A 61,299-nucleotide genomic window follows, 5' to 3' on the forward strand; every position below is an offset into this window, starting at 1 on the left:
TCGCTTATCTCTGAATACATCCCCCAACCGCTCTCCCCGCTCATCCAGTGACCTCCGTTTGCCCACAAATGGCTACGGGTTACTGCCACCAGAGGGCGCTACAAGATTCTTAACTGCCTCTTACCATCAGCAGCCAGGTGGCGGAATCTGTTGTACGCGTTGGTCGTGTGCGCCCATGTCCAATGTGCTTTGTCTTTGAAAGGGTTAATGACCTTAGGGCAGGATTGCTGGTGGTGATTTTTTTTTTTTCTTGTATGGTCAGAATGTCTTCTCTTTGCAGTCACTCGATGTTTGGTCTTCGCGTTCTTCCCCCGAATGTGAAGGTTTTGGCATTTAGAGTTGGGGAGAGTGCCGGGGAGGACTAAGCCCCGTGGGGGAGGGCAGTTTTTGTGCCGTTTGGAGGTTTCTGAATGAATGTCCTTTACAGGAAATACTGAAGGACAAGACTGTTCAGCCCGTAACTAGTCCAGCGAAGAGAACGCTGCCTGAACCCAGCTGTAAGAGGCCCGCTGGCTGGAGACGGAGCTTCTTTAAAAATAAAAAAGGCCTTGAGTCGTGTCCTTGGGATCACCGTATTATTATATTTTATTATTATTATTTTACCCAGAAGAGGTCAAACATACAAAAAAGTTTGTAGCATAAAATACAACGCTGTATACGGTAATGCAGGTCGGCATTGTCATAAAGCTTTGGCTCAGTGCGGTGTCTGAGGTGGGAAAGTCACCCAAAATATCACATGACTGTCAGCAATGGCTGCCTCCAGGTCTGCAGATAAAGGGAGTTTATTGGAGCAAAATTAGATAAAACTAGTGCCCCCCCCCATGGTAATTCCCCTTTAAATATTGCCTGGATGCCAAGTATTTTACTTTTTATTATATTTTTTTTAAACCCAATTTAATGAACACAGCTCAAGCTTTATGTACTAAGCTGTACTATGTGCCACCCTCTGCCACTGGAATCAGGAAACAAAGTCTGAAGCGAAGGAGAGAGGCCCTGCTTTGTCATAAGCTCAGTGCTAAGGTGAGCAAGACGGTGCTTGTAGCGGTAGGTGTTGCCTGGAGCCGTCGACCTGCCGCCGCGCTGTTTGTATTACACAGATCCGTGGCTGCGGCAGCCTCCCGCGATTATACACCGCGAAACCGACTCTCTGGAACCACCCGTGTTATCATAAAAAAAGAGTCGATGAGCTTTTACATCGAAGGAATTCTCAGAATAGTTTTTTGTTCCAATTCCAGGAGGAAAGTTTATTTCAAAGGAAGAGGTTGTGATCTAAAGCTAGAGCCTCAGAGGGTGGTAGATAAATGGAGCAGCCTCCCAGAAGAAGTGGTTCAGGGTTTGCTCCTTAGTCTCTGGGTTTTTACCCCAGTCTCAGGGTGAAGGGGTGGATTCTCAGGTCCCACGGTCTGGAGCTTTTTCCACCAGTGTGTTATGGGTGAAATCCCTGCCTGAATTCAGGTGACTCAAGTTTACCTTTAGATAATGACAGGCCGAGGATTCCATGAGGGCCGGTATTAGAGCCATTTGGGTAACACGTTTGGAGAGTCGCTACATAGAATCTTCACAATGTGCCCTTAAAGGGTTAAAACTTAACAGCATGGATATACGTGCTTAATAAAGCATCATAAACTCTTTCTAAATAACCTTTTGGATACATCATACGGCCCATCAAAATAATACCATCTAGCACGTGCTCTAGGACTACAACCCCCATCATCCTCAGTCACTTGAAGACTGGCGGCTCTGAAGCTGGAATGCTGCAGTTTGACTTAAAGAACAAAATGTCTTGAATCCATTAAGGCGATGACACAGACCCCGGCGGATGTTCACCGCATCCGAGGACTCGCTCTAATCCAATGAAGTGCCTTCAGGCCATCGGCCGCCCGCTCCGGAGGAAACTGGATGCAAGCAGCGTCTTGTAGACCCGTGGAACCTGCCACGTGAGCATCCATGAGCCGGTGTCAGAATTCACCTGTCCGCCGTCATCCACCTGTGTGAAGCGAGAACACCGCCAAGCACAAAGAACGCATTATTCTACAGAATATACCATACCTGACTCTTTAATAGATTCTATGGCAGCGACATGATAATGGTGCCAACCAAATGCTTCCAGTAACAGCCCTTGCAAAAAAAAAAATTACTTTCCAGGAGCTAAAGATATCCTGAACGAAATCACCTGCATTCAAGCAGGCACTTCCCAGCGAGAGAATCACCAGTCGGGGTGCTCAGCTATCATTAAATCAGAATAGAATACGAGGGACTGCGTGACCCTGCCACTGCCCATTCATCTTGAGATTGGGGGAAAAAACCTCAAGCAAATTCCCGGGTAAAATTAGCGCCTATGTCATGGAGCGTTTCCACGGTCTGGGGTCCGACCTGACTGCGTTTCGGGACTTCTGAGTACCTTTAATAACCTTGAGAGCCCGGTGTACAGATTTTCCCGGCTGTGATCGCTGTGTGATGCAGTGATATCGGCAGAGTGTGATGTCATCATCATTCTCCTGGCCAAACCCAGACGCTGTCCTAGTGGAACTGGCCCTTTAATAAACGCCCCATCCTCATTCTTAGCCCACCCAATGCGAGCATCGCTGTTCTCAGGGTGACCGGCCCTTTAAATGGAAAGCACCTCTTTTCCATCGGGACCCCCCCTTCTATTAATACTCGGCTCCTCCATGGGGGGGCGCAGCCTCGGTGTAATACTTGGTTCTAGCACCGCGGGGCTGTCCCTTTAACCCATTAAATGCCGCCTCTCATGTGTGGCTCAGCGGTCTACTGTTTGATCGTCTATTAGAAAACCCCACCACTACCCACGGGTTATTATTTGTGCTTCTTTGGCGCAAAGGGTTAAAGCGCTGTGTAACGTGCTACCTACACGCAGTGTGTGTTTAACCCCTGGATTCCCATCATGCCACCCGTATTCCTCTCCTATCACTGATTCATACTGGGAAGGGGAAGGGCCTGCGAGTGGTGTGATCTGTGACACGGTCTATGTCTGTTTATAACTTCTTGGCAACGCCGCGCCGTCAAAATGTTTGTGTACGCGGGCAGATACACCCAACACGCAGGACAAATACAGCCGAACCATTTAAAAAAGACTTCTCTAAGGTTGGGAAACAAAGAAAGAGAATAATAATACACATCTGAGAGAGAAGCTGCAGCTCCCCTCCATGCCCCAGTGTTTCCCACCGTTGAAATCAATGGTCAAGGTCCCTGCACTGTGTGCGACATTGTGCGTCCTTCACGCAGAAGATGCTTACGCTTTTCATTTTTTTTTAAAGTGCATTTTGATCAAAGTTCGTGTGTCTGCGAGAAATCTATACCACCTTCCCTTACAACACCATATCTTTATAAGGAATATTCACTAAATCACCCAAATTCAGTCTTATTTACACAGATGGGAATATAATGGGTTAAGTTATTCAAGTAACTTTGCTATAACTACCCATGATCATCATACCTGGGAACTCTCCGTGTTTGACCCAGAGTCTCCGGGTGAACCCTGGCTTGCCTGGGTCTCCGGTACAGTTTCTCTTTTCTCGGGGCAGGGGAGCAGTTTTTGGTAGACTTGGGCACCAGGGGGCTCTTCGTGTTCGTCTTCGTGCTCGTCTTCGGGGAAAAAAAAATCTTCGTATTCCGCGAATATTCGCCCGTTCCTGTCTTCTCTTCGGGCGAATATTCGCGGACATTCTTCGTGCTCGTTTAATCTTCGTTTTCCTCCTGGTTGCCTAGCAGGGGTTAATACGGGGTTAATAACACATCACAGCAGCAGCAGCTGCCGTGAAGGTACGTGTGTGCAGCTCTATTGGTCGTTTCGGCAGGGGGCTGGTCTGGCATCAACGAGTGAATTGCAGAACTGCAGAATGCACTTCATTCGTTGATGGCAGGCGAGCCCCCTGCCGAAACGACCAATAGAGTTGCACACACATACCGAGGTGTACTGTCCATAGATGTTTAATAAAAGAATAGGGAATATTTTACATTTTTAAATTGATTTTGGACCACTTTACATGCCTAACATTTGCTACCTATTTACAATGGCATACTTTGCAACAACCCAACTTACTTATTGGACAGGACTGGAAAATAGCAGGACTGTCCACCAAAATCTTGGGTGTGTTGGCAGGTATGCTGATGGAAAAATGTTGGACAAGAACTAAAAAATAGCTTAGGGTTAATGTACGGTTATGTTTAAGATTAGTAGCAGTGCACTGGTTTGGTTAAAGATGGATTATGTCTAAATAATAATAATTTAATTTTAATGTTTTTTTTAAAAAAAAAATAGGGGTTTATTTAAATGTATTTTAAAGTTAGATTTATTATTTAGTACTTGATTATATTTATTAAATGTTTATAGTAGCGTTACCTACCGAGCTATAACTACCTATGTGTATTTGCATTTTGCATACCTAGTTTAGCTAAATTAGATGGGACAGGACTGGAAAAAAGCAGGACTGTCCCTGAAAAAGTTGGGTCTGTTGGCAGGTATGTGGATGGAAAAATGTTATAGGGTGAAGTGTGAGTTATAGTGTTAATGTAATGCTATTAGTGAGTGAAGGCCAGGGCAAATAACAAGGAAAAGGTCCTTGTGTTTTGTGCATTGTAAGTGTGTGTGTATGTGTGTTATGTGTGATGTCACTGTGTGTTATATGTGTTATATGTGTTATTGTGTGTGTTATGTTTGGTTGGTTGTGTATCAGAAGGAAAATAATGAAATGGAAAAGGAAATGGGAAAGGCAAATGAGTGGGCAATTGGCGACCCGCTCACCTGTTTCACCCCAGGGCAAAGCACCCAAACACTGTCAGTCTTAGACGTTTGGCAGCAGACTTCCAGAGCTCAGACACAAGGCCCTAGCGTAAGCTGGCCACTCCGGCGGAGGTAGCAGGCGTTGCCACACCGCAAACAGAGGCAGCCAGGGGGGAGAAACTGCCCTTACCATTAGGGACATTTTGGGCATGACTCTAGCCAGGAAGCGAACTGGCAGAGAAGAGATGCTGGCACCACCACCAGCAGCAGCATTGAAAAGGCGAATGAGTGGGCAATTGGCGACCCACTCACCTGTTTCACCCCAGGGCAAAGCACCCAAACACTGTCAGTCTTAGACGTTTGGCAGCAGACTTCCAGAGCTCAGACACAAGGCCCTAGCGTAAGCTGGCCACTCCGGCGGAGGTAGCAGGCGTTGCCACACCGCAGACAGAGGCAGCCAGGGGGGAGAAACTGCCCTTACAATTAGGGACATTTTGGGCATGACTCTAGCCAGGAAGCGAACTGGCAGAGAAGAGATGCTGGCACCACCACCACCACCACCACCACCAGCAGCATTGAAAAATTGGAAAGGCGAATGAGAGGGCAATTGGCGACCCGCTCACCTGTTTCACCCCAGGGCAAAGCACCCAAACACTGTCAGTCTTAGACGTTTGGCAGCAGACTTCCAGAGCTCAGACACAAGGCCCTAGCGTAAGCTGGCCACTCCGGCGGAGGTAGCAGGCGTTGCCACACCGCAGACAGAGGCAGCCAGGGGGGAGAAACTGCCCTTACAATTAGGGACATTTGAGGCATGACACTAGCCAGGAAGCGAACTGGCAGAGAAGAGATGCTGGCACCACCACCACCACCACCAGCAGCATTGAAAAATTGGAAAGGCGAATGAGAGGGCAATTGGCGACCCGCTCACCTGTTTCACCCCAGGGCAAAGCACCCAAACACTGTCAGTCTTAGACGTTTGGCAGCAGACTTCCAGAGCTCAGACACAAGGCCCTAGCGTAAGCTGGCCACTCCGGCGGAGGTAGCAGGCGTTGCCACACCGCAGACAGAGGCAGCCAGGGGGGAGAAACTGCCCTTACAATTAGGGACATTTGAGGCATGACACTAGCCAGGAAGCGAACTGGCAGAGAAGAGATGCTGGCACCACCACCAGCAGCAGCATTGAAAAGGCGAATGAGTGGGCAATTGGCGACCCACTCACCTGTTTCACCCCAGGGCAAAGCACCCAAACACTGTCAGTCTTAGACGTTTGGCAGCAGACTTCCAGAGCTCAGACACAAGGCCCTAGCGTAAGCTGGCCACTCCGGCGGAGGTAGCAGGCGTTGCCACACCGCAGACAGAGGCAGCCAGGGGGGAGAAACTGCCCTTACAATTAGGGACATTTTGGGCATGACTCTAGCCAGGAAGCGAACTGGCAGAGAAGAGATGCTGGCACCACCACCACCACCACCACCACCACCAGCAGCATTGAAAAATTGGAAAGGCGAATGAGAGGGCAATTGGCGACCCGCTCACCTGTTTCACCCCAGGGCAAAGCACCCAAACACTGTCAGTCTTAGACGTTTGGCAGCAGACTTCCAGAGCTCAGACACAAGGCCCTAGCGTAAGCTGGCTACATTGGCGGAGGTAGCAGGCGTTGCCACACCGCAGCAAGTGCAACCAGGGGGGAGAAACTGCCCTTACCATAAGGGACATTTGAGGCATGACACTAGCCAGGAAGCGAACTGGCAGAGAAGAGACACTGGCACCACCACCAGCAGCAGCAGCAGCAGCATTGGAAAAGGCGAATGAGTGGGCAATTGACGACCCGCTCACCTGTTTCACCCCAGGGCAAAGCATCCAAAAACTGTCAGTCCTTGGCGTTTGGGAGCGGACTTCCAGAACTCAGACACAAGGCCCTAGCGTAAGCTGGCTACACCGGCGGAGGTAGCAGGCGTTGCCACACCACAACAAGTGCAACCAGGGGGGAGAAACTACCCTTACCATCAGGGACATTCGAGGCATGACACTAGCCAGGAAGCGAACTGGCATTGAAGAGAGACACTGGCACCACCACCAGCAGCAGCAGAATTGGGAAAGGCGAATGAGTGGGCAATTGACGACCCGCTCACCTGTTTCACCCCAGGGCAAAGCATCCAAGCACTGTCAGTCCTTGGCGTTTGGGAGCAGACCTACAGAACTCAGACACAAGGCCCTAGCATAAGCTAGCTACACCGGCGGAGGTAGCAGGCGTTGCCACACCGCAGCAAGTGCAACCAGGGGGGAGAAACTACCCTTTCCATTAGGGACATCTGAGGCATGATTTCAGCCAGGAAGCGAACTGGCAAAAGATACTGGCACCACCACCAGCAGCAGCGTTGGAAACGGAAAAAGGTGAATGAGTGGGCAATTGACGACCCACTCACCTGTTTCACCCCAGGGCAAAGCATCCAAAGACTGTCAGTCCTAGGCGTTTGGGAGCGGACTTACAGAGCTCAGACACTAGGCCCTAGCGTAAATTGGCTACACCAGCGGAGGTAGCAGGCATTGCCACACCGCAGCAAGTGCAACCAGGGGGAGAAACTACCTTAAACATTAGAGAGAAAAAATTTAACTTTCCAAGCTAAGAGCTGGGTAACCCAATTTGGGCAGATTGAATTTAAGAAAGGCAATCTGCTCCATCAGATGAGGTGCCATGCGTGAGCGCTGTGGACTCAGTATGTTTCCAGTCATAGAAAACACGCGCTCACTTTGAACAGTGGTTGGCGGACATGATAGAAGCTGCTGCGCAACCCATGAGAGTGCAGGCCACACACTCTTCTTTTCATCCCAGTAGCTAAGAGGATCAACATTAGGAGCAGAAGGAACTTCACAGAGGTAAAGTTTGACCATTTCAGCAGCACTACTCTCCTTTCTGCTGCTAGCTCTGTCAGATGGTCCAACTATACTGCCAAGTGCCTCTTCCCAAAACGCAGCTGCTCCACTCAGCTGTGTTGTGCTGCTTGTGGCACTGCTGCTGATGCTGCTGCTAGGGGTAGCAGACCACATCATCTCTTCCTCCTCCTGCACCTCACCCTCCTCGGACAGCATTCCCATTTTACGCTGCCAGTCACGCACCTTGTTGACCAATTGCTCCCGGTAGCTACTGAGAACATTGAATTTCAAAGCTAGCTTTCCCTTAATTCTTGGATCACAAAGGCACGCTAGCATCATTTCGGGACTCTCTTCCATTCGCTTGCGAAGGTGTACTTTTAGCAGATCCTTCAGCTTCCTGACTATGGCTGCTACGTCAGGATGTAGAGTGCCACCTTGAACAGCCTCACGGTTTCCAAGGAACACATCCATCTTGCTGCCTAGATGGGAGAACACTGGGATTACCTGGGCCAGACTGGCAGTGTTTGAGCTTAAATTTTCTGTGGCATCCCTGAATGGTTTAAGGACTGCCACTAGCTGGGCGATCACTGTCCAATCCTCCCTATTCAATGGAGAGGTAATCCCAATATTGTGCTCTGAGGCAAGATTATGGATTGCCCTCTGCTGCTCCAAAATCCTCTCTAGCATGTCTAACGTGGAGTTCCACCGTGTACTGACATCCTGACGTAGGCAGTGTACGGGAAGACCTGACCTCTCTTGCTCTTCCCTCAAAAGTTGGCTAGCCTTAACACTATGGTGAAAGTGCCCAGCGATCTTTCTGCAGCGGGACAGAACTACTGCTGCCAGTTCCTTCTGACATTGCTGCCTTCACTACAAGATGGATGATGTGGGCTGCACAGCGCACACCAACAATATGACCATCTCGCAGCGCTTTCACCATATTGGCACCTCCGTCAGTTACCACAAAACCAACTTCAACATTGGTGCCCGCCTCTGCTCCCACCCAAAGGCTAAACATTTTCCTAATCGCATGCAGAATATTTTGGGAAGTGTGCTTTTCATCCATCACTTCTGCATGGAGAAGGAATGATCGGTAGCCTGCTGCAGCAACTTCCTTAGACACACCGGGCTGCCACCAGTGTGCTGTCAAAGAAAGAAAGGCATGCTGGGCGCTAGGTGCACTCCACAAATCTGTAGTGAAATGAACACACTGACCAGCAGCCTTGGAAAGCTCCTCTTTCACTGCTGCAACACAGGACCGATACAGCGAGGGGACAATGTTCCTGCTGAAAGTGGAACGTGACGGAACTGTGTATTGTGGAGCCACAGCCGCCATCAATTGTTTGAAAGGCTCCCCTTCAATCATGGAGAAGGATGCCCCTCCAACAGCAATGAACTGACCAATAAGTCGCGTTACTTTATTGGCCTGCTGTTTGGGCATCGTTCTCTTGGAGTGGAATGCCCCAAATTCTTCCAGGGTGGGCTGGGCATGCAGTGCTCCAACCTGCCTTGGTCTCTGGCTGCCAGCACTAGTTGCTGCTGCTGCTGCTGCTGCTATTGGCTCAGAAGAAGAAGCTGTTGGGGTTTTTCCACGGCCACCAGCTATGCTGCCTGCACTAAGTTTTACCTCTGCATCTTTCCCCAATAGCACAGCGTTGTGTTGAGTGCTGAGGTGATGCTTCATGCTAGCACTGGTAAAATGGCCAGACACTTTCCCTCTGCTTATTAGCTTCCCACAATGTTTGCACTTTCCATAGCGCCCTTCTTCAACATTTTCAAAGTGCTCCCAAATTGGGGCGCGCATAGCCTTGGAGTGTGCCTTGGGTGCTGCTCTTACTGCTCGGGGTGGATGAACAGAGGCAGAACTAGTGGTGGTGGGACTGGTGGTAACAGTACTGGCCATAGTGGGACTGCTAATTGCTTTAGATTTGCTAGGTTTTGCTGCTGCTGCTGGTGGTGGTGATGGTGATGATCGTAGCGGAGAAGGTGGAGGCTCAGGGGAAAATTGTGCACTAGTCATTTGGACACTGCTCCCTGAGGAATCTGATTCCTGACCACTCATCTCCTCTACTTCCTCTGGCTCATAGTCTAGCTCTTCATTAGCCAGATCGAATGGAATTCCTGCTAGGCTGGAGCTAAGACTGATATCGTCGTGAGACTCGTGACTAGTAGTAGTGCGAGCAGGAAGAATAGACTCTGCACTTGGCCTCTCAGTCTCAGGCTCCTCTGCTACCTCGCTAGGTGGAGTTCCACTATGTGTAGCCCTCTCTCTAACTGTCTTTACAAAAATTTTGTAAGGACTTGGTGGCTTGCTAGAGGTACTAGGAGGACATGGCGTGGCGGTACCAGTGGGAACAGTAGGCGCAGCACTAGTGGTGGTAGAGGCGGGGGTGGTGGTGGTGGTGGTTTTCCCTACAAAGGAATGAGATCGCTTTGGTTTGGGACCCCTCTGAGTCTTGCTGCTAATTTGGCTCTGCTTGGTACCTTGCATGCTGCTGGTGGATGGGGAAGATGCTGCTTGGGGCAAAAGGCACTTCTTTTTAGTCACTGGGCTGGTACTACTTGTGCTACCCTTTAACTTTGAACGTGCTTCTGGTGCTTTAGGCTTTCCGTAAAAAACCATAGAGCTTGTGGGCCTAGCCGCACTACTACTGCCTGCTTTTGGTGCCTTTCCTTTACTTGATGATCCTTCAAGCAATGCTTCCCCAAATGATAAGCGAGAGCTTGGCCTACTTGGCCGACTAGACTGACGCAAAGGCTGCATCTTAGAGCTGGTGGTGGTGCTGGTGGTGGTGCTGGTGGTGGTGGTGGTGGTGGTAGATGGAGCTTGTCCCTCCTTAGTCCCAAAAGGAGGATCCATTTCAAATTTTGTGTTGTGTGTGTAGTGTAGTGTAGTGTAGTGTAGTGTAGTGTTTAAAAAACTATAAAAAAAAAAATAAAAAAATAAAAATAAAAAAAAGGAAAAACGAATTAAAGACAAAAAAATTAGAGGAAGTTCTCTTCAGTGCTACTGCTTAAAAAGTAAAACTATGCACTACTGCACTGTGCTGTGTGCAATCTGCCAAAATCCTAAAGTTATTGAAATTATTAACTCAAGATTAACTATTTAATAACTAGCAGTATTTTATTTTTAATTTGAATTTACACGGGCCTAAGAGCTTAGCCTACCACTATGCTAGCCTAAAGCTATATTTCCTTACTATAAGTCTACCTCTAGGCAGACGCTCTCAAACCCACTAAGCTAAAGTGAGGTTAAATCAGATTCAGTATATGATTTATTAATTAATATTAAGTTATATAATATTAATAGATTAGAACTAATTTACTTATATATTATGTATTATAGATAGAAGAATATAGATTATGAATTAGAATTTAGAATTAGAATTACTTATATTATAGATTATGAATTAGAATATTATTATTTATAATATATTATAGATTAAGATTAAAGAAGATTAGAATTATTTTAGTACTACAGCTAGTAGCTTGAAGCTTTGCTTAGTACAGCTCGTCACAGTCAATTTTTCTTGAAAAGAATTAGAAATAAAATAAAATGTCACAGCAAAACAGTTATCTTCACTGCTTGCTGCACTCACTAGCCCAACAAGTTCACTTCACTGATGGACTGAGGTGAGCAAAACACTAAGGGTACTTTTAATAAAATTGAAATAAAATGTAAAATAAATGAGAAAATCTTTGCAAAACAGTTAACGTCACTGCTTGCTGATCAAAAAAAAACACAGCACTTATGCGGCTGCACTCACTAGCCCAACAAGTTCACTTCACTGATGGACTGAGGTGAGCAAAACAAATGAAATAAAATGAAAGATTAATTAAGAAAAATTGACTTGGTCTCTTACTGTTGCTAAAACAAAGCACAAACTATAGAGCTGCAGCACCAGTACTAATAAGATTAGCTGAACTATACGCTAGTAGTAATTAATTAATATTATTACTTTTATTTATAGCTAATTTAATTAACTATTAAGATAAGAAAGAATTAGAGAATTATTGATATTACTGATTTTAGATTAGACACTAGTAGATGTTCTGAATGTCTACAGTACACTCTACACTAGTATACTATTACTAACTATAACTGACAAATATATATATAATTTTATAATGAATTCAATTATTAATTATATTAATTAATATTACTGATTTTAAATTAGACACTAGTAGATGAATGTCTACAGTACACTCTACACTAGTATACTATAGTATATATATATATATATGACTGACAAATATATATATATATATATAATATTATAATGAACTATTAAATTATAGATTCTATTAAATTGTAATTTATAAATTCTATTTAATTTATTTAAGCAGGACAGGCAATAGGCACTAGTGCCAGCCCAGGGCAAGGGCACCCCAGTGCCACTGAGGCACTGGGTGCACTGTCAACTCAACAGCACTTACACTAAAGTTGATGACAAATTAATTTTAAAAAAATTAAATTAATCAAATTATTATTATTAAATATATTAATTAAGTAGCACTGAAGTGAGGATGAAGTACACAGTGAGAAATGGCAGGCTAAGGCTTACCAGTCTCACACAGAACAGAACAATCTCTCTCTGTAACGCTCGGATGCAGCACAGCAGTGTTGCCAAAGCAGTCACAGCGAAAAATGAATGGATCTCTCAGGCAAGCTCTGGTCTTATAAAGGCGCCTTCAGAATTAAAAAAACAGCAGCACAGGCATTGGACGAGACCCTTAGCGTTACGTCACAAGAGTGAGCTGATTGGACAGACGAGGATCAGCTCACTCCTGTTTGAAATTTTGGCGGTTGCGCGGCAAAAACGAAGACGATCACGAAGAATCTTCGAATCTTCGTGATTGTGAGTCTTCGTCTTCGCCTACGGTTTGCCGGCACTGTATTCTGTTCTACGTTCCTTCGGAACGAACAAAAAAACGGCCTCTTCGTGCTCGTTTTCATGTTCGCCCGAAGACGAATGCACAAGTCTAGTTTTTGGTTACCCCCGCTCTCCACCCACTAAAGGCTGTCTAGGGATAGCCTTGCCACAAACCCAAACCCCCAGAAAGAGGGAGAGCTCAGGTCGCCTACTGTTCACGACAGAATCCTGCAACTGTTTCAACATTCCAAATAGCATATTGTACAAGTGTTCCTGTTTACGAGGGTCCTTCTTTGGGACCCGAAACCCTCTGTCCCCCGTTCCTCCCCTGATGCCCCTTTTCTAGGAGCTCAGAATGCCTGTAGGGTATAAATGGATCACGATGCTCCACAGCAATAAAGTTCTACCCATGAATAGGTGTCAACGTAAAGTAAAAAGTCTCAATAAAGAGACTTTTTATTTCCTGGCCCCAACGGTAACCACCTCCTTAACCAAAAAGTGTGTTATTTTGGCCATTTCAACCATTGAGTGGTACATGCGTTACATCACATTTATTTACAAATCACCAGCAGATAGGGGAGAGTGAATAAATAAATGAGCAGTGACAAGCAAAGCCAGGACTGGACTTTGGATAATGAGGTGGCCCTCGGCACTTTAAGGCTGGCAGCCGCCTAATATGACCTGAGTGCGGCCGACAGCCGTATATGACCGGGCGCAGGTTATGTTTTTCCATAACCAGCCATTTCCAGCCAGCACAGCCATACAGTGCAGCAGATCGGGTTAGTATGGGGTGCTGCAGGCCAATGGCCCACTTGGCGTTTGCCCCGCGTGCCACATGGCCAGTTTGGACCGGAACAAAACTATTCACTAAACGTTGCAGTTGCAGGTGAACGGTTTATCAAACATGCAAAACCCCGGGGAAGGACATAAAAAGTTGCCTTCTTTTTATTCCAAAGGGTTATTCATAACTATTACTAACATTACATTATAAAAAAAAAGAATAAAAAAACGTATAAATGGAAAATGCATTAAAATGCTCTTTCTTAACATCTCCTCGGGAGGGATGACTGCATGAAACCAGTTGCCCTTGAATCTGGCTGAAGGACTCTGGTGATTAAGTAACCAGACGTTTCATTTGATGCTTTGGATAATTAACTGGGGGAGTTAAGAGAACCGAATATTGCTGACCAGTTCAAAAAAACAACAGGATTTTTCTCACTCTTTCTAACCCGTCACCTAAAACCAACAGACCGGGAGAGTTTTACCGGACAAAGTTATCACCACCGGCAAGCCGGACCCTACCATGTGGCAAACTGTGGCAATCACCCTCAGGCCCACAAAGACATATTCCCTGATCCAATGGTGTAGAGTGCAGAGGGGCCCCAGGTCCTACGTATGTATCGGTGACATGTAACTAGCATGTATGTATAATATACCATATATTATATATATGGTAGGCCATAAAGAGGTCTAAGCAACCAAAATCTCTGAGATGGGAAACAAGTTCTTCTGTGCTCCTCCTCTCCGTTAGGCCACCGAGGACTCCAATCCTGGGCAGAACAGGGAAACAAGCGACAGAAGAACCCAAAAACAGTCTGAGTGTATTGCGCTACTGCTCTTTTGGTCTTCGTCAGGGCGGGATACGTATCCTTATGTGGGGCTGAGCTGTCTCAATGTTCTCCTCTTCCACTGGTGGCTTGAGGAGCACTTGAGTCCCACCAGCAGCACATTCGCCATATCTAGGTAACTACGGTTGATATATTTATGGTCAGAGAGTTAAATCTGGTGTCTGGTTAAATTTTTCCAAAACCCAAATGTAACTTCATAAGCGAATTGGAGCCCCTATAAGTAGAACGCACAGGCTGTGAATGAAGCAGAACCCACCACAATGCAAGCGACACTCTGATATACTTAACGTTCCGCACGTAATCCGCCAGGGTGATCGCCCTCGGCAGAAGAGAGAATTACCTATAATTACGCAACAGGGCAGGATCTGTTTTGGGTGAATGCCACACACAGCCGCGATGTGGTAACCTGTAAATAACAAGGGACGCTCCGCAACGCAAATAGCATGGTGTCCCCCGAGACGCATCCACACAAACACTTCAAAGAGATGGCAGAAGGGAATAAACGAAGCACTCGGCTATTTTAAACCCAAATTTAAAACCACTGGAATTGATTGCCCTGCTGGGTGATCCGGTGTTTTTTCCACCCCAAACACAAGCCTAACATGGTGCGCGGCCACATAGTTTTCTTTAGCTCCATCCATGGAGTCTTTGTGGTTTTATTGAGTATGGCTTAAAATTCTGAGACCATAGAGAGGAGATCAAAATTCCTGCTTGAATGCAGGTGATTTTATTGGCTGCAGTGGCCACATATTTTATTCATCACATTATTAATTATTTTAATTATTCTGGGTGTTAATAAATAGGCTAATAAAGTAAAAGGAATTCATGGTCGTGTTCCTTTATTTTCTGTCAGATTCCATTACATTTTAATGTTGTAAGAGAGGTCCGAAAACCAGTCACTGACCTTCGGTGCAAGGACAGAGTATTATTCCAGAGGCTGGCTCACGCGAAAACGTTTGTCCTGTCCACCCGTCACTAGGCGCAGACAGAAATGGTACTATCGCTACGGAAAACCGATTAACAAAAAAGGGGGGACACAATTCTGAATAAAACTATTTTTATTCTAGTATGGCCATCATTAGTGCGCCACTTAATATTCACTGTAAAAACCCACAATTTGGGGTACAATACTCTTCATCCCCTGTCCACAACGGGGAGAAATGATGATGGTGAGGGTTAGAATATGGTGGTTTGGGAATAATGATTGGATTGGGGGATGGGAATGACTTGTGATGTTGGTGGGTATGATGATGGTCAAGGGCAGCACTTACACATACATACCACTCACCTATACATATTTCACATACATACACACATACACACAGCCACTCTAACACCATGCACTTAAACACACTTACACAGATACCCACCCACTCTAACACTATCGATTTATACAAACATCCATACACACACAGCCACTCTAACACCATACACTTAGACATACATACATATACACAGCCACTCTAACACTATCGATTTATACAAACATACATATACACAGCCACTCTAACACCATGCACTTACACATACTTACACATTTACCCACCCACTCTAACACTATGTATTTATACATACATACACAGCCACTCTAACACCATGCACTTACACATACATACATATACACAGCCACTCTAACACTATCAATTTATACAAACATACATATACACAGCCACTCTAACACCATGCACTTACACATACATACATATACACAGCCACTCTAACACTATCGATTTATACAAACATACATATACACAGCCACTCTAACACCATGCACTTACACATACATACATATACACAGCCACTCTAACACTATCGATTTATACAAACATACATATACACAGCCACTCTAACACCATGCACTTACACATACATACATATACACAGCCACTCTAACACTATCGATTTATACAAACATACATATACACAGCCACTCTAACACCATGCACTTACACATACATACATACATCCACTCTAACCCAATGCACTTACACGTACTTACACTCTAACACTATCTATTTATACATACATACACAGCCACTCTAACACCATGCACTTACACATACATACACAGCCACTCTAACACCATACACTTACACGTACTTACACACATACCCACCCATTCTAACATCATGCATTTATACATACATACATATACACACACAGCCACCCTAACACCATGCACTTATACGTACATACGTACATACACTCACTTATTATCCATGCAGTTCACACACTTCCCTTACCCCAACCTCCGTCTTACATTTTTAGCTCTATTTTTTCTGTGTTTTTAACTGTTGTCAGTAATGTATTTCAATGAACTTGAACATGGTTATTTCCAACTTAAAAATAAATTTTTGTTTTACATTATTCAGACTATGCCGGGGCTCTTCCAATTGGTCCCAACCCATTACACAATGTCATGGGCCACCGCGATATAAGGTTTTCATATGTATCTCTTATATTCTTCAAAATATACTTTAATCACATGTTTTCTCTGTATTCTGAACACAATCGTGGCGTCATGACATATGGGGCTTGTATTCAATTATTTCCACTGAAAACAGGCATTTTTAGGTAAGAAGTGTAGCGTGGAAATCTGAGGCATCTGAGGCTGTGATTGGCTCGCTTTTGTACATTTTTCCTAGAAAAGGCATGTTGTGATGTACTTTTGAGGCGCAGTGCTTGACACAGTATTGTACATGTGCGGGGTTAAATACTTCCCATGGCCGAGAGACAAAATTCCTAATAAAACACTCCTGCTTTTGTCTCCTGGAACACGAAGGAGGGAAGAGAATTCGCTATGACTTTTCATAACAAAATCACACTCGTTTTTATTTATTTTTTCGTTCACACCTACATACACCCATATGCACAAAGCACTGCTGTGTCGTGGGGTCTATTTCTGAAAGAAAAATACAATAATATGAGGAAAATATGAATGTAAAAGTTCTAAACAACAAAATAAATAACCAACAACAGGGTGTGAAGATAGAGGTGAGGGGCCGCACTGCGGTTAAGAGCTTGAAAATGTAAATGCCAATCGTGCCAACCAACACAAATTATCTTTATTAGCAGCATTCTGAACATTTACGAATTACAAAACTTTTTTTTTTGTATAAGGTAACTTTATGAAGAACAGAGGAAACGTAAATGGTATTTAATGTCTTTCTTAGTATAATAAATGTCCAGTTTGTGCAAATAAAATTGCCATTTTTTTTATGATTTGTTTTAATGATTTGCCCATGCGTAGGTGTCTGTTTATGTACGCTCTTTGGGAGGGACTGTCCCACTTGGAACTTAGACCTTTCCGTGGGACCCAAAATGGCTGTTTACGCGACAAAGACGGTTAAAAGAAGAATAATGTATGATTTTATTTATAAAGCCATTCCCTGCTGTTTCTATACACATTATTGGGACTTTTGGGTCTGTAGAACCCTGTGATAGCCTCATACTCAGCAAACATCCCGAGGTCCTAGAAAAGAGGGGCATCACGGGAGGAAAAAAGGATTTCGGGTCCACAGAGAGACTGTTCCTCCCAAGCAGGGGCACTTGGAAGATATGGTCATCTGGTCACCCATTTTTTAAGTCATACCACACCTGGGAACTCTCTGGGTTTCGCACAGAGCCGCCACTGGAAAACTCTGACACACTCCCATTTCTTCCATAAGCATAGGTGGGAACACCCACCGCGTCAGCGGGACCGCCCACAGACATCAGCGGGACCGCCCACAGACATCAGCGGGACCGCCCACAGACATCAGCGGGGCCGCCCACAGACATCAGCGGGGCCGCCCACAGACATCAGCGGGACTTCCTGCTTGCATCCCGGAAGGGGAGACAGAAAGTTCCCTGGTATGATTTCAGGTGTCTAAATAGGGACATATGTGTATGGGGTGTGGCTAGAGGCAGGAGTGGGTGGACCAGAGGTATGGGCACCACCCACTTTAGCCAAAGAGCCGCCTTAAATCGCTCAGCTGGAGAGCATGGCAAGGTGGGCACGTAGGAGCTGCAACGGAGACCTTTGCTGCAACAACACAGACCTCCATTGATTTTAACCCTTCCTGGACCAGTCAGTGGAGATCAGAGGATCTGCCCAACTGGCCTATGATTCCCACTGCCTGCCAAAGAGGTGCAGCGGAGCAGCTCCTGAGACAATGCCTTGACTGGGACTGTCCCACAAATACTAGGACTGTTGGGAGGTATGGGGGGGTTCATGCTCTTAAAGTTAACTGTTTCCTGGAGTCCTGAGGCCCGTCCAGCGGTGTTTTTAATAAAGTTAGGATTGTGTTTTCGTGGAGTTTGTGACCGGTGGGAACGGCCGCACGTTCTGCTGCAGTAGATAATAATCAGGGTACATATTTGGGTCGCTGTACGTCTGACAGTCAAAGTCCTGCTTCATGTCTACAAACAGCACGCGGATGGAAGGGGGAGACCTGCGCAGAGAGATAAAGAGCTGTAAAGCGCACGTACAGCATTTCAAATGTAAACAAACGCCACGTCTCGTGTATCCGCGCCAAATACTCCCCAGCCCTTCCCATCTCCCTATATAATCATCTCTCCATACGTCGCTCTATATAACCGTCTCTCTATACGTCTCTCAGCGCCATTGGTTTGTGAGGGCCTTGGGGTATTTAAAGGGACACTCCAGCCATCTTAAGCACTTTGCACATGATAGCTGAGGGGTCCATGTACATTTACGTGGTGTCCCCCTTGCAAATCTATAGGGGAATTGCCCCTTTCCTCACCCTCCAGCTATTTCTGTGATGGAACGCGGGTAGGTGGTCCCATGACCCGGAGACCCAGAGACGCAGCGCTTCACCCAGAGAGACCCCATGTATGTTCATGACCCCAGGGGCTATTATTTATTCCTAGATCAACCACCAGTGCCATAGTCAACCAGGACAACATTGTTGGGGGGGCAGGACTGGGGGCGTGGTTAGAGGCAGGACTTGTACTGCAAATAAATGGGTCAGTTGGCAGGTATGCAGCGGTTATTACAACAACACCACTTTGTATCATGGGAGGGTCAGTAAACTGAGCTGTTATTATACTCTTGCTGATTAATATTACACGGCTACGTGTAGACTTCAGTGACTGTTCTGCAGCAGGGAATGTGGCCCCTAGAACCCCCGTCCCTTAACGCGACGGTAACAGAGATCAAGAACGTATTGTTCTGGTTACTAAGTAATCAGCAACGATTGAAAGGCGCGTGACACGGGTAGCTACACATATGTGAAGAGATGGCTTCATACTCATGTGCCTGCCTCGTGTGATACATTACATCCCTGTGCCTCCCAACTGTCCCGCTTCGCACGGGACAGTCCCAATTTTACCACTCTGTCCCACTGAGGTAGAGCTCGGCAGGACAGCATTATTCGGTTCCGATTTCATCATCCAGCCAGTGTCTGGGACACCAGAGAATGTAAACTGCGCATGCACAGAATTATGCGTGCACGCTGTAGCGCTGCCCGTTTGAGTGACACTTTAGCTCCACCCCCAGGCGTGGGTGAAAGCTGGGTGGTATGCATTCTGAATATCTGTTACTAAAATCCATGCAGAATAGAGAATGTCGCCCATTTGGGACAGTGAGGGCGGATGTGACATAGGAGCTTACACTCACATGCTCGTAAACCGAATATTCAAGAAGGACAATTACTACATGTATGCAATATATTTCGCAAAGCAATGATATTAAAAGTAATAGTTACATGTGTATATTTTAACATATATGTGCTTGTCAACGTGTGTAAAGATCTACATATTGTACATTATAAACTATATATATATATATATATATATATATATATATTAAAAAGATACCAAAACATACAAAATATGGTAACTGTTCTTGAAAGGTTTGAGTACTGTTTGTATGTGTATATTACATTATTATATTACTGATATTGATTAATATAGCGCCAGCAGATTCCGTAGAGCTGTTACAATAGGAGACAGTGAAAAGAGTTAAGAAAGACAATAACACAAAAATGACACAATGTACACTGGTACAGGCGGAGAAGATGACCCAGACCTTACAATGTATATGAGATTATATATATATATATCTATATATATATCTATATCATATATATATATACATAAATATAAATACATATATTTTATTCCTATATTCAAATCATGCATATCAGACAGCAATACTAGTCTTAGTGATATGTGATATAAGAGCAATAATGTATATTCTCATTCTGTTTAATACACAGCCATATATTCCATCAGATTAGAGAAAAAAATGTTATTTTCTGATTTCCCCTGGAAATGCTGGTGGGGGGTGAGTTAAAGGGCCAGGGGGAGGGGCAGGAGGATGTGATGGTATTTGTGGCATGCATATAGAAAAGGCTTGGTATGACTTTAAGCGCTTTCGGCTGTGCGTGTTTGTTCCAGATCGTACTGTACACACCTATGCTGGGCAGGGCACTCCCTGTTGATGTCACATCATGTGTTATAAGCCCCACCCCTTACTGGGCGGGAAGGGAAGCTCATTTACATTCACACCACTTTTAACCCCGCCCACTTGTGTGCCCTAAAAAAAAAAAAAAAAAGTGAATTAATTCAAACTTACCCAGGGATCTCCCAATCAGTCTGCCATCTGAAGGAGTGGTGAGTGCACCCGGTCTGCAACCCCTGATCAGCAGCAAAAGGGGCAACAATTACCAGAAATCAGGAGAAGGCACTGGGATTTAGACATGAGGCTCCAAGCACCTCTACTGCTGCTATTCCTACTGAAGATTGGCACTGCAAGCTTAGGTAAGATCTACATATATATATATATATATATACACATATACATACATATATATACATACATTGCACCAGGTGACTGTCCATCAGGTGCCTGTCACGTTAGAGATGCATTTGATGTGTTCTTGCTGATATCTGTTAGCTGTTACATAGCATCACTTGACATCCCTTTGAATGTACAGGTGTAGAACAGGTGTGTGCTTTGCCTGTATCCGGGAGGGATCTGGCGACACAGGAATCACTCTGTCTGTTAGCGGAATGGATTTATTGCACCTGCCTCTTGTCAGGTTCCAGAATTTGCCTTCAGGAAACAATCTAAGCAGAGAATGTATACGATGTCCCTGTATTAAAATCACTGGAATGCTTATTCTTCTATAGCTTCCCCGTGAGCTGTCAGTGAAGTAATTGTGTACATTGAGCCTGATTAACCCCATACATGCCTTATAAAACGGTTTGGAGACCCGAGTATAAATGATCGTTTTAGCATCAGTCAGAAGTTGTAAGCTTCGGGTTTTTTGTACTATGTCAGGCACTGTAGACTGTATGCAGGTAAAGGCTGCAGCGGTGGCTCTCTGTCCGCACTACGTACGTAATTGGGTTAATCAAGGCACCCTGCCAAGTTATCAAGGAAAGGCGTCTCATTGACGTTTACAACCGGCTTTTCCCTTCCTTCTACTATCAGAGGATTGCCCGTCCAAGCCCCGCCTATCTCCGGTGAGGGCATGTGGCGAGCGAGCCGCGGATTGGCTTCTTTAGAATCTGCCGATCGCGAGCCCCCGCCCCGCCGGCCAATCAAAATGTTGGCAGGGCGGGGCATAGATAGGCGTTTGTTGCAAGCGGTTGTTAGCAGGCAACCGCGTGGCGAGAATCTCCTCCCTTTGTGGGCGGGGATTCTAAACCCAAGCGGGCGTGGTTTCCGTAGCGTCTACCCGCCTTTTTCCCCCTCTACCGTTCAAGTTCAAGTGCAGGACAGGCTGCGCACGCCTTACGATACTATGAGGCTAGGGCGTGGGCGCTGCAAAGTGTGAGGAAATACTGGCCTTTACGTTGCTTTCCAGTCCTTGGTAGGCCGGAAATATATGATAACCTGTGTGTGTGGGGGTGCATATAAAGCATTCCGTCAGGAATATTCCTGTGGTTACCATGGTGACTGCCTCACATTTAATTGCGTGCCTGGGGTGCTGTGCGTGTATCATATATCATTAGTGAGTAAAATGCATATATTTGTAACAAAATCAAAATTGCGGTTGTTATGGTTACCTGGACAGGAAGAGGCCAAATTACTGTAAACCGAGGAGAAATATAGTTATACTGGTGCACAGGAATTCCATTTTTTTTTTACACTTCCCCCTACTTTGTTCCAATTAGTGTCAGTTTTAGGATTACCTGGAACTTAATTTTGAGCTTTATAAAAATGCCTTAATGCCCCACAAGCAAGGGCGCTAACGATAAATAAAATGGCAACATTTATTAAATTATATGGGAAAAAAATATACATTTACGTGAAAAAAAAAACAAGCAAGTTTTTGGTCCAATTTCCTTGTGATTACCGGCTGCGGAACCCCCCCCTTTGCTCACTTTTCGTAAATAATTTAAATGCGTATTTATGAGGTCGGAGCACAACTTATGGCAAAGCGGGGCGTTAAATAATATAAATTATATAAATAATATAGAAACATGCTGGCTTTCGAGGGTCTTTTAAGTTTTTAACATCAATTAAAAAAATATTTAGGGACTATTTTGCAACTTATTTCCCTTTTTTGGGGTAAAAAAAAATGATCCCAAAAATTCCTGCGCTAAGTTTGTGGCATCGGACAATTCCAAACGTGTCTGCGGGTGTGTCTCCGGCTTCCCGGCCCGGGCGGCTCCCATCCCAGTTGGTATTTACTCCACGGGAACCCAAGTTCCATGTAAATCTATGGGGTCCGGCACGTACCCCTCTTTATTATATAGCCATTAACCCTCTGCAGCCACGGGGCTTTTCGCTCATCATCTGCATGGTTCTGGAACTCAAACTATGAAGCGTTCCAGAGCCTGGTTTAATAATATACGTCGCTGTATACCTGCCTTTTGTTTATTTTGATTCCTTGTTAATAATATAAACACATGGCGATAACCATTATCTTCAAAAAAAAAAAAACCCTATAGTGTCCTCCGATAAAAAAAGCTTGTAAAGTTCCAATGGTTGCCTCCTCTGCTTATCTCTCTGGTTGTAAACGCTTATCCTTTTTTTCCGTAGGGGTACCTTATTTAGTAGTTTAAGAATGAATGATACTTTGTGCCCTAAAATGGCACCGCGTTCTCCTCCCCGCATAGATCATTCTATAGGGAACAAAAAAATATATTTGTAGCGAAACCTGCTGGATTACATTCTTTGTCTTTGCATACTCTGATCGATTTTTGTATATATATATTTATATATATATATATATATATATATATATATAATATAACATTCTGTAACTTTGTAGAATGTTTGAGGGTTCTCCATTCCTCTTGCGCAGAAAGGTTTTATTTCACCTCGTGTTCTAAGATAAGACCGATGGCGCCGTGTTATAATGTACCCTTGGCCGCTGATTCAGTGTTAAAGGTACAGCTCTGTTTTCCACGAGGGGTTAAATTCACAAAACTCCCTCCAAATTATAAACGTGGGGGGGGGGGCACCTCGTATGCCTGAAAATACCTCTAACTGTAGCTTCAGATTGCTACCCCAGCCGTTCCTGTATCTGTATGTGCGATCGTATCTGTTAATCACCCCATATTTAAACTGTACAGCGCCGTGGAATATGTTGGCGCTTAATATAGAGTAATGACAAAAAGAGGGGCAGAAAATGGTATACGTTAAACTATTGCAGATCAGACCCCGCCGGCCCGTCTAGTCGCCCGTTTCTCCTGCTGTAAAGACTCGGATTCCGTTGGTCTCGTCTTAGGTTCAGGAGCCGTATGTCTGTCCCATGTGCGTTTAAAGCCCCTCACTGTATTACCCTCTACCACCTCTGATGGGAGGCTGTTCCACTTGTCTACCCCCCCTCACAGAAAGTCCTACAGCATATCATCTTCACATTTTCTCTGCTTCGTTTGTAGAGAAGAAGCCTTGTTCTTTTTGTTCTTTCAATTCTCTAACAGACCTCCTGTAATTCATTTAAGGCGACATCTGGATTGTATCAACAAATCAGAATTCTTTTGGGCTAGTTTCCAGTTAAACAGTAAGGAGTGGCTGAGGGTCCCAGTAGTGGGCAGCTTATTCTTACTGGCTGACTAAACTAGATGTTGAATTAAGTAAAATCTATTCAGCAGACCTTGAATGATAACTTTATTGAGGTGGTGGTAGATATATGGAACAGCATCCCAGCAGAGGTGGAAGAGGATAATACAGTGAGGGGGCTTAAACATGAATGGGACAGACATACGGCTCCTGAATCTAAGACAAGACCAACTACTTAGGACCAATCATACGTCGGCGAGTCAAACCGCTCTTTAAATAACGTACGGCGGGGTCGGATATTAATTCAGGATAAAGTTCAGGCGTGGGCGACTAGCTTAATGTTTAAACCAAGCGTTAATCTTAGACGCTGCCGTAATTGAGCCACAAAAATTTGGCCGCGTCCAGAAAAGTTGCTTATTTCAGGCATCTTCCCCGATGACCTTTTATACCGAGGAGCTCTCGTAATCGGGAATTATTGGGGAATAATCTCCCGGCAGGCGGAACGGCGCAAAGAACAAAGCGCGGACCGGAGTGGGCGGCGATTATCGGACCCGGGGCTAGCCCCCTCTCCATAGCATCATCTAGTGGTATCAATGTGGGGATTCTCAGAGGGTCCTTGAAATGAAATATTATGTTTTACTAATTTTACATTTTCTCTTAATATTTTAAACGTAGAATTACAGCATGGGGGGGGGGGGGGTTGGAGCCACGCAGGGCGTTTTCTTCCTATACAGAGAGCGATGGAGCCCGGCCAACATTTTAGAAGCCGTTTCTTGTGCTCTTCCCACTGCAAAATGCCTCCGGCCCCCTGAGACGGATTTAAACTCCGGCTGACTATGCTGTTCCGGCATTTGAAACCTGATCTGGCCGTCGGTGCAGCAGCGCAAACAGCCTTTCCTGCTTTCCAATCCTTTTACAGCCACGCAGAGCCATAAAACACGCGGAATACACTCATCGCCCCGTATATATATATTATATATATATTATATATATATATAGCACTGGGGATCAGGGAAAGCAAGAAATTAAAGGCATGGAGAGATACTGAAGTGCTGATATACTTATAGTGTGTGAATGTATGTGTGTGTTTTATATATACGGTATATATACACCAGTCTAATATACTTATAGGCTTTGATGCACATCTAACACTTCAGTAAAGTTTCAGCATCTCACCCTGATGAAGGAAGCACTTTATCAAAATATTTCTGTACTGCTGAGATATTCTATAGGATTGTAACCAGACACAGCATCCATCTCCCGGGGGTATTTCCATACATGAGAAACATGACTCTACGTCCTTTTAACACGTATGTTTCATTATCCCGTGACAATCTTACACATGCCCGGAGCGTACAAGACATGGCCGAGCGCAATCTGCGTGTCACATTTTCACTATACTTGTTCTGGCTGGAGTAACACTCCCATTAGGCTTAGCCTGGAAACTGGGCTGAGTAACACTTCTTGGTTCTGTAGTTGTGATAATGGGATATTCGATCTATCAACGTGGCTATGATGTCATTCTGGGTGCATGTTGCCTAAATGCAGCGAGCTCCATTACACCCCAGTTCTACGATTAGAGGAAAATCCATACAGTTCTCTAAAAGTGATTTAATTGTTAGAGGACTGGTACATGCGTGTAGCTTTACACGCTACATAGACCTATTTTAATCTTTTATTTGTGGCGGTTCAGCAATACACATGATACTCACCTGACATCAACGGGTTCTATTTCAATGTACAGATCTTTGAAGCGAGGCACATGATTTCAGAGTTCTGTATGATCATGTGTCCTCATTCTATAGGCATGTACCGAGCGTTCACGCCTCCCTGCCCTTTAGCTGTGCAGGGTCTGTGATTGGCTGTCCGTATTTATTGCCATGGTGCATTTTTGTTGTATTTTTTTTCCCTTTCCCATCTTTAAACCAAGCCATATACACCCATTTACAAGCTGGGAAAAGCACGCATGCGCTCGCCGGCTGTGGTGGCTGATAACATCGCTGCCAAAACGTTTGCTGTTACACGTAAATCCTCAAACCCCGTGTTTATTTTTATGTATCGGGATCTATTTCTCCAGTTTTATCGCTCCCGGTATATTATACCATTTATCACAGCAGCTGCTCCTGGGAAAGTTCATAAGGATTAATCTCATAAGATTAGCGCTGATCAGCCCTGTAACCCTACATGTGCCTGACAGTTCTATGTGTAAGATACTGTTCCTCCGTCTGTAGGGTGATGGACCCGCTTGGAGCTTCCTATACGGTCGTGTAGTTGTTCTCGCCTTCATATACGTGTGTGTGTGTGTGTGTATATATATATATATATATATATATATATAATGCATATCTTGGGGACAAGAAACCCATGCACCATTATAAAATAATGATTGTTCCAGCCTGGCGTGTTGCTTATCGTTTTTTTTTTTCTTCTCCTTTCAGTTAATAGAAAGTGCGACCGTAACGAGTTCCAGTGCGGCGATGGCGAGTGCATTCCGCACAAGTGGGTCTGTGACGGCAGCCCGGAGTGCGACGACGAGTCCGACGAATTCCCAGACACGTGCAGTGAGTATATTTACTGTAACCGCGTGTCTGTACCTGAACCCCTAGGAACACTACTCTCTACTATATAGCCCCAAGCCTTCATTCACAGAAACTGCTAGATGGCATCTCATTTTACATACGTGTGCAGATCTGATGTAAATCAGTGGTTTTTTGGGTGTTTCCCCCCCCCCCCCCTTTCTCTTCCTCATTCTATAACCTAGGGATTTTTTTTCTAATGAATTATTAGCTTGATTTTTAATTTAATATTATGATCTCTTCCCAGAATCCGCAACATGCAGCTCCAACCAGTTCAGCTGTGGCGGGAGGATAAATCGCTGTATTCCTTTATCGTGGAAGTGCGATTCTCAAATTGACTGTGAAAACGCCTCGGACGAAGAGAACTGTCGTAAGTTAACTTGAGCGACGTGTTAGGGTTTTTGATCAAGGCGGCTGTATGTTCATATAATGCACCCTACATCTTAAACGACCAGATCTCCTGCTCCAAGTCTCTGCTTTGATCTGCTGTAGATCACCGATGTCCGATCTTAGATACCGTTTTGTTAGATATAATCGTGTTTAATGATCTTGGGGTTGTTTCTTGTAGCCTCCAAGTCTTGTGGCGACGACGAGTTTCAGTGCCGCAGCGGGAAGTGCATCTCCCTTTCCTATGTGTGTGACGAGGACCACGACTGCGATGACGGCAGCGACGAGGATTCCTGTCCGGCCCCCACGTGCGCCCCGACGTATTTCCAGTGCCTCAGCGACGGGAAATGCATTCCCAAGTTGTGGTCCTGTGACGGGGACAGCGACTGCGACGACGGATCGGATGAGCTTCAATGCAAGGGGAACGAGCCCATCAAGACCGACAAGCCATGCGGCCAGCTGGACTTCCACTGCGGCAGCGGAGAATGTATACACATGAGCTGGAGATGTGACGGTGGATTTGACTGCAAGGATAAATCTGACGAGAAGGACTGTGGTACGTTTCAGACTTTTTGTCTCTCGGGAGATAAGACCCATTCTGCTCATCTAGTCTGCCCGTTTCCAAGTAAACCTCCCTCCTGTACTTTATTAAATCCTGTAATGTATTTAAATGTTTCTCTCGCAAGGGGAGTGGGGTGAAATAAGGATTGTCACCTTCGCCTCATAGTATCAGGCCAATCTGTGCCTGGTGTATTTCATTACTAATTTGCATGCCTGCCTTCCCCCCCCTCCCCCAGTTAAAGCCACTTGCCGGCCAGACGAGTTTCAGTGCAACGACGGGTCCTGTATTCATGGCAGCCGGCAGTGCGACCGCGAATACGACTGCAAAGATCTGAGCGATGAGCAGGGCTGTGTGAATGGTGAGTGTTGGGCTGGAGAAACATGCCATAAAATACCCGCTCCATATATGTTAAGACCAGCTGTGGGGATAAATATATATATTTATATAATTATTTTAAGTCTGATTGCCTTTTTCTTTCTACTCCCAGTGACAAAATGTGAAGGTCCTCATAAGTTCCAGTGCCGCAGCGGAGAGTGCATCTCCATGGACAAAGTCTGCGACAACCATAGAGACTGCAGAGACTGGTCGGATGAGCCCGTCAAAGAATGCAGTAAGTCTTTATCATATGGTACAGCCCCCCCCCCCCAACTTCCTGTCCTGTGATTGGTCCAGAACTTCCTTGCCGATGAATCCTTGGAGCTTGCTGATCCAACTTAGACTAATGGAAATCTCATAACAAAATCACATGATAAAATTACCTATATTAAGATGGAAAGTAACGCCTTTGCTTATCCTGTTACCTTGTGCTCCTCCACAGGGGAAAACGAATGCTTGAAAAGAAATGGCGGCTGTTCCCATATCTGCAAAGACCTTAAGATTGGCTATGAGTGTTTGTGCCCCGAGGGCTACAGGCTGGTAGATGGGAGACGGTGTGAAGGTAATTTTATAAAATATGTTGTATTTTGTGAAAAATTGAAGCCCCCAGTTCCCAAAATTCCTTTTTTTTTTTTTTTTAAATCTCATTGAAACCACTCGTTCCTTTTGGTTTATTATATAAAACAATCTTCTGTCCTGGCAGCCATTCAGGATGTAATGATGGCCACACTTTTTTTGGTGTGGCAGCTTCAGTCTGTAGTCTTTGCTGGAAGATGTGCTTTTGCACCAGGAGATGAAGGATTTTCAACTCTGTCCACCTTCTTTACCAGATATCAATGAATGCGAAAACCCAGACACCTGCAGCCAAATCTGCATCAATCTGATCGGCGGATACAAGTGCCAATGTAACGAGGGTTATCAAATGGATCCAATGACCAAGTCCTGCAAAGCCATCGGTATGTGAAGCATTAAAAACAGTATTCTCAAGAGTATTGCTGCAAGTCGGTATCCTTTGTGCCGCCTTCTCCTCTGCAGGTTGTTAACCTCTTTTGTTTCCTTGTTTAGGAACCGTAGCTTACCTTTTCTTCACTAACCGCCATGAGGTGAGGAAGATGACCCTGGACCGGAGCGAATACACCAGCTTTATTCCACATCTGAAAAACGTGGTGGCGTTGGATATGGAGATAGACAGCAAAAAGATCTACTGGTCGGACCTCTCTCAGAAGAAGATTTACAGGTAACTCGATGGCGTACCAAACCAGTAACACGCCTCGAAGGTCCACGTTACGTTATAATATTTCCTTAATAGTTTCTCCCCTCCGCCTTTTTTTTTTTTTTTTTTTTGCATGTTTACTTTTAATTTTTAAAAAATATTAGTTATTGGACCTTTGTTAATACTTTATAATGGTTATTATGGTTTGTAAGATCTTATAATCCAGTTTATGTATTTTATTCGTTATTTTAAACACTGTCCCTTTTCTTCCTTACTTGCAGCGCTTTAATGGACAAGGCGCATAACTTTTCCCACCACGCGACCGTGATCGGTAACGAGATTCAGTCTCCGGAAGGTATCGCCGTAGATTGGGTCCATGGCAACATCTACTGGACCGACTCTGCATTCAGCACCATATCTGTGGCCAACACCGAAGGATCAAAGAGGAAAACTCTCTTTAAGGAGGGTCTGGCCAAGCCGCGCGACATTGTGGTGGATCCTTCTCAAGGGTAAGAGAACAAGAGCTTGCGCTCAAATGCACATCGTACGAACTAGTATTTGGGGAGGAATATCTTGTGTACAGGTTACACGGTCTTGTTTAAGTCGTGCTATAAGATCCTCTCCATGTTTCAGGTTTATGTACTGGACAGACTGGGGTCTGCCTGCCAAGATTGAGAAAGGAGGTTTGAATGGCGTGAACAGACATACCCTGGTTTCAGATGGAATTGAATGGCCCAACGGGATCACCCTGGGTGAGTAATTCAAGGATTCTCTGTCCAAATGGGCCAGGAGCTCCCTCCAAATCCTCCTTATAAACAAACTTATCAAAATATCATGTGCCAAGGGCATTGTTGGCTAAGGTAAAACTAAGTTGGTATCTTATCACAATAGCTTGTAGTTCCAATGACCCTGTTATATATTGGGGGTTCGTGACTTGAAGGCCATGTTTCAGGTGGCAATAGCTAACATGAGATCTCTCCTCTCTGTATTATCAGACTTCATGAGTCAGAGGCTGTACTGGGTGGACTCGAAGCTTCACTCTCTGTCCAGTATTGATGCTACCGGAGATAACCGGAAGACCGTAATAGTCGACGAAGAACACTTGGCTCATCCTTTCTCCCTTGCTGTCTTTGAAGTGAGTCTACGTTTATTAGCCGTGTTCATACGGGGGTCACGTGGCCAACAGTATCTGTGTCCGGGTCACTGCGGTGGTCATCCCTATCCGTAGCGTAATTCACAGTATGTTCTAGTAATTTCGGATACCTGCAGTATGTTTCACGCACGTTTATAGAATACACCTGGTTCTAGAGCAGAAGATTTTTCAAGTAGCATTGAACTTGCGCAAAGTTCGGCTCCCAGACCGCGCTGTCTGTGTCAATATTTGCGCGATCTATCTTTGTCTGATCTTGTTCTGATGTAATGCGTTCCCGGCTCAAACATTAACAGGCGTTGGGGGACTCTTGGGATAACGGTCTGATGTTTTATTCATTTACTTTAGGACCTTGTATTTTGGACCGACAACGAAAAAGAAGCCATATTCAGCGCCAACAGACTTACCGGAGAAAACATTGTGAAAGTCGCCGAAGATCTGTCCTCTCCGGACGATATTGTCTTGTACCACAACATGAGACAACCTAAAGGTATGGCGTAAAACAGTTTTACATCATTCTCCGTATTATTCATGTTTTTCAGGCTCCTTCAAACCTTGATTTGGGGTTTTTAGTTGAATAAGGAAGACAATAAAAACAGATGGTATATAGAGCAGGGATGCCGAGGTCCGTGGGGAGTGTTAGTAAGATGTCTCTTTATTGAGTTGGTCCCTTTTCTTTTTTCCTTAGGAAACTTTGGATTGATCAGTGAAGCATTGTATACATTCAGTGCCCCTTTTAATAAAGCTCTGTATTTTTTATAATGCATTGGAGTCGTGTATGTGACTCATAATTTTGTTTTTTGTTCTTTACCCGTAGCTCAGAACTGGTGTGAATCTCACCATCTTGGCAATGGCGGTTGTGAATATTTGTGCCTGCCGGCCCCGCATGTCAACAGCCAGTCCCCAAAGTTCACGTGCGCCTGTCCCGATGGCTTGCACTTGGGGCCAGACATGAGAAGCTGTGTGGCAGGTATGTTGGCTTCTCGTGCTTCAGCTCGCGGGCACAGGCGGGGGTGTTTTGACTGGATCCATTATGAGATTCTTCTGTGAGCCCTCTTTATGTAGCCAGACACATGCCCCACCAAAGATTGTGGGATTTATTGTACATCAGAAGCTGGGGGGGTTTATTGGATTGCCCATACTATAGTATATAGTCTATGTATATCAGTATAGTATATGCTCGTCAGAAAAACGCTACTTTTGGCATTTCATTGTTTCGTTTGCCCAAAAAGTCCTAATCCGTGTTTATATCCATGTTTCAATCCGTGTGTTCGCTCATTGTTCGTCTTCAATTATCCAGGAACGAATACTCCGGAGGTTGCTCCTTTTACAACTCCTGTTGCTACCACTGCGACCGTAAAGAGTACGACCCTCGCAAAGATTACTACAGCGGCAAGGAGGCCTTCCACCGCCCCTCCACAGCCACCAAGACAAGCCTCAACTACTACTGTTACTACCACTACTACTACCACTACTACCCCCGTCACCACCTCTACAGCACCCACCCCACAGAGCAATACAGAAAAATCCCCGACCTTCACCACTCAATCAGACCAAGGTATATATATATATATGTGTTATTACTGATAAAATAAATCTTACATTAAATAGAGGTGCATGGGATTTATTCATTAAAGCTTTTTTTGATATGTAACTATAGGAAATGTGTAAAAAGGGACGTGTGAGCGACCAAAAAGCCACATATTCTCCATTTAAAGATGTTGTTGCCATAAAATCACTTTTTTTTCTCTCGTTCCTATAGATCGGAATGTACTCGTCGCAGACGCTGCAACTTCCCACTCGAGTCCCACCGCCCTTTATATCGTGATTCCGATCGGTGAGTTCTTTTCTTTACACTTCCTGTCTGGGGGGGGGGGGGCTTTTAAAGGTACAGAACCGCTTTATAACAGAGGTTGCCCGCAAGGTTTGTTTTGTGGTTGAATTTGAAACCTTTTCTGATTGGATTAACACATCGGATCACAGATTTTTAGGGAATAAAACCACAATTAAAACAATTGCCCTGTAAATTAAAGCTAACCTCTCTCTCCTCAGTGCTGCTCTGTTTGATTGCCTTCGGGGGTTTCCTCCTGTGGAAGAACTGGAGACTGAAGAACACCATCAGCATAAACTTCGACAATCCCATGTACCAGAAAACCACAGAAGAGGACGAGATTCACATATGCCGGAGCCCGGACGGATACACCTACCCATCGGTAACGTTTCCGCGCCCGCCATAATACCTCCGTATTGTTTGATTGTAGTGTCTCCAGCGCACTGACAAGCCGCTGTGTCTTCTATCCACAGAGACAGATGGTGAGCTTGGAAGACGACGCCGCATGAACAACTGTTAGCCGCTCAGTGCCTATCGCCCAACTCTGCTGCTCGATTCTATATCAGGGGCAACGACCACAAAAGCCAAAGTCTATTCATACGTCCGTCCGCGCCTGCGGTGCACATGGGCCTGCCGGCGCAGCTTGAATTTTGAGACTTTTTTTTTTTTGTCTACCGTCCAAAGTACTTGTATAGTTTTATTTCTTTACAAATTATGTTCGGTTTATCGTTACGTTTCTTTTTTTTTTTTTCTGGGAAATAATCCTGTGGAAATTGTGCCATCCCCCCCCCCCTTCTTTATTTGCACTTCCGTTCGCCATGAGAGGAGAAAACCAAGGAGGCTTGCGAAGGACTCTAATAAACTGGATGATGACAAAATATCTACATCATAACAGCACTGAGGGACCATAAAGGACAGAACAACCTGATTGGTTTTATTTTATATATATATATATATTTTTTTTTCTTTTTGTTGTAAAAAGCACAAAATCTTTAAAACACTAAAGACTGCTGGGAGGCGAGGCGCTTTAAACATGCAGAACTTATCGAGAGCTGTGGATGTGGACGTCTCCGGGCCGCCTGACACGCGAAGCGGCTCTGGGGTTATTCTCAGGATTCTCAGGAGTTACAGCCATTCTTCCTAACAAAATGTGTAGCAAGCCACAAACGGCCACGATTTGCCGACAAGTGCCTATTCTGCCGCCGTTATGTCATTTTGTTCGCCTGTTTCTCTGTCGCTCGCCCTCCGTCTGCACTTTTTCTGTTTCGACAGTTTGCGAATTCATGTTGTGTGTCTGCTTTTTTTTTTTTTTTGTATAAATAGCATCTTTTCTATTTTGCGGCCCCCTGTATGTATCCAACAGGATATGACGGCGGAAATTTAGCTTTTGGTAATTTTACATTCTGCAAGGCTTCTTTTTGGTGCTGAACAAAAAAGTGAAATGGGCGATGGTTTTAATACTAATGTTTTTGACACCACTCCCATCAGCCTCAGGCGATAATCATTAGCCAAGAACGATGGAAGCTGGCCAACCCCCTGTGCTGTCGTTTTTTTTGTTTTTTGTTTTTTTTTTATCATCATACTGACTTATTATCCAACAGCTTTTACCTGCTGTCTTATCATTTAAAGAGCCTGAAATGATTAACTCTTTGACTTCCTGGGGTCCGCCCAATGAATTTTATACCTATTGCAGTTGCCTTAAGAGATTTTTTTTTTTTTTTTTTCCAGTCTGTACCTAAAATATTTTTAGACGACTTGGTCGCCTGCGAGATTTTTCAGATTTTTCCGGAAAGCCTTATCCTACCGAAATCTGTCGGCGTGGACAGCGTCTGTTCTTTAATGCAGTATTGGAGTTAAAAGTCCCCGCCTGAACCTGTGAAAAAAAGATTGCTATTCTGTTATGTGAAGGGTGTAAATATTTATAGCTGTACAGTTATTCTTGCACTTTTACGTGTATATATTTTCCTTTTGATTTTGCTTTTGTGTTTTTCTCGGTGTTCCTTTTATGTTACGATGATGAAGGGAAAAGATAATATATAATTTATTTATTTCACAAAGTGTAACAGAGTTTTTTGTTTTTTTAATTACATTGACAAAGCTTCGTCAGCTTACCAGGACTGGGTTTGTATCAAATATACAGGGACGTTCTGACTGCAGATTATCAGGACCGGCTCAGACTCTGCTGGGTTTGTATCTAATACGGAGTGACCCCCTGACTGTAGATTATCGGGCCGGCTCAGACTCTGCTGGGTTTGTATCTAATACGGAGTGACCCCCTGACTGTAGATTATCGGGCCGGCTCAGACTCTGCTGGGTTTGTATCTAATACGGAGTGACCCCCTGACTGTAGATTATCGGGACCGGCTCGGGTTCTGCAGAGCATTCCACCCATGGGACTGATTTATAATCCTCTGATCCGCACAGAGCCGGGAGCTCAATACAAAAGTCTTTAGAAATCATTTCCTGGACCAACACGTTTCCAGATCTGGCCACTCGAGACAATACATCCGCAGCCACGCGTGGCCAAGTGACATTCGTAATAAAACCACAGTACTTCCAAGAGGGTGTTTAGATAAGTGGAACAGCCTTTCAGCAGAAGTGGTAGCGGATAATACAGTGATTGAATTTAAACATGCGTGGGGTAAGCATATGGCTCCTGGATCTAAAATAAGACCAACGACTGATTAATAGTCTTTAAAGCAGAATAGACGGCCGAATGGGTCTAATCCGCCAACATATTCTATGTTTCTACGGCCTGGGCTAAACAGGCCTCTCAGTATATATATATATATTTATTTACGGATATCAAAAGTAAGATTTTTCCAGGTTTTTCCCTTTGCCGTTGGGTATCACCCGCCACCTTCTGTCTAATCGCGCAGGTACGGAAAGCAATGTTTAGGTGGCGTAATAAATGACACGACAAAATGGTTCGAATAAAGGGAATTTTCTTTTTGTGAATAAACGTGAAGCCTTTAAAGCAGGTCCCTCGGCAGAGCGCTGGCCGTCGCCTTCTCCTACGTTGAAGGTGATTCTGACAGCTAGCGGAGGGTTTCTCGCTGGTCCTTCGCTGTGACCGTGAAACGCGTTGGGCTATCAGATAAGCCCAGGCTCCGGCCTCGCCTGTGACGTCCCGGAATGACGCATGAAGGACGAAGTCGGCGGAGAAAGAAACCGTGGAGTTGGTCTGCGTGCGGCTTTTATCTCCCGACGCCGTGTTACACACGCGTGTTTTAGTGATATCTTTGTTCCGTCTCCAAGATATAAGAGATTCTTCATTCTAACGTGAAGTCACATGACCAGGAGAACGGGGACTATGACTCAATAAGTCACTCTTATCCCGTTGATAAGCGTCTTAATTCTGATTGGTCCGTCTGTCTACAAATAATGTGGATTCCTCGTGAATTTCTCATATTCTACGGTTGCTTGTGAAATGCCCCATCTCACCTCATTTTTACCCCGGTTTTCAGTAAGAAAGAGATCTGCAGTTAAAGTTAAACAACACACTTAACGGGATTATTCTAGTTGCCATAGCAGCAGGAAAAAAACCAATTCCCTTCCATGTTGTTTTCAGGAGCCTAAATTTCCCGGGACAGCTTCAACATCCGGGTGATCCCAGTAACTGTCCCGGTTAGTGGGAAGCTGCAGCTTTGCGTGCATAGTGCCTGAATCACAGCCCTGTCCGTGTAACACAATGCATGATGATGATGACAATAGGAGCACATAAAGGATCCAGTCCTGATGTTCTCGGTACTGCGTAATCATGAAGCAAGTAAGACACCGCTTCTGGAAGTTGCCCAAAACAGACACACCAAAGGAAACAATTGCCCCTCACCCGCTTTGCCTGTATTTAAGTATAGATTTCAATTTTTGTCTTAAACTACCACCCAATGGGTGAAAGCCTTTAGGATTTGCCCCTTTACCACTCGGCAGTGAGAATTGCCAGGTGTGTAATCCGCATCATTTAAAGGAGTGTGCTGTCCTCATCCACTGGCAGGCTCATCCATGTAGCCACCCACGGGCTGACAAAGGCTTCCCTGCAGGTACAGAGCCGTGTGTTATCGCATTCTGGTGCTAACTGGATGGCGTCCACAACCTCCACACCCGCTGCGACAACAGGGAGTAACTGGGGTGAGATATTGAGAGTGGCAGGAGGGCTCAGGATCACATCGCCTGGCAGAGAGGGGCCGTCAGAGACCCTCCCATGTTACGTGATACCTGGCACAGGTGTGCCGGACTCCTACTCCCATTAACCCCTCCAAGCACGCAGTTACTCATCAAATGTTTCGCAATCAGAATGCAGTGGATCCTGTTTGTCTACGACAAGTAACCCTTTAGGTGCTAGAGGGGAGAGGAAAACATTGATACAGCAAGCTGGTGCTTAAAGGCTCCGTATACCCTGGGTGGTGGGCACCTGCCCTTCTCAGGGGCAGCACCAGGGTTTCTATCGTTTTAGAGAACTCCATGCATTTAATTCCTAAAACACAGGATCAAAAAATCCTGGTGGTGCCTCCTAGCTGCTAAGTGCAGTATTACAGTAATGGAAATGGATTTAAGCCACTTTTTTCCCTACTTCTAAATGCTTTTTGTCAAACAGTAGGCTACATTTTCAGGCAAATGCCCGGTGGGCCACTGGCCGACAGCACCCTGTACTTACCTGATCTGTCACTCCAGTGCAGTCGTTGGCTCTATATGCCTCATGCTACACGAGTATAAAAAATCCTGTCTCCTGAAAAAGGAACTCTTAGCCAGGTGGAATGTCTCAGTGTACAGCGCTGTGGAATATGATGGCGCTATAAATATACAATAAATAATAAGGTCCCATTGTACAGCCCTAACATTCTGTACGTAAGTAGAAAATGTTCTTTGCAATACTACAGTGCCTCCTCCTGGTAGTTTAGGGAATTGCAGCTCACCTGTTCCTGATGTCCAATTGTCAAAGCCCAAGATACCTGGGAATTCGTGTCGCGTTCGCTGTCATTCACCTTTCTAATCAAGATCAATAACGAAGCAAAGCGAGGGCCTTAAGGGTTAATACTTTACCATTGTAATACTTAAAGACTTTGCTAGTAGGACACAGGAGATGGGGTGAAAAAATGTAAAAGTAACAAAGACATTAAAGAGACAGCCCGGTGTCCTATACAAGCCGCTCAATAAAGAAAGCGTATTAAGGAAAGCGGTCCTACAGAAATTAATAGGAGAGCGCTTTCTGCGCATGCATGCAACTGGTCTTGTTAGCCCCCTGGCTCTCTGGTGGTGCGGGTACCGTATTTGCTCGATTATAAGACGACCCCTCCCCCAAATCTGAATATTAATTTAGGAAAAAAAGAAAAAGCCTGAATATAAGACGACCCTATAGGAAAAAGGTTTTACTACTAAATATTAATTCATGTAAACACATTTTTCATATTTAATAAAAGCTATGATTGAGAAAAATATATTTTTTTGTTTTTATTTCCTTTTATTTGCCAACCTGCCCCCCCAGTTATGCACATCTGCCCCCAGGCTTGCCACTCCCTGCCTCCCTGATATGCCTTATACCCCTATATGCCACTATATTGCATATAGGGGGTTAAAAAACATATCATGGGACAGAGTGGAATATAGGGGGCTATAAGGCATTTCTGGAGGCAGAGTGGCATATAGGGGGTTAAAGGGCATTTCTGGAGGCAGAGTGGCATATAGGGTTTTAAAGGCATTTCATGGGGCACTCTGCCTCCAGGAAAGCCTTATGCCCCCCATAGCCCACCAAAGCATTTAAAGGGACAGTGTACTGCCTCAGCGCTACGGTATCTGCCGGCGCTATATAAATAAACGTAACGTAATGCCTCAGACAACACCACCGAACAAGAAGTACTTTTTTATTTCCTTTTTAGCGGATGTGCCAACAGTAATATTTTCAAAGGGCAGGACTCCCTGCCCCCCCGGGGGGGGGGGGTCTGCCAAGCCCTGCAGCTGTATAATCAAACAATAAAGACCCCCCCCCCCGTGGACTTAGAACCTTGTAAATTTCAATTCAAATCGCCGTATAATCAGCATTGTTACCGGACGTATTTCTTATTCGGTATCAAAATAAAAGACACACGACAGATTTATATATATATATATACGTTTCTATCTATGTCTGTATTTATATATTTATATAAAGTAATACGGTTCATAAAATACAGGTAGTCAGAGAAATCATCTTAAAATATAAAGTATGAATAACAAAAATATATATATCGCAGTGCCTTATTACAACCGATAATCAGGATTAGTATTGCGGAATCGTATGAAAAGAAGCTTGATTGGCTGGTGTACGGAGGAGAGAGGGGGCTGTCGGTTCCTAAAGCCATATCTGGGGGGGGGGGGGGGGGGGGAATCTTGTATCCAGGTTCATGGAAACAGTTTTTTCAACCCTAGTCCTCAAATTAATTTTAAAGCCAAATAATTGTTGGTTTTTTTTACTAAATATGATGAACTGAAATCGTCAGCCACTGAACGACCCCCACAAAGGTAGACAAATCCAACAGGTACACAAACTCCACCCCGAGAAGCCCTCCGCAAATAAAAGATGGCCGATACACATTGTTTTTTACCGACTTATTTTTTTTTCCTCCTGTTCCTTCTCCTTTTCATCTTTTTTCCTCTCCCGTCTACCTCCGCTGTTCTCCTTCTTGATAAATGGTCTCTTTATCTCTCTTTCCATAGTTTGAATGCGGATGAATGACATTTTAGCGTTATATCGTGATAGGATATGGCTTATAGTTTATTCAGGGTGGGCTTTGTTCATCTTTTCCTGTTTGCTTAAGGTCCTTTTTTCCAGAATATCCATCTTTTCTTTTCCCTGCTTTCACCTATTTTTCCCTCAAACTTAATACGGTTCCTTTCTCCTTGCTTACCCTGTGAATTTCTCCTCCTTTTTCCTGAGCTCTCATTCTTTCACATTCCTTCCCCCAAATTCCTAGTGTTTCTTCCTCTTCTCCTTTTCCTCCATTTTTCTCTCTCTGTACCCTAAAACCTTTATTATTATTACCAACACCCTTTCATTTCCTTGGGTCTCCATCCAATCATCAGCCAAGATGGCGTCTTCTAGGTTCTTCATTCTTCCCCATTCATTTCCTCCTCATTTTTTTAAATTACTTTTATTTTGTTTCCTGATCCACTTTCTTTCTCATTTTATGTTATTGCTATATTTTGTCCTTTTTTCACATTCATTTCCTTTCTCCTGTTTTTGTCTTGCTGTTTATTTTTTCCCCTTCTCCCAAATCCCTGCAAAGTTCCCTCTCTCCATGGTGCTGAAGCTGGGTGTTATATACTGGTCCTAGTGGTTTTGCAGTGAAGTGCTCCAGAGGCAGGCTTATGGACGGCACACAAAGACTCTGATCTCACACAACATGGACGGGAGCCGGGGGGCTCGGGGAAGCTGCACAAAGAACCTTACTGTGTTGGAGCAGCTGGGTTCATATTGTGGTCTGTAAGATTCCGAGAGTCACCCTGGGGAGGAAAAATATAATGAAACCAACAAAATGTAATTAAACTCAACATGTCTCCTGTCACCCTGCGGTGGGAGGGACAGACTCCGTGCCCCATAGCCCCTCCTGTCTGTCACCCTGCGGTGGGAGGGACAGACTCCGTGCCCCATAGCCCCCTCCTGTCTGTCACCCTGCGGTGGGAGGGACTGACTCCGTGCCCCATAGCCCCCTCCTGTCTGTCACCCTGCGGTGGGAGGGACTGACTCCGTGCCCCATAGCCCCCTCCTGTCTGTCACCCTGCGGTGGGAGGTGTATTTACTCACCAGACTGCTAGTCTTTGAATTATGTGCATATAGCAGCATAACTATGTCATTCTGCCCGGCCTCCAGAGCAATGGATAGGGCGGTGCTTCCATCCTGAGATAAAATACATTCACAACAGGAGTTTCAAAATATTGTTTGAACAAAAGAAAAGCACAACATTGCATACGATATACACAGTGCAGGGCCCCTCTGGGGTGGATCCCAGTAATACCTGTATTTATACAGCTCCTTTCTGTTGCATTATACACAGTGCGGGGCCCCTCTGGGGTGGATCCCAGTAATACCTGTATTTATACAGCTCCTTTCTGTTACATTATACACAGTGCGGGGCCCCTCTGGGGTGGATCCCAGTAATATCTGTATTTATAAAGCTCCTTTCTGTTGCATTATACACAGTGCGGGGCCCCTCTGGGGTGGATCCCAGTAATATGTGTATTTATACAGTTGCTTTCACCCTCTGGACTCTCACGTTATCGGTCAGTGCCGCGTGGCAGCTGGGCACGGCCAGTAGCAGGCTGACGATGTCGGCGTGTCCGTGTTCACATGCGCACATGAGCGCGGTGGAGCCGTCGTGGTCCTGCACGTTCACATCTGCCCCGCACTCCAGCAGCGCTCGCACCACATCCAGCCGTCCATGACTGACTGCGAGCATCAACGCCGTCTGCCCCGCCTGGGGGGAAAAGCAGGGGAGGCAGTTATTACGGTGGGCCGCTGTGTACCTGCGCAGGGTATAAGGTTACAGCGGAGGCTCTGCCTGCTCTGGTTCAATAAATACACATCTGGCGTTATTAGGTATTTATATATCGCTATCATATACTGCAGCCATGTACACCGAGCTGTACGTAAAAGCAATTGTCATGCAACGTTTTAAAAGTGGCCCTTGTCATCTTAGCAACCAGTGAGTTGAGTCTCTGGTACATAGCACTCGGCACTGCCCATAGTATACACTCTAGTGAGAGCTGGTGGGGGTCACGCTGTGCACCCCAGGAGCCAGAAGGCTGTACGCGCTGTGTACTGTGTGGGGGAGGCTAGCCGTGGGTATACTCGGCACTGAGTCCACGTTTAGGGCCGTCACCTGGCTGGCTCTGCAGTTGACGTCTCCCAGGCGCAGCATCTGTGTAACCGTCTCCATGTCATCGTCAGACCGGAAAGCTGCCAGCGCCGTGAGCATGAGGGGCGTAAATCCGGCCTTATTCTGTCTGTTCACATCACACAAGCCTCGGGGGAAAGCGGGGAGAAAAAGACGATGAACGCGGGCAAGAAGAACACAGGAGAGGACGGGGCGGAATAACTGCATACCGAATTAATGAAAGTCTAACACTAAAAGAACAAAAAATATAAACCGCATAGTCCGCCATCTTAAAGGGCCGCTACATGTTAGAGATATTACCTGATTTTGTAGAACAAACGATTTATTTAAATTACTTTGGAAATAATAAGATGAGATTAACCATTTCCACTCTCATCCTACGGAGATAGAAACATAGAATCTAACAGATCAGACCCATTCGGACCTCAATCAGCCGTTGGTCTCGTCTTAGATTCAGGAGCCGTATGACTACCCCACGCATGCTTCAATCCTCTCTCTTTGTTAGTCACTACCTCTTCTGCTGGGAGGCTGTTCCGCTTATCTACCAGCCTCTCAGTAAAGTGAAATTCCCTCACAGTAGATATTAACGAGACCTCCTGCCCTGATCACTTGGTTTCTAAAGCAGTTTGCGGGGTGTATGAACCCAGTCATACTTCACACATACTGCAGGGGGCAGCACGTTACATGTACTGATCACAGACACGGGACATGTATGTGTGTCCAGGAACAACCGGGCCATGCGGTCTCGCTACATACACCATCCGCTCTAAATACAATTATTTACAGCATGTGATCAGCCAAGGACCAATCAGGATGCTCTCTTCGTGCATTAACTTTTTGTTTAAGTTGCTGATTTAATTCTTTTATTTTTTCTGTCTTTTTGTTGTTGTCGCCGTTAGTTGCCGTTTTTTATACACACCGGTCTCCAGAAGCTGCCTGACCACAGTGAAATTGGACTGAGATACGGCGTAGTGGACGGCCGTGTTGCCCTTGGCGTCGGCCATATTGACGATGACCTCCAGCAGACGCGGAGACATCGCTCGGAAGACACTCAAGTGATGGCGGATGACAACCGGATCCACCTCCTTCTGGCGGAGGATCTTCATCCACTCCTGCAGGACTGCCGTCCGCGCCGCTGCCTGCGCACAGAACCCCCCCGGGCTTTAATGTGCCTTTTAAACCATCCCACCTGCTAGTTACATGTAAAGTACCCCCTGATATGTACTAAAATATAGCATTAAAGGGCCCTCTAGAATAATCCCCCCCTTACACTGATCATTTTGCCCCACTGCAGACCTGAGCGCTGCAGTTTATTTGGTGTCTGACCCCGGGAGGCGAGATCCTTACCTTCTCTGTGTCTGTAAGAGCTGTAGGGTCATCTAATGACTTCTGAAGGGCTACACATCCCGATATCAGCATATTACTCAGCTCCACCCTGCAAATATAAAAGTATTACTTTACTGAGATTGTGTTAGATAAGTGGAACCGCCTCCATGCAGAGGTGGTAGAGGTTAATACAGTGAGGGAATTTAAACATGCATGGGATAGACATACGGCTCCTGAATCTAGACAGGAGGGAGCTATGGGGCACGGAGTCTGTCCCTCCCACCGCGGGGTGACACAGACAGGAGGGGGCTATGGGACATGGAGTCTGCCCCACCCACCGCAGGGTGACACCGACAGGAGGGGGCTATGGGACATGGAGTCTGCCCCACCCACCGCAGGGTGACACAGACAGGAGGGGGCTATGGGGCACGGAGTCTGCCCCTCCCACCGCAGGGCGACAGACAGGACGGGGCGATAGGCTACGCCGAGACATTACCTGGGTGTAGGGTTTGTTGGTGACAGGCTAGCTGCTGGTGACTTGTCGTTGTCCCTTGTAGTCAGGACTGGAGCTGCACCAAATGAATGATGGTCACTCTGCGGCCCTGTTGGCCCCTCATTGGCTTCGTGATACTCGCTCTCTGTGCTTTCAGTGTCTGACGGGTTCTCCATAGTCCCGGAATCCTCGGATGACGCAGAGTCCATTCTAGGAAAGAATAAAACGAACAATCAGCCGGCGCGTCTCTCGCGGGTGACAGCTGGGGAAATAAAGTCATTTCTAATAAAAAGATGAATTTCTAAACAACATTTGGCGGGAGAGAAAAGACACCGAGCGAAATGCGTGGGGGAGGGGAGAGAAAAGGTACACGTGAGTGCGGTGTCGAAATAGTGAAACGAGTGGGGTAATAACAGTGTGAAAGACAATGAAACTGGGGTAGTTTTAGAACCGGCGGGGTGTAAGCGAGTTACTCACTCTCCGTTGAGTCCGGCACACGGCTCAGATGAGTTCTCCTTCTCGTCCCGCACGCTTCCTCCGCTGGAGACGTCTGTGGAGCGAAAACATTGCGCAAGATCCATGAAATACCGAGATGGTTGGAATAAAACGTGTCCTAATTCTCACGATATCGGAGCTCTGGAAATAGGAGTCCAGGAAGGAATCTCTCCGCTCGTATGTTCTATTGTGTCATGGAGTGTAAGCTCTGCAGGCCAGGACCTTTCCTATGTCACTTTGTGTCCCTGTGTTTTCTTCCTGTTGTTTTTTATATTAGAGTATAAACTCTGCAGCTCTCCCCTCTGTGCCCCCTCTCTCTGTATTGCATATATATGAACCCCCAGACCCCGCTAACTGCCCCTTTTAGGGATACTCAGCATTAACAGGAGCTCTGACAGCTCTGATTACCTCTAGCGTCCGCTCCGCTTTCCGACGTGAAGTCTCCGTGGCTGGTCTCGGTCCTCTCATTCTCATGGGACGGAGATAAAATAGATGGCAGATCTTCTCCTCTATCCACAGTGCTGGGCTCTACGCAAAAGAGAAGCTTTCAGACACTAATCATATATATCGTTTACAACAAAGCATATCTGATACAAAGCACTCCGAAATCACTGCTCATAGTCAACCCTCAACCACAGTCAGATGTTCACCGGTTGTTGACTGCGTCGTTACCTTCGACATCTGAGCCATGTGGACCTCACAGGTAGCCTGAAAATCAGCGACTTTCCCAGAGTTACCCCCAGCGGAATTCTACTCACTGAAACCTTCTATCAATTTCTACAAATCTTATAACTAAACCAATAGTCTTTATAGAGGGAAAGTCATTTGATTAAATATCATATACAGAACCCAGTTCCTTCCCGCCAATGAAACTTTCAAATAACCCCCTACTGCCCCTCACCTTTCTTCTCAAACTCGTTAGCCTTTTGCCCAGTGATGCTTATCTTCTTCACCACGTGGATGGTGACCGCCGGCCCGGTTGAAGTAAGGAATGGCTTTTCCACAACCTCCCTGCTCCTATAGACCTTCTCCTCATCTCCTTCTCTTGTTTTCGGTCCTCCTCCCCTGGCTTCCAGGCCTTTTGCCCTCTGTGGCTGAACCCCGGGTCCAACTTCAGTGCTGGAGACCACCTCGCTCCCCCTCTCCACCCTGGCCACCTTGACCGCGTCCGCCCGCAATTCCTCCTTTTTGTCTTTCTTTACTGCGTCTTCTCCTCTTCCGGATTTCTCGGACTCTTCCAGCTTCCGGTTGGCTTTCTGAACCTCTTGTAAAGCTCGGTTAAGCTGCTTTTCCAGCACCGCCACTTTGGCAGACAGAGCCTGGACCAGAAGCTTCTGCTTGTCCACCTGAGGCTGCCTTACAGATGCCGGGATAAGGTCTGTCTCTCTCACCCACACCCCGACGCTGCATGATGCTTTACGGGGCGCCAAGCATTCTTTCTTGGTTTGTTCTCTCGATCCTTCCTTCTCATCTCCGTCTTCTTTCCTATCTTTTCTCATCCCTAGATTGCCTTGACATTCCGTCTCCTCTCCTCCATCCTTCGTCTCTTCCTCTGGGATTTCAATGTAGAGTTCCCCTCTTGCCTTGTTCCTGGAATTCCCACCTGGATGACCCAAATATTTTTGGCTCTTGAGCTGAACGCTGAGCTGACGTTTCTCCTCTTGGAGCACAGATATCTTCACCTGGAGGACCGGGATCATCTTGACCTGTTCCTCTAGCTGACGAAGTCTCTTGAGGGCCACCGCCATCTGTTCCCGCACATGCTGGAGGTGGACGGGTGTAGGAGACACTGGAGTTGACATCCCAGAGCTTAATGGCGTGAAGGAAGAGATCTGCTGAGAAGATGAAGATGAAGGTAGGCGCGAGAGGGACGGGATGGAAACGTTGCTGGAGGAACGGCAGCCCAAGCTCAGGGGTCGAGACTGTCCAGCCTCCAGCTTCTTGCTGGCATCCATCAGTGTTCTCTCCACTCTAGGGTTGAAGTTGTGGGGCGCACCCCTCACCTCATATGCCGGGTAGAAGCTTCGTCCGCAATAAGAGTAAGAGGAGTGTCGGCTGAAATGCAATAACAAGCAGTTAGCCTTCCTTATATAAATATACGGATATATCAGTAAAGGAACTCGCATCCACCACAAATCCATCAAAAGTAGAGAAACTGCAAGCATATGTTGGCCAAGTTGCCCAATGTCTCCTTTCCTGAGAGGGCTCACCTGTCATTGCTGGCGTTGGAGCACAGGGACTCGGTCGAAGTCCACCACGACCCGGTATAACCAGGGCCACGGGGTAACGATCCGTAACGGGGTCTGCGGTGGACGGGCACTCTCTTAATGGTGTGACCTTTTTCAATATCGTCGACGTATTTAAGAAAGTCCAGATCAAGCTTGTATCCGTAGGGGGTTTCCACCGAATACGGGACGTCTGGGTCTTTCACTACCGACAAAGACGAGGGGCCGGGTTTTCCTGGGAAAGATAGTAAGAGTTCCAACAATAGAACACAAACAGTACATTCATACAGGTGACACCTTCATATTCTACTCTGATTTAACGATAACGGAGCGCCCCAACTGGTGCTTTTCTCATTGCTTTATCACAGCTGAAACCCCTGCTTGAACACAGGTGACTTCATTCAGAATACCTTTACCCCCTGACAACTGATGGCTTTCAGGAGGATCGTGGGTCACTGCAATAGAATCTTTGTGATGGACTGCTATTAATTTGGAGATTTCCTGGGTCAGCGTGTTTAGGACGGTACCCGGTGAGATTGCAGAATGAAAGGTTTATACAGCACAAGTACCGTCCTCCCTCACCTATTCGCATACCACAAAATGTATATGGAGTACAGATTCCCACAACATGCTACACGATGCAGGGATCTAGCGCAGGGTTCTAGATGGAACGCAGAGAGGTGCAGCCATCTTTTCAGGCAGAAATACACAGACAGCAGTGCCATCCGAGGAACCAGCCCCCCCCTCCCGTCCTTCATCATAACACGCAGCACGGAGACAAACACGCAGCATCCCCGTACACAGAACATACCTGAAAAGTGGGAATCCATGTGAAGAACTTGGGCCATCATTTCAACAACGAAGAAGCTGGCTGAGGTCAGACTGCTAACATATCCTGCACTGAGAAAGAAACCAGGAGATCAACACAAGATACATCCAGAACCTGTCCCTCCCACCGCAGGGCGACGGGGGCTATGGGGCACGGAGTCTGTCCCTCCCACCGCAGGGCGACGGGGGCTATGGGGCACGGAGTCTGTCCCTCCCACCGCAGGGCGACGGAAGCTATGGAGCACGGAGTCTGTCCCTCCCACCGCAGGGCGACGGGGCAGGGAGTCTGTCCCTCCCACCGCAGGGTGACAGACAGGAGGGAGCTATGGGGCACGGAGTCTGCCCCTCCCACCGCAGGGCGACACAGACGGGGGGCTATGGGGCACGGAGTCTGTCCCTCCCACCGCAGGGCGACGGGGGCTATGGGGCACGGAGTCTGTCCCTCCCACCACAGGGCGACGGGGCACGGAGTCTGTCCCTCCCACCGCAGGGTGACAGACAGGAGGGAGCTATGGGGCACGGAGTCTGCCCCTCCCACCGCAGGGCGACACAGACGGGGGGCTATGGGGCACGGAGTCTGTCCCTCCCACCGCAGGAAGACACAGACGGGGGGGGCTATGGGGCACGGAGTCTGTCCCTCCCACCGCAGGGCGACACAGACGGGGGGCTATGGGGCACGGAGTCTGCCCCTCCCACCACAGGGCGACGGGGGCTATGGGGCACGGAGTCTGTCCCTCCCACCGCAGGGTGACACAGACAGGAGGGGGCTATGGGGCACGGAGTCTGTCCCTCCCCCCCGCAGGGCGACACAGACAGGGGGGCTATGGGGCACGGAGTCTGTCCCTCCCACCGCAGGGCGACGGGGCACGGAGTCTGTCCCTCCCACCGCAGGGCGACAGACAGGAGGGGGCTATGGGGCACGGAGTCTGCCCCTCCCACCGCGGGGCGACACAGACAGGAACATTGTTAACAATTGTTATCCAGTGCTTGCTCGTCCTGCAAGCAGGTGAGTGAATTATATATGTGTTATTATGTATAGAGAAGTAAGTCCCGAGAAACGTGTAACAGGTGATATAAGGATGTGAATCACTTCCACCCCATCCAGCCAAATCTCTCTCTTTAACATTTTCCTCTCTTCCATCTCACCATCTCTCCTCCTTTTACCTCCCTGTCTCCCCCGTCTCTCCCGTCTGTCTCTTGGCGTGGGGTGTAGGTCTCGGGACATCACACGTCCTGTATGTGATCTGTCACGAGTTTCCACTAATCAGCTCTTCCTGACACGCTCTGTCCTCTCTCTGCCTCTTCTTTTGCTTTCCCCTCTTAATTGAATCCTTCGACTGTCTATTTCATCCCCATTCCTGTAGGTCCTCAGCCCCCTGCTGCCCCTACATATACCCCCCCCCCCGGTCTCTCCCAAATCAAGTCTCTCCCCCTGACCCCTCACTCTCTCTGTCCTCCTCCAGTGCTGCTCTCCCCACCGTCTCTCATTCTTGCCCCGTGTATGAATTATTCATTCTGTTGCCCTTTTGCTGGACAGACTGGGTTATTGTGCTCGGCCGGTCCATATCAGCAGGGATTCCCAGCTAGAGGTGACAGCCGAGTCCCAGCACTCCGAGCCATAACATCCGGCAGCATGCGCAGCTGCGGCCCTCCCCGGCCACATCTCTCCGATGGAACTCCACTTACAGCTGAACCAATGAATAGCCCCGGGGGCTTCTTTTAAAATCTGAATCTTGTCACCGGTGAACTTGGCCAGAATCCGGAATCGCAGATTTTAGTGTCGTGCCTTGAAAATATTATTATTATTTTTTCTACTTATAGAGCCTGCAGCCAGATCTCCCCTCAGGAGCCTTTGGCCGTCTGTTTGCCCTTGGGGTTTCTGGCTGGGCTACGAGAATAGCATATGGTGGGGCGGACCGAGCACACTGACTATATCCCACTCCATTATTATTATTTATTGGCTTATATAATAGCGCCATCATATTCCGTAGTGCTGTACAATGGGATCTGACTATAGCCAATGTCTACCAAAAGTGACGCTCTAAACAATACAATAAAAATAATTATTCTTGGCAGTACTTAGTGCTGATTACCTTAACCCTGAGCATACACCCACCCAGCAGTTAAAGGGTTAAAGATGCAGTTACCCTTTAAGAAGAAGAAATGAAAGCTCCGGGACCAAAACTATTCCCGTTTCTCCTTCTGTAAAGACCCAAACATCAATCAGTTGCGTCTTAGATTCAGGAGCCGTATGTCTATCCCATGTATGTTTAATTACCCCCCCCACTGTATTACCCTCTACCACTTCTGCTGGGAGGCTGTTCCACTCATCTACCACCTTCTCAGTAAAGTAAAACGTCCTTACATTATGTATTGTCTTAACGTTTCTCCTCCTTGGAAATAAACGTCCCTCCAGTACTTTGTTATTTAAATGTCTCTCCTCTTTCCTCCGATCTTGAAATAATATTCCTCCGGAAACGACCAAAGATTCTGCACGTTGCAGCCTGGTCCCCAGAAACAATTTCGTTCCGCCAACTAATCAGAGTAACACCCCATTCCCAAAATGATGCCAAACGTTCCGGTGATGGAAGGGTTACACCGATTGGCTGAGGACCAGCCAATCGCTAGCAGGGAGCGGCTAAGTTGGTGTTAACCCATTCTCTGCTGCTCTGCTCCAAGCTACATTTAAAAGAAGAAAAAAAGAACTTGCATAATATTTTGTGGTCGGGACGGTCAGATGCTTGGAATTTACTGCTTCATGTGACTGTGTTTGGCATTCTTATCCAATCCCTGCACCCTATATATGCCTACCCTCACTGTATTTGGCTCTACCACTTCTGCTGGGAGGCGGTTCCATTCATCTACATCTTCTCAGTATAGTAAAAAGTTCAGCATCTGCTCCGACCCCCCCCCCCCACAGGCCGTGGAGCGCGGGGGGGCTGCCTCGGAGTCTGCGGAGTGGATGTTTATTTATAGTAAATGCCGCAGACTCGCCGCCTGTTAGTTCTCATCCCGTTCTGGGGAATTCTTCCGGATGAAATGAGCAATTAGAGATCTCTCTACACCAGACTACAGCTCCTAACATACCCCGGGGGCCCTAAACATTAACCCTTCAATAGCCCCCCAGACCACTTATAGCGACTTATACCGAATAATTTTAATAAAGGTCCTTCTGAAGTCACCTGTATTCAAGCAGGGATTTATGTGGCTGTGTGGCTCTGAGAATCTGCTCCTTCACCCTGGGACCGGGGTAAAAACTGTCTCAGGGGCAAACCTTTACACTCTTACATCACCCTTTTAGCCGAGGAAATGGGGTGTCAAGGGGGGGGCAGGGAAGGCAAATACCCCTGGAGGGCTCTGATTTAAAGATTCTGGGCCAATACGTGAAACATTTCTGGACGTTTCACTTGTAATTCACCATTTAACCACCAGGGTGCGCAGGGTAACACGGACCCCGAGAGTATTCTTTCTGTTCTTATTCAATGGGGGTTTCTGGATATTCCCTTTCTGTAAATTATTATTATTATTATTATATTTATTGTTTTATATAGCGCCATCAGATTCCATAGCGCTGTACAATGGGTGGACAGGACATAACAATTAATATATAACGATGACACACAGAAACAACAGGTGGCGAGGGCCCGGCTCAAAGAGCTTACAATCTAGAGAGTAAATGTGTTTTACAGAGGGCAGGACTGAGCGCCACTTTGCCAGCATTGCCCCGGGTCAGTGGTTACCCCCCCCCGTGGTCAAAGCAACATCAAACATCCCATGTGCCCCCCCCAGCACAGGACCCTCTAATGGTGGTAAGTATTTAAACTGGCCGGGTGTCAAATCGTGCGACTGAAATCGTGCCAACTCTGACGGCTTCTTAACCAGAGGAGGCGGGGAGCTGAAAAAAATGTTTAATGTAAAAACCTAAAATATTTAAAAATGTTTCATTTCTATGATTCCAAGTTAAAGGCGGAGGAGCAGCGAAAATACTCTGTATCTGGAGGAAAAAATAATAAAGGACACGAGCGAAATATTTCTATCACATTCAATATCACCGATATATATGGGAAAATAAACGATTCCGTCAGACAGTTTGGTAAAAACCTTTAAAGCAAAAAAATGCGTTCAGGTGACCCCCAGTCAGCTCCAGTGCAGGCTTGGCCATCGTGGCAGGTAATGGCAGGTTCAGCCCCCCCTATGCGCATGTACGGAAAATGTTCCCATTGATTTAAATGGAAGCGATTTCCTGCCACTGATTGGTTGCTTCAGATGATGGAGGAGGAGGAGGGCAGATCCAGCTGTGGAGCTTCAGGATACAGAAGATACACAGCGGACAACAAGGACCACCTCAGTATGGTGGGTCTTGGAGGTGGCCCCCAAAACCCATCACTGACGGCACGCACGGCTACCCACCAGGCATCTTTTGGGTGACAAAATCCAGGAAGCGTTTGCCACCAAAATCCTGCTTGGATGGCAGGGAGGTAAAAAACACAATTTGATCCTTGCAAAATCAGGGGAAATTGGAGCAATTCTGGGTTAAAGTTCTAAATGTGCAGCTGTAAGCATATTTCCCAGGTGTGTACTGGCCAACTGTCCCTGTTTTTAAGAAGGAACAGTCCCTCTGTCAGTCTGGGGTCTGGCTCAGGAATGGGGATGGACGGGCAGTCCAAAGGTGAGGGCGGTAAGCTGTAGGCTCACAGTCGGTAGACAGGTGCCGGTCGGGACAGGCGCAGAGAATCGTAATGGGGAACAGTAAAGAGATCGAAAAACGGAAAAAAAAAAAACGTAGCACCTTCCTGGGTTGCGTCAGAACTGAAGAACGTCTCGCGATGGAACCCAAAAAACTCTCTGTCGTTCCTCTACCTTCCGAAGGGAAACTTTTCTCAAATCACTGCTCCTATCAGCGCCTGGACCAAAAAGGGGTCTAAACCTAAAAAATGTTCATCTCTCTGCCTTTAACCCCTTAAAGCACCTATTTTGAAACGTCCTGATCCTGCCCAAGCATTCCTATTAGAAGCTGATGGGTGACGACGCGGGTTCCTCCCAACAAGATCCATCCCTGTTCCCAAATGATTCACACCGGCTGAACGTAGCGACAGGGAACCATTAGCCATCAACATGGCATTGGAAGAATGGCGGCCCCTCTTTATTCAGACCATAATGGTAGACCATTCTACCTCACCTAGAAAACGTCAGGCATCTTAATCCCAGGCAAGATGGATGGGCATCGTCTTTATCAGATCCGATTACCCCACCAGGGTCAAAAATATGGATCCAGTTACCCCCACTCAACAAATACACACTAAGCACGAATGGGAAGCCATGTTTAATGTTCATCTTTAAGTAAGAGCGTCATGGATTGAGGCTTAGCCTGTTCTCCTGCCCCAGACCCTATGGAATCTTAATCCAGTTTGGAGTCCCAAGACGTGCGCTCTTCTGGATAACGTCTCGCGTTCTCTCAGTCCTAATACGAAGCCCCACCAATGAATTATACCTAATCCTCCCTTCTCCCTGTCCTGTTTCCAAATGTCTAGTAGAGCGTTGTTCGCTTGCCGCGCTCCTTCTCTCTCTCGATCTCTCTCTCCCGCATCCTATCCCCTTTTATGGAATTACTTTTCTCTATAAATAAACATTTCTACCCCACTCTGGTTACTGGCGCCCCGCCAGCGCTGCCTCACCCTACCCGAGCCTGGATAGAATGAATAAGGTCAAGAAGGATTCCGAGCCTCCCCATTGGTCATCAAAAAATAATATTACTAATAACAGGAGGAGTTATGGGGTAATAGGAGGGGTTATATGGGGTAATAGGATGGGTTATATGGGGTAATAGGTGGGGTTATATGGGGTAATAGGAGGGGTCATATGGGGTAATATAAGGAGTTACAGAGTAGTTAAAAAGGTTCAGTTATACCATATAAGGTCGTATGGAAGTTTTATTATTATTATTATTATTATTATCTTTTATTTATATAGCAACAATAATTTCCGCAGTGCTTCGTACAAAGGGTCTGACAGAATAGGACTGACACCCCATATATAAGGCGGGGAGGGCCGGGCTTCTAAGCTTACAATCTACATGTAGAGTAGCCATTTTTTCCAGGGCACATTTAATGTTTACATGTTGCTGACCATCAGCTGTTTAGCGCTCCCCTGTGTTACAGAGGCTGTAACGTGATTTATTTATACATGCCCCAATCAGCAGGGGGCAGCACTGTAGGCGGTACTCAGAAACCTGGAAAACATGGGTGATATGGCAACGCTCTGCGGAAGTGAATTGGTTAAAAAGTCAAGTTTTCCCTCCTTGTCTTAGTGACACAGAGCAGGCCTCGCTCCCCACTCCCCACTCCTCTGCCTCTGGATTAAGATTAGAGCAGAAACAAGAGTTCAGGAGGAATGACATGAAACGGGGTTATTTCACCACCAGCAGCAGACAGACACCTCTGCACCGAGCCACATTCCAGGCATGGGCCGGATTCCTCAACGCCTATAGTCCTACAGGGCTACGAGACCACGTATTCTCAGTACAGGGCAACACAGACAGGAGGGGGCTATGGGGCACGGAGTCTGTCCCTCCCACCGCAGGGCGACAGGCAGGAGGGGGCTATGGGGCACGGAGTCTGTCCCTCCCACCGCAGGGCGACAGACAGGAGGGGGCTATGGGGCACGGAGTCTGTCCCTCCCACCGCAGGGCGACAGACAGGAGGGGGCTATGGGGCACGGAGTCTGTCCCTCCCACCGCAGGGCGACAGAGACAGGAGGGGGCTATGGGGCACGGAGTCTGTCCCTCCCACCGCAGGGTGACAGACAGGAGGGGGCTATGGGGCACGGAGTCTGCCCCTCCCACCGCAGGGCGACGCAGACAGGAGGGGGCTATGGGGCACGGAGTCTGCCCCTCCCACCGCAGGGTGACTTTGTATTTATAGGGGTGCTACCAGGTTTGACCCAGAGTCTCCGGGTGAGGTGCTGCTTTCCCCGGATTCCAGGCGGGGGAGGAGTGATTGGAGACCCCCTAACGCAGGGGACCCCCAGCTGCTCTCTCACTTCACTAATCTGCAGAGGACCTCCTCCCCAGATAAGTCTTTCTCTGGAGCGCAGGCGTATGACATCATATTCATTCATTCCCACTGAAACAATATACAGAGGCACAGAACAGGGCTGAGAACTGAGCCTGAACTAAATATACAGAGCCTGGCACCTCTAGGACTCTACACAACATAGTAGCACCTTAAGAACGAAATAAACACATAATAAGCCTCTGACCTCAGATACAGCGCTCTATGGGTACACAGAAAGAATACGGCAGGCTGCGCCGCTAGGACTCCAGCTAATACCTCTAGGACTGGAATTGGACAGATGTTGCTGCAGCTCCCATGGATATTATTAGATACATGTGTACAGCCCAGAGCGGCCTGGAAACGTCCCAGTAACACAAAGAAGCATTTATAGGAGTGTGCATAAGAAACATGGAGAGAGGGGAGAGAGGGGGAGAAAGACCGAGAGAGAGGGGGAGAAAGAGAGAGGGGGGAGAAAGAAGGGATAACGCGGGAAAAGAGGGAGACAGACAAGGCCTACAGATATGGAGACCCAAAAGGGGCTTCTTTATGGTTGTAACAGTAGATGCGATGGTCATCATCCTGTCCAATATAACAGATGCTTTGATAGACAGAGGGCCGTCGTACATGCACACGCGTGACATATCTGCACACGATGCTCTGGATTATGTACTATGCAGTTACACGGACCGCAACATGTGAACTTGTTTATGCGTGACATACATACCGGTCCAAGTGGCGAGAATATCCCCCCCCCATTATTTCACATAGATGGCAATATTTGTGCAGCCTCACTCTCTCCTCTTTCTCACTAACATCTCTCCTCTTTTTTTTTGCTATTTCTCTCCTTACTTCCCTTCTTCTTTTCATTGGGACTTTGTGTTACAGCGCTCCCCCACGGAGCTCATCGCTTAGGTACTGAGCGCCCAGCAATGATGTCATATTCACAGACACACACGCCAGCAACATGTGATGTTATAGTTTCACTTTACTGAGAAGGTGGTAGATAAATGGAACAGCCTCCAAGTAGAAGTGGTAAACGTGATAGAAGCTAATACAGTAAGGGCTTTGGGACCAAGGACTGGTTAAAGCTTGAGTCTTTAGAGCAGGAAAAACAGGATTGATGGCCGAACGGGACTGATCTGCGGCTGACTTCATATTCTCTCTGGGCATCCAGACATCCTCACTGGTACCTCACAGCTGAAATTCCTGCTTGAATACGGGTGACTTAATGCAGAATATTATTAGAGCATTTGGTTGCCACCATTATCGAGTCACTACAAAGGGCTCTTTGTGATTAAAGGGTTAATGTATAAAGAGCGTCAGGGTCAGCTAAGTTGCCCAGGTCTGAGGATGCCCTCGGCCTCTACACAGCTGGGCACCAACCCTCTCTAAACCCTGATTCTTTATGGAAATGCTAATGAAGTCCTATTTGTACAATTAAGTCCTTTCCTCAATGGACTTTCATGATTCCGAGAGTCCCTGTGGGTGCTTAAGACTGAGTCATTCTATTTTTACCACAAAACAGTATGAAAATGAGTCAGGGTGTCTGTCCTGCCGAAATAACAAACGAGTGAGATCACATGACTAATACAGCTGCCCAAAAACATTAAATTATGTTCAAAAGAACAGGAGTCCAATATTCTTTTTTCTACCAGAAGACGGAGAAACTGCATTTAAGGAAGGACTATAACTGTTCCTATATACTGCTAACGATAACGCAGAACGCGGGCCCTCAGCGCCGGTGAGTACGGAACTCACGTTCTATCTAAGTGCAGGTGGGACTTTCCTATAACTTAAACATTTTAGGAAGCGCTGGGCGACCTTCCGACGAGGGAACTGAGAAGCATTTTTTCACAGACACAGGTTGGAAAGCTAGAGACTTACAGAATTTAAATAACTTTTTTTGCATTAGTAGTAGTAGTAGGCACCTGGAATGGCCATCCAGCAGCTGTGGCAGAGTTAAGCGCAGCAAGGAGCTGTCCGTTTTACTCCCTACAAAGATATATTTCAGCCAACCCTAAATATTGGCTACGGCCACCTCTTGTTGAAGCGACTCAGAATCGGGCTCATTGGTTTATCCCAGAATGCTTTGCCCGACCAATCAGATTTCCCCTTCTGTACATATGGAAACATTTTAGAGCGCACACCCAGCACTAATCAGCAATACCCCGCTACAATAATAACCCCCAATCAGCCACCATACTACACAAACATTCAAGCCCGCCATCAGAGGATCTACCCCATGTATGTTTAAATTCCTTCACCGTACTAACCTCTACCACTTCTGCTGGGAGACTGTTCCATTTATCTACTACCCTCCCAGTAAAGTAACAAATATAGTGTTGACGACCAGCGCATTGATCCTTAAGTCTGTCGCTGAAAGGTGGGAGTGCGTATCGCACCGATATCAGGCCCCGACTCACTAAGTAAGAGCTTGTGATGAAAGAATGGAGAGGAGAGGAGGGTGGAGGGGTAACCAGAGCCCTGGCAGAACAGACAAACAGCTGGAAGCTGTCTGGTACCCAGAGAGGAGAGGAGAGGGGAGGCGAGGGGAGGACCAAGAAAGAGAGACAGGAAAGGGGGGTGGGGATTAAAGGGAGGAGGAAATTGGGAAGACTGGGGGAAAAAAGGAGAAAGGGGGGGTAGAAAGAAAATAGAGCAAAGGATGAAATTGGAGACAAATCACTGATTAGAAGGGATGGGGTTGGAGAGGGGCATTAGTGAACGGCACAAGCGCTTTGTAAATAAACAAATGGTAATTGGGGGCTAAAGCTTATCCCACGCGTCTTCGCCATATGCTCTGCGACTCTATACGTATCGCCAGGGGCAGAAAATAATGTATATATATATATATATATATATATATATATATACAGCTTAACTGCAATTACACAAAACAGCCACCAGCACATCGAAGGGCTTTAGGCAGCAGTTACACCCTTACTGAATCCTTTATTGGTTTTCTAGGCAGTCCTTCCTAGCGTCCGGGTGTCGTCAGGACTGGATACTGTACACTGATATTACAGCCACTTGGACTAAGAGTTACCCACCCTCCCCCGTTATATCGGTTATAACCCCTCTTATGCTACAGAATGTTTACTGCCCCTACCCTTCCAGGTATTGCCCCTGCTGGTTCGGTACAGGTCCTGCACGTTTCTAGACTGTAAGCTCATGTGCGCGGGGCCATTCTTACCGCTGGTTTCTGCAAATCCATGTTGTTATGTGATACAGTACTAGTTACATCATGTCTGCTCTTTGTACTGTGCTACGGTATATGATGCTGCTACATGAAAGAAAAAAAATAATACACACAAAACACTAAATTTGAATAACGCCCCAGCGAAGCATACAAAGGTCACGTCTTTCACAGAAAGCATGCCTGGGGGTGCTAGGAGTTGTAGTCAGCAGTCAAATCCCAAGCCCCGATGTCCAGTAGTTGAGTGTTTCGGAATCACACCCTGAACACGTTGTAAACAAAGGGAAATGCCCCGTGGGGTGACAGCGTCACTGGTCCTGTCCCCGCTGGGCTTGTGCACAAACAGGGTCTGATGCAATGGTAACCCTTTACTCACCAGAGGGGGGCACACCACGATGGGTTAAGGTCCCGCACCAGAATAAATACTGTCTGGATTAGAGCTCCCTCCTGAGCATAAGAGTTTAAGGCTGTAAAGGGTTAAACCATGCAGTGATATATATAAATATATATATATATTAATTATATAATATAATGATTAATACAAGGCACTGGTATACAGATGGTTAAACCCTGCACTAGGATGCGCAGTGTGAGTTGTATGGCACTCACAGGGTTAAACTCTGCACTGTTATACGTAACGTGTGATGTACAGGCAGCGGCACTGGGTAGGTGTACTCAAGGGGTTAAACACTACACTAAGATGGGTAGTATGGAAATGCTGAGGCACTGACAGGGTTAAACCCGGCACTGGGAGGCACATTGTGGGGGTATGTAGCACCCAATGCCCCCGGGTCAGCCACAGGCGCTGTTTGTGACTCAAAAATAAGCCACGGGAGCGTATGTTTAAATATCATTCTCTCTCTCACACCCCCTGTGTGTCCCCCCACCGGCCGCACTCCCCTCCACCTCTCCTCTTTCCTCCCCGACGCTGCAGCTCTACCCCTTTCTAACCTGCCCCAGTCTATAGATACCCCTCTTACTCATCCATATAGTTTAGATTGTAAGCTCCTTGGAGTAGGACCTTCCTATATATATATTCATTTAAGCACAAATTGTTATGTAACGAGCTACTTATCTGCTGTTACCCGCTGTACAGCGCTGCGTTATATGACAGTGCTATATACATCTATAAGTATGGAGTCTGTTTTCCTACGGCCCCTCACTCATCCATCTCTACATCCACTCACTCTCTATCTCCCTTACTTCTCTCTTCCACTCCATCACTTGCCTTTCTCTCTCCTCCATCTCTCACTCATCTCTAGAGCGTAAGCTCCTTTGAGCCAGGCCCTCCTCACCATATGTTACAGACTACTTATTGTGCCCTGTCTACCCATTGTACAGCGCTACAGAATACGATGGCGCTATGTATCATTTCATCCACCCTTCTTTCTTTCTATCCCTCTCGCCTTTCTCTCCTCTCCCTCTCTTCCGTCCCTCCCTCCGTTTTCTCGTTTCTCTTCCTCCCGTACCCTCTCCTCACACTTTCTTTAAGCCGAGAGACTCTGATTTCATGACTCACTTCTTCCTGACACGAGTATCTCATGGGAAACTTCATGTGACTTCAGGGAAAGCGCTTAGCTATATAACCGATAATCTGGCCTCAAGACGAGAAACCGCCTGCCAGCAGCCCCTCGCATGACGGGGTTAACATTCTGCCCCTTTAATAAACGCCCCGCACAGGCAGTTACTGGCAGCGTGTCCGCCTCGTATGTGGCAGCGACAAACATTACAAAAACACAACATCACATGATCGGAAAAAACACACAAAAATGCAGGGATCGCCCCCCCACCCCCCCAATAATTCCATTTATATGGCGCCAGCACATTCCGTAGCGTTGTTACAATAGGCGACATTATGGCGTAGATTTAATTTATACTGAGATTACTGGGGAAAAGATGAAATAATCTGAGCACACGCGTGTAACAGAAGAGAAATGGTGTAGATCAGGGGCGTCCATATATCATAAACACGCTCAACATAAAACGCCGCTGCAGGACTACATCTCCCATAATGCTCTTTCAGCTAAGGGGCTGGCTGAGGAGTATGGGAGATGGAGTCCTGCAGCAGCTGGAGGGCCGCAGGTTGGGCACCCCTGGTGTAGATTGATGCCAGCTGTGTGGGGTGAGGGTATAATGTGGGATAAATGCCCTCAGTACAGGATGGGAGGGTATGGATTTAATAGGCTTATTTTATCTGTGTCCCTAATAATATAATCGATGGGGGGATCGGCCCCTGAGGATATAATGATGGGAGAGCGGCCCCCGCGGGGTATATTGTGATGGGATCGGCCCCTGGGGATATAATGATGGGAGAGCGCCCCCCGCGAGGTATATTGTGATGGGATCGGCCCCTGAGGATATAATGATGGGAGAGCGGCCCCCGCGGGGTATATTGTGATGGGATCTGCCCCATAGGATATAATGATGGGAGAGCGGCCCCCGGGGTATATTGTGATCGGCCCCTGAGGATATAATGATGGGAGATTGGCCCCCGGGGTATATTGTGATGGGATCGGCCCCTGAGGATATAATGATGGGAGAGCGGCCCCCGCGGGGTATATTGTGATGGGATCGGCCCCTGAGGATATAATGATGGGAGAGCGGCCCCCGCGGGGTATATTGTGATGGGATCGGCCCCTGAGGATATAATGATGGGAGAGCGGCCCCCGCGGGGTATATTGTGATGGGATCGGCCCCTGAGGATATAATGATGGGAGAGCTGCCCCCGCGGGGTATATTGTGATGGGATCGGCCCCTGAGGATATAATGATGGGAGAGCTGCCCCCGCGGGGTATATTGTGATGGGATCGGCCCCTGGGGATATAATGATGGGAGAGCGCCCCCCGCGAGGTATATTGTGATGGGATCGGCCCCTGAGGATATAATGATGGGAGAGCGGCCCCCGCGGGGTATATTGTGATGGGATCTGCCCCATAGGATATAATGATGGGAGAGCGGCCCCCGGGGTATATTGTGATCGGCCCCTGAGGATATAATGATGGGAGATTGGCCCCCGGGGTATATTGTGATGGGATCTGCCCCGGACAGTATAATGATCTGAGGGTATAAAGAGGGGGGATTTACACCTGCGAGTATAATGAGAGGAATTTGCCCCGATGGTGCTTTGTGTGGCTTTTATTCGCCATATAGCGCTGTGATTTTGCGCCTTTCCGTCCGCAGATCTCATTATTATTGAACGTCACAAACCTGTCGCTTTTAAGAATTGCTACAATTACAAAATATGGACAGGTTTTGATGCTTTTTGTGACTGCAGCGGATAACCCTGATGATCACAACCGGTCACAGTATCACCATAGCAACCGATGGACAGAGCTGGGAACTGTCAGAGTTTTTACCCCAATCTCAGGGTAGATGGGCAGGTTCTCAGGCTCATGCAGTCTAAAGATTTCTGAGCATCCTTTTCTCACAGTTGAAATCCCTGCTTGAACACAGGTGACAATTCGGAATCTCTTGAAACTGGCAAGTAATGCTTTTATAAGGACCGTTATTGTAACTTTTGGCTGCCGAATCACTACAATGCAATATTCTTGATGGGCAATAAAGGGTTAATATTCAGAGGTTTAAGGTATGTTACAGAATGGTCCAATCAGCAAAAGCATTTCACTGGTTGCTATGGTAACATGAGTATTTGGACCAGAATCACTTTGATACACATCACCCAAAGGATGCGAATGAAGGAGCCGGTATATAATGCCTATGGGTCTGGGCATAGCTCTGTAAGCCCTGGGGGATCTTTAAGAGATCGTAAGCTCTCCGGACCGCTGTTAGCACAGCTGAGCGGATCCCTGCACGACGAATCCAGTGGGATCAGATCACAAAAATCTCCCACTGCAGCCTCTGTTGGTGGATTTGCCCTCTCCCCTCTCTTCTATTTTCTCGCCGTGTCTCACATTCTGCTCCCCCTCCTAATTAATTCTTAAAATCCGATACTCACCCTCTCGTTCCTCTCCCCTCTCCTCTCCTCTCCCCTCCCCTCTCCTCTCCCCTCCTCTCCTCTCCCCTCTCCTCTCCTCTCTCCCTCGCAGTATCTCACTTCTCTTTCCTATAAATATTTTTTTACCTGGTTTTGTTTTCTTTCTATATCTCTTTACTTCCTCCCTTTTCTACCCCCCACCCCCCTTTAGCCTCCTTCTTCTCATCCACTTTTCCATCTCCCCCTCATCTCTTTCAGAGCAAGGTGGAGGGAGCGGGATTTTCTGTCTGTAAAAAGGAACCAAACATCTGTATACCAGATGTTCTCCCACCCTGCCGTGCCCCCTACCTGCTCAATTAGGGCATCCGAGTACAACACATCCAGCTCCTGAGTGCCTTATTACCCCTGTAACATCTTATTACAGTAACCGGCCCCCGAGTGCCTTATTACCCCTGTAACATCTTATTATAGTAACCCGGCCCCTGAGTGCCTTATTACCCCCGTAACACCTTATTACAGTAACCCGGCCCCCTAGTGCCTTATTACCCCTGTAACATCTTATTACAGTAACCCGGCCCCTGAGTGCCTTATTACCCCCGTAACATCTTATTACAGTAACCCGGCCCCTGAGTGCCTTATTACCCCCGTAACATCTTATTACAGTAACCCGGCCCCTGAGTGCCTTATTACCCCTGTAACATCTTATTACAG

At 46.6% G+C, this 61,299-nt stretch overlaps 2 protein-coding genes across 2 annotated transcripts; one reads left to right on the plus strand and one right to left on the minus strand.

Moving 5' to 3' along the window:
* Positions 1–26,044: 26,044 nt before the first annotated feature.
* Positions 26,045–32,681, plus strand: LOC149277933 (low-density lipoprotein receptor 2-like). The gene is made up of 18 exons (XM_089502565.1): positions 26,045–26,102; positions 26,517–26,639; positions 26,902–27,024; positions 27,223–27,597; positions 27,839–27,961; positions 28,091–28,213; positions 28,421–28,540; positions 28,809–28,934; positions 29,044–29,215; positions 29,473–29,700; positions 29,825–29,943; positions 30,187–30,326; positions 30,690–30,831; positions 31,159–31,387; positions 31,642–31,823; positions 32,104–32,178; positions 32,394–32,554; positions 32,646–32,681. Exons 1-18 carry the CDS (start codon positions 26,045–26,047, stop codon positions 32,679–32,681), a joined length of 2,655 nt encoding a protein of 884 aa, XP_089358691.1.
* Positions 32,682–36,133: 3,452 nt separating this feature from the next.
* Positions 36,134–46,426, minus strand: LOC149277934 (KN motif and ankyrin repeat domain-containing protein 2-like). Its single transcript, XM_089502566.1, has 13 exons — positions 46,390–46,426; positions 45,564–45,813; positions 44,255–45,408; positions 43,762–43,881; positions 43,336–43,408; positions 42,862–43,068; positions 42,387–42,474; positions 41,959–42,178; positions 41,025–41,167; positions 40,419–40,619; positions 39,950–40,042; positions 36,827–36,871; positions 36,134–36,295 (listed from the first exon to the last, which is right to left on the minus strand). The coding sequence occupies exons 1-13, from the start codon at positions 46,424–46,426 to the stop codon at positions 36,134–36,136; spliced, it is 2,793 nt and encodes a 930-aa protein (XP_089358692.1).
* Between the last annotated feature and the right edge of the window lie 14,873 nt (positions 46,427–61,299).

Source organism: Sceloporus occidentalis, unplaced genomic scaffold, assembly GCF_023333645.1.
Source record: "Sceloporus occidentalis isolate IW3139 unplaced genomic scaffold, rSceOcc1.0.p SCAF_205, whole genome shotgun sequence".
In the NCBI taxonomy this organism is placed as follows: Eukaryota; Metazoa; Chordata; class Lepidosauria; order Squamata; family Phrynosomatidae; genus Sceloporus; species Sceloporus occidentalis.

Excerpts from the sequence above, each read along its gene's own strand:
- LOC149277934 (XM_089502566.1), bottom strand. The coding sequence starts at position 46,426 with ATGGCCCAAGTTCTTCACATGGATTCCCACTTTTCAG. Across the intron at positions 43,409-43,761 it reads AAGCGGAGCGGACGCTAGAG|ACGTCTCCAGCGGAGGAAGC; the intron begins GTAATCAGAGCT and ends TTCGCTCCACAG. Across the intron at positions 40,620-41,024 it reads TCAACTGCAGAGCCAGCCAG|GCGGGGCAGACGGCGTTGAT; the intron begins GTGACGGCCCTA and ends TTTTCCCCCCAG.
- LOC149277933 (XM_089502565.1), top strand. The coding sequence starts at position 26,045 with ATGCGCTCGCCGGCTGTGGTGGCTGATAACATCGCTGCCAAAACGTTT. Across the intron at positions 28,214-28,420 it reads TGAGCCCGTCAAAGAATGCA|GGGAAAACGAATGCTTGAAA; the intron begins GTAAGTCTTTAT and ends GCTCCTCCACAG. Across the intron at positions 31,388-31,641 it reads ATCCATTATGAGATTCTTCT|GAACGAATACTCCGGAGGTT; the intron begins GTGAGCCCTCTT and ends TCAATTATCCAG.